This window comes from Pithys albifrons, chromosome Z (genome assembly GCF_047495875.1).
Source record: "Pithys albifrons albifrons isolate INPA30051 chromosome Z, PitAlb_v1, whole genome shotgun sequence".
NCBI classification, from domain to species: domain Eukaryota; kingdom Metazoa; phylum Chordata; class Aves; order Passeriformes; family Thamnophilidae; genus Pithys; species Pithys albifrons.
In genome coordinates this window covers 67,408,671-67,480,759 of record NC_092497.1, presented here as the reverse complement: position 1 = coordinate 67,480,759, position 72,089 = coordinate 67,408,671, and the positions used below count along the sequence as shown (strand labels likewise).

At 36.4% G+C, this 72,089-nt stretch overlaps 1 long non-coding RNA gene across 1 annotated transcript; it reads left to right on the top strand.

Moving 5' to 3' along the window:
* Positions 1-13,153: 13,153 nt before the first annotated feature.
* On the top strand, positions 13,154-46,495 carry LOC139684323 (uncharacterized). The gene is made up of 3 exons (XR_011699904.1): positions 13,154-13,335; positions 18,904-19,011; positions 46,447-46,495. It is a non-coding gene; the product is annotated as an uncharacterized lncRNA (long non-coding RNA).
* The last annotated feature ends 25,594 nt before the right edge of the window (positions 46,496-72,089 follow it).

The window sequence follows — 72,089 nt, the reverse complement described above, 5'->3', positions numbered from 1 at the left end:
TTAGCGAAAATTGTTGCTGGTGGAAAAATGCTAATAACATAATGAATGTAATTCTGTACTTGCACCCTGTGGACATTTACAGTTTTCTGGAGTTATGGAAAAGCAATTAGTTAACTGTTAACTCATTTAAAGTTTGTAGTGTTTTAGACTTATAACCTTATATCTGCCTGTGCTCAATCTCTTCCACCCTATAACCTATAGCCACACTGGATGATCTTTGAATACTTTTTCTTTACATCATGACACTGTTGACAGAGCACTGAGGTAGCAATGCACTAGAACACATAAACTAGTTTCTATAATGGCATAATGGGGCCATAGGTGTCAGCTACAACTCTCATTTTGTTTAGTTAAAATTTAGAAAAGGCATAGAATTTTAAAAGAGTGTATTTAAATAACTTTTATGAAAAAATATCAGGAGATGGTAAGTAGTTTCTTCATGGATTTTAAGGCATCCCGTTCATATAGTAAGAACACATAATACAGATCTTTATACAGTATCTCAGTATGAGCTACTTATAACACAAGCAACACAGTAAAGAGGAAATCTACTATTCAGTCATCTGCAACTTCTTAGTATTTTGGAGCCCTTGCCAAGAATCTTCAAACAAAACTTAAAACAATATTTGACAATGCTCTATCAATTTTTACTTTTGGTATGAATGGAATTTTCAAATAGGGCAATCAAAGAAAAAAAAAAGCAAAACGTTCCTGCTGAAATCATAAAAGTTGTTACACGAGATACATTTAGAGCACATGAAAACTAATTAAAACAAACAAAAAACAAACAAACAAACCAAAAACCAACTAAACAAACCAAACAACAACAACAACAAAACACAAAACCAAAGGTTTGGATTTGAAATATATTTTTTCTATAAACATATAATGTATTTCTGTGTAGTTCTTTTTAGCTTTGTAACTTCAATTAACTTTTGTAGGTGAAAATTATGGACATAATTTTCTGCGCTGGGAAAATGAACATGTCAGTGGGTGTTTGCGGAATTAGGATATGGCAGAATGAATAAGCATGGAAAACTATACTGTATTTCTCAGGATGACAGAGGGAGCTAGTGTTTTAAATAGCAGGAATAAGTATTAATAATCCAAAAGCACAAATTGCATTCTTTAGTTTTTGTGCATAATTCTTTAAGTTCAGTAGTCACAATTCCATAAACAAACTCACTCCTTGCAATAATCTAATTTTACCTAAGCAGAGCACAATCAAAAGAGCTTTTACTGGAAATGATTGATATGTGTAATTTTTTCCTTACCTATTCTAAAAGATCTGTGGGCTGAAATACAGGGTTCACTTTAGGGTGCTTAATGGAATGAATGAAGTCATTTAGTCAGTGTTTGCCTCCACCATTAATAAGAAGCTAGAAGCTTGAGGTGGCCTCCTTCCCTGGGAGCTCTTTTCCAACAAACTCTGTCCCTGCTGCCCCTCCCTGAACTGTGTAGCAGCTGCTGAGCAGCTGTGTCTGTGCTCATATCTCCTCAATCCTGACCCAATATGGATCCATGGACATGGCTTTTTGTCCTGGTCTTGTCTCTACTTTGGCCCAGCAGACGAGCTCTGCATCTGATCCTGACACTGACTTGCTGTGTCTGTGCCCTGTCTCCACATCATGGGAGGGCATTACCCTGCAGCCTTGTATTCACTCTTAGCTCCTGGTTTCCTCCCAATGGGGAGCAGCCAGAATTTGCTCCTCCCTGACACTGTCATTCAAAGTTCAGGCTAAACATTCATCAAAGCTATTAGTATACAAAAGATGCAATGAACTTGGGTTCATAAAAAGAATTTAACAGTTTTGTTAAGAAGGTGGTACAATTGCAATTTCTTTGAACTCACAAAACCAACTTGATTGATTTCTTCAAGCCAGTGAAAGTTGAATAATTTTCAATCCTTGACCTAATTTCAGTAGTCAGCAGAAGCTTTTGACCTCAAATAGCTGAAGTTTAGTAGTCCTTCTGTTAAAAGCAATAGTGACAAAACTAACAGCGGACATTTTTCCTGTTTCCTGACAGCACTGTGTCCCAAATGTTGGGTAATTATCTTCCTTTTTCAATTCTGTTTTTTTTTTTACTTCTTAAACCTGGACAATTGTTTCTGAGTTATTTTGCTTTGTATTGCAGTATTCATTCGAAAACTGCTATAATGATCCTGTTAACATATAAGATTCTGTAATTAGGTTCTGGTTTCTTTCCTATATTTTTATCCCATCTTTAAAATTCTGCTGCAGAAGGGAATGTTTATCTGGAAGGTCTTGCTTTTGAGGCTTTTAATGACTTGTTTTTCTGAGAATTTTACAGTGCAGTCCCAACTATGTGCCAAGGATGCATCACTCATTAAATGAAACTTAATCATATCAACCTATAATAAAGAATTGCATTGTCAAAGATCCCTCATCTGACCCTTTTTAGAAGCAAGTATTCTGGAACAAAATAAGCATAGGGATGTGGCTGAAACAGTAGAATATTTGAGGCAGAGATAACTTGAAATTGAAAAGAAGGAAATCAACTGTAAATGACCATCATGTTAGTAAGCCTGGTCAAAGAACAACTAAGACAAATTAAAATCATGTCAGACGTCTGAATTAGCTCTCTGGTATACCTGTGTGGGTCTCCACAGTGTTTTGCATCAACACTAGCTCAGAGTCAGGACTGCCCCGTGCTTAGACCAAGCAGTTACTTTTATGAACTTGACCAGCTCTTGATCAGAAACAGTTTTCTGACAATGGTCACTTGGGGCACTAGGCACTTGTTAAGGTAAACTAAAAGAAGTACAGGCCTGGGCAGCTAGAGGAAGGTCCTGATACCCTACACTATACAGTTGGTAGGGGGCCTGTGGCCTTATACTAAACTTGGTAGAAATCACGTATACTGAACAACAGTTTCAACTTGACCTAACTGCCATTAAGAAATCTCAAAGGAAGAAATTTTATTGCACATAAAATGGTTTATTAAAATCCCCATGTATTGAAAGTAGTAATGATAGCAATAAAAACAACAATCATAATCCTCTAGTAAAGGGTATGAATTGTGATCTTTGCACTATTTTCTGTGACAGCTGGAAAAAATGGGCACTTGACAGTTCTCCTCTATGACTTTGTTGAAATGTGCAAGCAATTTCTTGCCTCATGAGCTAATAAAATAGTAAATTTAGAAAGAAATCCAAAATAGCTGTATGTTGTCAAAAGAGAAATGCAAAACTAAAGCCATTGATAGGAGACAGATAATTAAAAACCATACAAAACATTAAAAATATATGTGTTCAGATAGCCTTGCTGGTGAGGTGAATGAAAATGAAGTAATAGATAAGACAGTACAGAAAAATCTGTTGATTGGTGAATACAATTTTCAGTTTGGTCTGGTCTGGTTTGGTTACCTCCCCCACTCCTTGTGTTCCCTTAAATTAATCATTTTGGATGCCAGAATTCTTGTAAGGTGTAAGAGAGGTTCTGAAAATGTAACTGGTATAGTTAAGTTTAAAAAGTCCTGGCTAATTCTGCTTTCATTTCAATGATAACAACTACCTGTAGACATGTTGTAGGGATCTGACAATAAGTTTTTAATAGTGATAAGAAAATTGTATGGTAATCATAATTTATGATGAAAATTTGAGCAAATCTTTTATTTGTTGAGTATAAAGTGCTTTGATATTAAGACCCTGAGGAATATTTGATATTTTAGTTTTATATAGTGAAGCAGATTTGAATTGTACTTAACAAGCACAATTGCATTTGAATTGCTTTAAGGAAAAAATCCATTTTGATCTCTTTATTGCATGTAGCTTAATATGTTCAGAAGTGAAACAGTTCAAGAAGAAGTTATTCAACATGAAAGTCTGAGTTTTGCATTGTGTAAGATGTAGAAATTACATATTTTTTGGGAAAGCCTAGGGCAAGTGTGCTTTCTACGATCAACATAGATACAATGTAGTCCAGGCTCCTTTGTTGAAAATCTGAATTTATTCATAACACTGCACTTACTCTTTAGTTTTTGATTATGTAAACAGAAAGAGTCTGCAATGTGTAATCAAGACCTTCAGCTTCATACCAGACTTACATCAGTCCCCTGCATTAAGGAGAAAGATCATATATTTATGTATCTGCTACCTAGATTGCAAAGAATATATTATTATAAGTGAGAAGTTCCTGAATTCGGTGGATCAGCATTCAGCTTTTTTATAATTAAATTACCAAATGCATGAGGAGAAGTATTGTACATCTTTAAACTGTTTCTGTTATAGTTTCTCCATTTTGAGGAGGTATTTGACTTCTTACTTTATTTTTTGCTGCAAGTTCAAATGCAAATCTCTGTGATAGCATAGCCATAATAACACTAATAATTGGATCATGCACTGAAAATACCAAAGAATTACATTTGATACAACCCTGGAGTTAGTATAGAGTCTTAGTAACTGAGTGCCTGCAAGCCTATAAAATCTACTACTATATTATCTGTTGACTAAAATGTATTATGACTGGCAATAGGTTTTATCTCCTTTTTGTTCTCTCATCAGTTCTAAAAAATAAAATTAAAAAATATTTCATTTTGCTTTTCTGTAGATAATTTCTTGCCTTAGTAAATTTTATTAAGAATGTCAGTCTTACACAAACAACAAACCAGATTACCTGGACCCGCTATGTTTCAATAATCTTTCATCTTCCAAATCAAACCAATAAAACATCTCAAGACCTTTTGTTGTATGTTCCACAGCAAGGAGTAATACCTGAAAACAGTAGTAATCTGTTTACGGCTATTCATCTCGTATACTGACTATTCAGTCTGCATTATAGCAAGTTATGGCCTTGCTGCACAAATGCTTCAGTTACTTTTGTTTAGTTTATTCCCTATTGAAGCCATATGGAAGATTTTGAAAACAGTTTGTTACGGATACCATATTAGTAGAACTGTGAGACTGAAAACTAGTTCTTTCTTTAGGACAGGAGAAAGAAAGGCAGTGGATGAAAAGTATAACTTCCAAAACTGTTCCTACATAGTGAGGATTCAACCCACCAGCATAACGAAAGACTAAAATTGGAAGGGAACTCTGGAGGTCACCTAATCCACACCCCCTGTTTAAGCATGGTTACCTAGAACAGGTTATCAAGACACATGTCCAGAGTGGCTTTTGAAAATCTTCAAGAACAGAGATCTCACAACCTCTCTGGGCAACCTTTTTCAGTGCTTAGTTATTCCCAACAGCGAAAGATGTTTTTCTCATGTTCAGAAGGACCCTCCCGTGTTTCTGTTTCTCCTTATTTCCTCTGATCTTGACACTAGGCACCTGTGAAAACAGCCTGTCTCTTATCACCTTTACACTCTCCCTTCAGACATTTACATACTGCGATGGGATGTGGCCTGAGCTTTTTCTCTGGTAGGCTAAACAATTCTATCATCCAGATAATTAATAAAGGTACTAAATGTGTTCTACCTTGTGTTCCTATGACCTAACTTTCCATGTTATGTTTAAGAGTGCCATGTAGGATATGGACTCCTTTGGGGCCAGAAGTAATAGGCACTCCTTAGGGTAGCACCAGAGTGGGACATCAGTTCTGTGGGGATAAGGACAGGCAGAGTCCAGGCTGCAATATCAGACTGTAGGTGGGTGTGATGGGCATGATGAGTGTACCCAGGGTCAAATACAACCCGAGAATTACTGAAACAACTTCATCAAGGATTGATCATTGTCAAGGATGAAAGCATCACTACAGTAAATCTGCTCTTTCTGTAATATTGTAAGAGAACGTTGTGCTTTAGGAGGAAATTATCTTTTCTAGTCCTTTACAGCATAAGTTTTATATTCAAGGTAAATTATCAAGGACTACATACAAAGCAAGTCTATTTTTCAGTTCCATGATGACAGAATAAATAAAACGTATTTGAACAGGTGTTCCTCCAGATCACATCTTCAGTGTGGCTAACACATTCACCATTCCACCACTCCTGGAAGCAGACAGCAGTTATTCTGATTCGTTATATAAATTGCTGTTTAAGCTTTTGACAGTCTTTGTATGCATTGTCAGTATTCAATTTTGATTCCCAGATCTCATATCAAAGAATGCTAGAGATCAGCCAGACACCTCTACATGTAAGGATATTAAATAAATTAGAATCTTTTAGTCATATTTATTGTTAAAGTAGGTTTGTTTCAGGAGGAATAAGGAAGATGGCCTTAAATTTTTAAAATGCAGATCTTTGATTTATGTATTTTTGCTGGAGCTGTGACAATAATAATCAGTGATGTATGAAGGCTGAAACTGAGATCCGTTTCATGGATCTACATGGTTTTTGAAAACAGATTTATGTCACTCTTTATGTGGGGATTTGAAAAATTGTTTTAATAGCACAATCTTTTTTAACCAGGAACTATTGATGCACAGTTAAGGATTCTGAAATCAGATCAGAATGTATCAGTAATCACATCATTTCTTGATGACATCTTCCTTTTCTACTAACAAGGCTATGACAATATTTGTCAAACAAATGGGAAGTTAAGAACACACCTGATAAATTTGGCCAGATCTCACTAGTACATTTCACAGAACACTTTATGAACTAAAGAGAATGGTATTGAATAGGATAGGATAGGATGGATAGTAAATGGATGGTGAACAACATATTCAGAAATAGAGGAAAGTTCCTAATGAATATTATCCTTGCTCAATAAACTTGAGGTCTTTTTCTGACATTCATTAAAGTTACTTGTTAGGATTATCTTGACATATATTTTCAGAAGCATAATAATTGACTTTTACATCAGACTTTGAGCACAATCCATAGGAAAGCCCAGAAAATCCCAACACATTATTTGTTTGTGGTCAAACAAACAAAAATTAATAAATTAGGAGAACTTCCAAAGCCTAAAGCATTTTTTCTTCAACTCTGAAAGCCTAGTAAATATCTTTTTTGTCACTCTTGATAGAAAGTTTTAGGTCAAACTGACATTACAGAGTTTCACAGCCTTGCTGGATTTGCCTTGACCCTTGATTTTGTCTTGCTTTAACAGATGTCTAGAGGTCAGTTGATGATTACTAACATTTTTGAGCTGCAGCTCTTTGAGTTGCATCAGGTCAAGGTCTGATACTTTATATCATCACCATAACTTGAGTTTCTGAATATTTGCCAATTTGATGCACTGTATCTTCATGTACGTCACAAAATATCAAAAAAGTCAGTTATCTAAAGCATCTGGCTTAAATTTATGCAACCACATTTGAGATGGCATAATCTGATAGAGTATTTGGATATGTGCATCAGCTGACTGCTTTTTAGGACTAAGCATAATCATTGTTAAGAAGAAAAGAAGATGTCACAAGGTGTCATCAGGGATATTTACTCAGATGATCTTTTTAATCATGTCACATGGCTCACAATGACTGCATTCTTTGTCAGTGTCTGGCAGCCTTCTTAACCAAATAAATTTAAATAACTATTCCCACAGTAATAAATTTTTAATATATATATTTTATTACTCCTAAATTTGAATTCCTTCTGGCTTGTATTTTGAATATGTCTCAAAAGAACCATATAGTCATATATCACATATATCCTTTGCTTCTCACACATGAAGAGATAGAAAAGAGTAATATATATATATATATATGTTTACCATTTTGGTAGAAGAAAAAAAAAATAAAAATAGAAAACATTGTGATTATCTTTACAACAAGCAGCCAGCACTGCACAGGACATTTAAAGAGATGGTGCATCATTCAATTTTTAAATCAAAGATGGAACCTTTATCTTTAAACAGAAGATAAGTCTACTTTCAAAGTTGAATATAATTTTAAAGTTTGGTAATATCTCAGTCTTCCTTGTGAAGTTGTGTTCACTAGGGTTTACAGGACAAAAGCTTCTAGTAAGACCTAAGAAACCCTACTAAATACAAGGCTTTACTGTTAATCAGACTCTGTGAACTGGATTCCCTGGACTTCCTCATTTTTATTGGACTAGAAAAATCACTCCCATGTTCCCTTCCAGTCTCAATTGTTCATGATTCTATAATTCTGTGATAGAAAAGCATTTACAGTAACAGTAAGTTTTGTCTGAGAGGTCCTCACTAGCTATCCTTTCCTCATGTAAGCATACCAGCACATCAGAAGACAGTTTGTTCAACCAGTTCCTCCAAATGCAATATTATACCTTCCTTTTCACTTCTGCAATTAATTTACTTGTTATGGGGTTTTTTGTTGTTTTTTTTTTCTGTTGGTGTGGAAATTTGTTTTTCTCTCTGTTTGTTTGTTAACAAACATAATTTAAGAAATGTTCTATCACATAAGAAAACAAGTATGTCTAAGTAGAAATTTGGCAGTCTGATGAAACTGCATGTACAGTTATATTTCATTCCTTTTCTTTTTTTCTTTCCTTCCATGCACCTCTCATTTGAAAGTATTTGTGGTCTCTTCAGCTATCTTATCTAGTCTATTATATTTCACAGGCTTCATTGCTTATAAACTCTAAATCTGGCCCTATGGTTACAGGTTAAGATGGCTAGGGAGATTACTAGGTTTGCTCTTTCTTAATCTAATTATGTACAATTCGGTCACTATTATGATTACTACAATAAAGGTCTGTAATATCAGAGTGAAGTAAAATTGTATTTTATTTTATTTTATTATTTTTTATTAGCTATCTAAGCACTTTCTGGACTTTTCTGTGATAGTCCTGTGATATGCATTTACTTTTATGTGTCTCCATACTGAAAAATAGGAAAATTTTTAAAAGATATTATTCTGTACCTAACTGTAGCATACATGAATGATGAATATTCACTCAGCTGTAAGTTTTAAGTGTGGAACTGTTGGCCATGGATGGAAGACAGAGTTTTCATTCTGAAAATAGAATCAAGTGAGCCTTAAAATGCAAGACCTCTGAAGATTAAGTTGTCTAGCTTAATCAGAGAGAAGACTGAGGGATGAATGCTACATGAATATATATGTATATGTATACAACTATAATGGAAAGTAGAGGATAGCTGTTTAATTTTGAAGACAAAATGGTGCCATAAAATCAGTTATTGAGAGCAAAGTTTTAGGCAAGTATAGGATTAGAATTAAAACTAAATGTTGAGGTTGTGAGATATTTAACTATTGTCAGAGTAGTACATCTTTCAATTCTTTGATAACACAACTATTTCAAAGGTGTACTTCACTCCAAAAATGTTATAACCTTTGTGCGTGTTTTTAATTAATATGGTACTACTGTTGTTTATTTGGACCTTGATATTTTTAAATCTCTGATTCTTCATTTTCATCATCATCACCATCATCATTATCTTTCAAAACTCCTGGGGAAAACAAAATTTAGTGCATTGACATTTTAATGTAATTTGTACTTGCATCTATACATTAAACTAGTAACAAAATCAAATTTCATGCTTCAGAGCTTTAGTCAGTCATCAGCAAAGTGAAGGAGTACATTGTCTTGAAGAGCAATTGTTTAGATATAGTTTTTCTCCTCTTCTGAAGATTCAGAGGCTAGCTGCAACTATAGCCTGAAAGAAAACATAGATACAAAGACACTTACAAAATATCCTTTCAGCGTGTCTGCTGACATAATCAAGGTCTTGCTGATCACTAGATTTTTTTTCAAGTAGAAAATTTTCCTTGCTCAGTCTGATGGGGAGTTTGGAAGATTTTTACCAACTTCTTAATTTTCTTTACCGCCAAATGAGTAGATGGAGGTCTTGAAGTGCCATAATGTGAAAATTATTTTTCAGCTTCTAAATTTTATGTTCAGAATAAATCACTTCTTGACAAGAAGAGTCAAAACTTAGCTCAGTGTTTTTTTTAATTTTCTGGGTATATTTCAGATAGTAAAGTCCTTTCAATATTAAAAACCTCGATTAGAGGAACACATACACTTCCCTGATGCCATGCCCTACTCAGAGAAAGTGACATTACCAACTTTTACAGCACTCAGATCAAAAGGCTAACAGTGGTGGTTGACCTTAGAGAGCTGCTACATCGTTACACAGACACTCTCTCTTTTCTCCTCCTTGGAAAATCTTGTCATCTGTTAATGTCTCCACACTGTTTATGGGGGTAGAACTATATCACATTGGAAAAGTATCTGGTTAAAATTACGGAAACAAAATAAACCAGCAGAGTCCTAATTAATAATTATCCATTTAGGATAAAAATAAACAGTGCAGAAAATCTGTACCTTCTTAACAAACACTGTAAATGTGAGGTTGAATAAAGGAAGTGATTTAACATTCTAGTTAACTATGAACATGATGATGCTCATGGAAATCTTAGTTCACTTTTCCTGACGTCCGCCATTTATCATTTTCTTCAGGAACAAGGTGTGCTGGTTTAAAGGTGAACCAGCAGGGGAAATGAACTCACCACGAGAGAGATTATAAGTCAGACCTAAAATTTAATAATAATATTACAATAGCAACACTGACACACAAGGGAAATTGCTTTCAACTCACAAAACCCCAGCAGTATAACCCAGTGTCCTGGGGCACAAACCCAAGGGGGTTTGTTTGCCCTTGTGCTGAGACCCCTGTGGTTCCCCCAAGTCCAGACAAAAGGAAAAGAAAAACCTGTTGGTGCAGGCGAGGGCTGTGGTCTGGTCGAGAGCGGTGATCTCCTCCTGTCAAGGTCCTGCTGCTGCTCTGGATCCGACGAGAGGTTCCCGAGGTCTTCTTACCCACCCCTTATGTACCCTCAGGGAGCACTCAGTCCCTCCCCCTGGGCGGGGACTCACACAATGGGTGATTAACTCTGGGAGCCAGGGGGTGTTGAGCTGTTGATGGCCCCTTAGCAGCTCCGCCCCTGTCAGGCTGGGTGTGAAGTGATAATGGCTCCCTGGCCAGCTGCTGCTAATGGCCCATTGACCTTGGGGAATGAATAGAGGGGGTAGAATACACAGCTTTGATCACCCCCACACAGGGTTAGCTGGTCCCTCCTGCTGAACTAGGACACAAGGTAATTGTCACATTTTCATTTCTTAAAAACTAGATGTTTCTGTACTTGACTGACTTCCAGATTCCCACCAAGCCACTTTCTTACTCCCCCTCCTCAACAGAACAGAGGAAAAGGGCAAAAACCCAAGATGTAAAAGCTTATTGGTTCAGATAAAGACAAGGAAATAAACAAAACATACTTGGAGAAAATTAATTTAATTTTTTGCCAAAAGAGCAAGATAGTGAGAAACCAATACAAAACTAAAAGCATTTTCTTTCTTCTCCCATCTTCTTCCCAGGCTTCAATTCATTCCTGCCTGTTTTTTCACCTTCTGCAAGCAGTGCAATGCAATGTGGAATGTGTGTTACAGTCAGTTCATATTTCATCTCTTTCTTTCCCATGTTTTGTCCCTGCTTCAATATATAGTCCATCCTGTGGTAGACAGTCCTTCATTAATTACTCCAGCAAGGGTCATTTTTGTGTGTTTGTCATTCAGGAACAGACTTATCTTGCTTGAGTCCCCCATTGTGGAGTCACAAATTTCCTCGGCAGGGAAAAGATTGCCTGGGAAGTTTGCAAAGCCTAGGAAAATCAGCAGAGCTTGAAAGCGACACCAATAACAGAGTTAGAATAAACATCTGCAGATGTTGCTTGTCTGCTGTCCCTTGCATTTAAAAGAAATGTAGATGGTATATGTAAACCTTGCTCAGTATGGAGAATGGAAAACCTATGTTGCATTACTCTTTGTTCTTCTCCTCCTTGTTTCTTGAATAATGGATTAGCTTTAGGCCTCTGCTGTTGACAGATAAGCAAACTGTAAATTCCTTAGTTAAGAGCTCTTTTGCTTGTTGCCTGCTCCTCAATTGTAGAACCCTATATTAAGCAAGAAGTTGTACAACAAATTGTCTTTATTCCTCCCTCCGAATAAAGTCCTTTTCTGACCGTCTCAAATGCCCCATGGGCTGTAGATCTTGCCAGAAAATCTGCTTCCACTTGGGCTTGTCTCTACAGTCTCCTGTAAGGGCTGTTCACAATCTGCAGCTTCCTTTAGAGTGAATTTTCCTGCTGTAGTGTGGGGGTCATCTATGGCCTATAGTGTTGATATCTGCTTCAACATAGTCTCCTATGGGCTTCAGGGGGCCAGCCTGCTTCACTATGGTCTTCTTCATGGGCTGCAGTAGAATCTCTGCTCCAAGTGCCTGGAGCACCTCCTCCCCCACCTTCTCCACTCACCTTGGTGTCTGTAAGCTGTTTCTCTCACATCTTTCTCATTCCTTTCTCTCAGAGCTGCTACATGGTATATTTTGCCCTTTTCTAAATACATATCAGAAAAGCACCATCATCCTGGCTGAAGGTCTAAGCTGTGTTCTGTAGTGGATCCATTTTAGAGTTCACTGCATCTGGCTCTGGTGAAAGTCCATACTCTCACATAAACCATTCCTGCAGCTCCCTTCCCTGCTATCTTGCCACAACAGGCAAGAAATGTTTATAATTAGACTCTTCTTGCATTATTATGACAAAATATTGAAAAACATAATCAACATTTTTCTCTATTAAATCCTAATGGATTACGATTTTAAGTAGTTGTCTTGGTTTGAGTGAAAAAAAAAAAACAAAATGTTTGCCCACAAGCGGGGGAGGGGGTCTTTTCCACAATAATCACGCCACTGTTTATCAAATTTAAGAAAAAAGGAATTTTAATAGAAGAAGAAGAATAACTGTTCTTAACTGCTATATATAAACAGACTAGTGCAAACCGCTTCCCAAACACCACAAGAGAAAGAAAAAAAAAAAACCAACAACAAAACCCAGCAGGTTTTCCTCCAGGAGGAAAGTTATACTTAAGCAGTGTCAAATGTCACAGTCCGGCTGGCTGCGAAGTGAGTTCCCAGTAGTTTCCAGTCCCTCTCCAGCGAGACAGATGAGTGGTGAGCTCTCAGATGAACTCTGTGTCTCTTGTCCCAGATGAAGGAAAAAGAAAGCTGAAAGTGGGGAACCACCACGTGTCCTGCAAAAGCAGCTGCAAACGCCTCTCTCTCTCCTGGGTCACTGCCCCAGCCGGGGCGGGCAGGCTGTGACGGTGCAGGCGGTGGTCAGTGCAGGCGGTGGTCAGACTGCAACAGAGGCCGGGATCCCATATGCAGGAACCGGGAGAAACAGTCACAGCGAGGAGAAAAGCAGCAGCTCAGCCAGAAGCCCCAGCAGTGCCAGCAGAGCCACTTCTCTCCTCGGCAGCCACCGCTCCTGCCTGCCACGGAGCTAAGAAAAAAAGATGTCCCCAAAAAACAAAAGAGACAAACCTGCCCCCATTCAAGTGATCAGTAGTTAACTACTTCTTTTGTTAACTGCTGGCATGGGCAGTTAGTGGCAGGGGAGAGAATTTACATAAGAATCCCAAACTACAACAGTAGTAAGTAAACTCTTCCAATTTTGCAATGAGAGAAGTTATAACATATGCTTTATAATTATAATCAGCTTTTATAATTCCACAATGCTTTAGAAGATGTCTTTGCTTTTATTTGTTCATAAGAAAGACATCTTTTTTCTAGCCTAAACCAGACTGTTGGAATCTCCATCACTTTAAATTCTGAAGACAAGATCAATGTGTGTTTAATAACACCTTGCAATCTGTGAGGATGTCTGTGAGAGAGTTTTGCTCTTTCTGCATTGAACTGTTTTAAATCTTGTATTTTTATCAAGTTTCTTTCTATCTTTCTATCTCAAGAATGGCATCCCTTGCAGTGTAAGGACTTGCATTCTTATCTAAAGATATTGCAGTTAATGAAAATCTTTTTGTTAGGTCAAGAAAGCTTGGAAAGTTTGTTTTGAGAGGTCAGTAAAATAGGTAGTAGGATACAGAGCTTACATCTTTGGGGGCAGCAGGAGAATAATAAGTTCATGCTTTCTTGAAGACTTGATATGTGAAAAGAGGTTCTTTATGATTCTTTCCACAAAGAGAGTAGAGGTGGTATAGAATAGAAAGTGTATGACTTTCTGCGGGTAAATATAATTTTTTATAAAGGTACAGTGAAAATATAAAGAGGTACTAGAAAAGTCTGCCATGGACTACAATATTCTGTAATACAAATATCATAAACTGATGCTATGAATAAAAATTCTGAAATTCTTGTTATTTATAAAGCAAATAAGTGAAGCTTAGGTTTCTGTTGGTTTTTTTCTTCTATTAGTGTTGCCATTTAAAAAGATATGTTGTACACTTTAAAACAGGACCATGGTGCTCAAGTCCTGACAGAGAAATTATTCAATGAAAAATATTTTGACACACTTAACTAAAGAAAGAATTGAAGCTCTCAAATGCATAAAAATAAAGAAATATTCCATCATTGGGAAAGCAAAAGTTACTCTTAAAAGATGTCACATTCAAGGATAGAAATTTAAAGTAAGATGTATGTTCATATTTTTTAATTGATTTGATGTTATTTTTGTATTATTTTGATAATGTTTGTCTTTGCATAATGAAAGATAACAGAAACATGAACTGTCTCCACATAAATATATTTGGAGATTGCAAATGCAGGTAAAAGATGAAGAGTAAAAGAAATTTCAAGAGTTAGAAAGGCTTATGTAACCATAAATGTGCATGATTTGTTAAAATATACTGACTGTAATATGTACAGTCATATCCCACATATGTCAGTGAAGGTTTATAGAAAAAGGATTTCATTTTTTTTTAAGGGGAGCTGTCAACATCACACATAGCCACTCTTTCTGTTTGCAGAAACAGGAAAAAGCTAACTGAACTCTGTGTTGTTTATGGGAGCAAAAAGAATATCAAGACATTTTTATAAATAATTTTCTTTTTAATCCAATTTTACACTCTTAAGAAGAACTTGAGTAGTATTTTACCTTTCTCAAGATGTCACGAGTATCACACAAACATTCCTTAGCTGAGAGCAACCACTGGGGTACTGTTCATATGATGTCTGAGACAGGATTTCCTGTTATGTCTTGTGATTTTAAACAGCAATTTTCAAACAAGTTATTATATCCCATGTAGAATCTAGCATAACTGAAAACTTCCATATATTGTTTTAAATTAAGGACTTTTGTGCTTGCATCTTGTAATTTCTTTCTATCAACTGATCTAATAAGAGTTATTACTTCTGATAAGCATTCTTTTAATGTCTAGCTTGTGTCTTTGTGCAGCAATGTCATAGGTCTGAATTGAAAACATTGTGGCTAGAAGCATATATGTAGATGTTGAAACTTTAGCCTTTTCTAACACTGTCAACTATGTATTGGCATCTGGCTTTCTAGGTCCATTTTCTGAGAAAATGTAAGCATTTTAGTCCTCCTGGCAGGCAATTTCAGCATACGTAAGAGAGAGACAATAATAACTGTGCTCCTTTAGTGACTAACAGAAGTAGCATACAGCCCGAAGTATCATGCTTATCTGTTGCTTTCTTTCAGGAGCCAGAGTGATGTTTCCTTCTGTTTCTAACTGATAGCAAGTGGAAAATACAGGCAAAAATAACTTTGTATCAACTGCATCCATATTAGAAAACCAAAAAACCAACTGCTGGGCTGATTGGCAAGAATGTGCTGAAAATAGTCATAGATTTGCTGAGACTGAAAACTGTGGAGTTGTAAATAAGGGAAAGGAAAACTATGTTCTGAGAAAGAAGAAGAGGAGAAAAGCTAGGAAAAAGCACAGGAAAAGATCAAGTACATTGAAAGAAAGTATAAAAATTTAACAAGGAAAAGATATTCTGAGAGAAAGAGGCACTTATTTCACTGGGATTGAAAATGTGCACCCAGTTTTTTCCCCTACAACAGTCAAAGTGTGTTTTCCAGTTTCAAGTTAGCAGTTACAAATAGGAGATTTCTACCTCTTAAATTCTGCTGATGATTCAGTGATTAGTTAATTGTCATAGGTCTTCTGTGCTCCTCTGCCATGGATAATTCAAGACTAGAGCTGTTTGAAAATTTACCATTAGAATAATTGCTGGCAAGAAAATATTATTTGGTTGCAAGATATCATTTACGAAGACATAAAAAAAAAAACCAAAGAGAATTTCTCATTAAAACACTTTGTAGAGATTTAATTCTCTCTTCCACATTCCACTTCTTTATCTTTGCAGTCTAAACATATTTTAATAAGTCTAAATGACTTTTTAAAATTTTATTTTATGCTTAGATTTGCCTGTATTTTGCTTTTGGAAAGGTTGTTGGGTTTATGACAGTCTTCAGACAATTTTGGAATGCCCTCTATGAATAAATGTTTTGAAATTTAAAAATATTACAAGAGTTTGAAAAAATTCTACGTCAGTTCTATAATAGATAGCTATATGTGGTCAAATCTGTAGGCACATAGAATTAAATTTTTCTGTTCTTAAAAGGATTTATGTATGAATAACATCCACTAAAGCATGAACTGAAGGAGCGACCAAAAAATGGCTTCTGAGAGTTTGCCAGTATTGTTAGTCTGAAACTTCAGTGCTTATGAATTATAGACTTTGCTTTTTTTTTTATTATACTAAATTCCTGTGTCTAAAATGATGAATTTGATTCTTTACATTAGAATTAGAACATAGTAAGAGGAGATTTCAGATGTTAGGAAATACATCATATTACTTTATAGGAGTATTTCAATTATTTATAATTAATGAATTATTTGAACAACTAGAGGACAGGAAAAGTGTTACTGCATTTTTTTAGAGTTTAGAATACAATTATTTTCTGGTGAAAGAAACATGTGGAATTTGTCTTCAATACCATTAATACATAAAATAACATTAGTATCTATCATGGTTTATTTCTCCTTGATGTTTACACTATAAATGAAAGGTCTTAAATTTGTCAGATGTACAGCACCTCCCCAACTAACCATATACTATTAATTGTTCTTTTGTCTCACCTTTTATAATATGTAATTGATTCATAACCTGTATATCCTGCACAGCAAGAAATGTTGATGGAAAAAAATTTGAAAATTTTATAAGCCACCTGTGATTTCCTGAACATTGCTGTTACGTCCATAGTGCTACTATAGCATGTGAGCTCTCAATAATGTTGTTTTAAAGCAGTGAGTTTTGTGAAACATTATGCCTGCTGTAGAAATCCATTCATTATGAATACAGCTAAGACCTGTAATATGATTATAATTTGTTTTCATGTTTGTTTGGTGTTCTTTTAAAATGGTCACAAGACATAATAATATAAATGTTATACAAATGTAGTGAGACTGTGTTTTTCTTCACATACTTTTCTTCATACATGTCTCTATCCCTTCCTATAAATACTTCCATGAAAGCTGTAAATCTCAGTATATACATTCTGTAAAGATATTGAAAAAATACAGGTTTTTATATAGTTCATATATTAACTTCTTTTATTTTTTCTTTAATACTTGAGAAAATATGTAGATTTTACAGCTCTCATTTTATCCATCAAATTTATTGTTATAATGGGAAGCAATCTGTTTTGTAAAGCAGAGTTTGGTAAACCCGTGTTGACATGAGAATAGAATAGAATAGAATAGAAGTATCTTAGTCAAACGACCTTAACAAAAGTTAAATCATGTTACCAAGGACATTATCCAAATGCCTTTTACATATCCTCTAGAAGAGGTCTGGTGTGCAAATAGGTTCTTTCATTCTGTACTGGAGGGCATAACCAATGACCGTAACTCATTCTTAACAGTGGTCTTATTGCAAGGGGTTTTTTATGAGGTGTTGGTCTTTCTGACCTTGTTGAGACTGCTTGCATAAGTCCCTTCTCTATCTCACTGTCTGGTTTGTCCGCTATATTCAGGACCTCATATCTTTTCTGTAAGGATGTATTACAGAGGGAAAGGAGGGGATTTTCTTATGGCACCATACAGTAGCCTTCTTCTATCCCTCCTTATTAGTTTTAACACTGCCTTCTTCTTAGCATAAAATAGATCCTGGACCTGCCTTCACAATGGCAACTTTGAGTTGGCTGGCATGCATCAGAGATGGCAGAGTGAGACTGTGCTCATCAGTTTCATTCACAGACTATTCAGTATTCCTCAGTTTGCCCATATCCTCCTGTACCTCAGCCACTAAGTAGTGAAGTTAATCACAGGCTTGCTTGCAACTACTCTACTTCCAGGAAGTTCCCTTCACATAGCAAGAAATATGATTGGTTGTATGCTTGGACAGCAAACCTTTTTGTGTGACTGCATGGGTTTTACCAGGTGCTAGAAGCTCAGGAGAAGCAGAGGACACTGTTTTTTGTTGAGTCATTGCCATGCAGCCACCTGCTGCCACTCATCTTCCCAGAGCCATGCTGCCATTACTTGCCCTTCTTTTGCCTGCAAATAGATTTCATGAGGACATACCTTACAATTTTTCCCAGGAACTAAAGTGAAACTGATTGCTCTATGGTTTTCAGAATCTTTCTTTTCACAATTTTTGTAGATTATCTATTGGTCCCTCTTTTATTCAGTTGGGATTTCTTATTATCTGCATTTCCTTTCAAAGTTGGAAGAGCAATTTAAAATTGAGAGATTTTTGCATTAACTTTTTGTTTTGAAGACTATAGTCCATAATAAGGAGAAGAAATTTGGAAAAAAAAGAAATAGTACTCTAAGAGGAAAATGAAACAAATTACAATATATGTATAAATAAATGTTCTAAGTGATAACTTATTTAGTATATATTTATTCATATATATATTTACATACATAATGTGCATATTTCAACATTTAAATATTGATGTTGAAGAAATTAAAGTTAGAACATCTAGTAGTAACAAATAGAAGTGTTTGTGGGCAAAGTAATTTAATGTAGATAACTAAATAGCAAAGATTCATTCTCGTTTTGATCTTAGAGTACTTTTTTCCAAATTCAGACTGTTTAATAGTTTTTACTTCCATTCTTATACTTTGTATAAGTATTCTGATGCATCCGTAATGTGACAGGCAAAGATAATGTCTTTTTGCATTTGGAAGACAGTGGGAAAAAGAAGTAACTGATACAGTGTTTCATTCCAGGTGGGAGTAAAAAGCAACTGCTTTGCTTGCCCTTTAAAATCCAGTTAAGAATTTGACTGACAGAATGTTGGCACCAGCTGTGAAAGAACTGATCAGCCTCAACTCCGAGTAAGTGAAGTCTTGCACATTTGGAGGTTCATTTCAGATGAAATTTGCAGAGTTTGCTTATTTCTATCAATAAATATAAATTAAAAAACATTTTCTAACACACTGTAGTGTCTTCATAGAACTGAAAGTAATATTTATGTCAGAAGTTATTTTTCTGTTCTTTCAGCTAGGAATTTTATATTCTATGAGTGTTTTAACATGTGGATGAAAATTTTCTGTAATAGTCAGAGCATTCCTTCAGCAATTTGGTGATTGATAGCAGCATTTAGGAAACTCCTATATTAATATAGACAGGTTATTTTCTCCAAATCTCCATTACTCTTTGAAATCAAAAAAACTGTAGCATAAAAGTAGTTCGTTAGTGGATACTGAAACAGATGAAGCCTAGCAAGGTTTTAAACTAAAAAAGACATGAGACTTTGAGGAAGGCAGTTGTTTTCTTTGCCATTATCCAATTGCTGATCAGGGGAAACAAGTAATAAACAAGGTCCTATATGATTTATGTATATCTTTTCCAACAGCCAATTTGAAATGATATAAATACCTAGAGGGGGAAAGATCTCAGGATAATTACCTTCTGACTATTACCTAGGTATCCTGAAGACTGGTAGACTTGATAGATATGTGAAGATTTTTCAATTGTTAACTTATTAGTTTTTGTTAATATTTTTCAATTGCTTATGAATGAAGTTTTGGTGGTGGTTTATTTTTTTTTAAATGAAGTATTAGAAAGAATTAATTTTGTTCTGTTTTGTAGCACAAATCAGCCCTTAGAAGTAAAAACAGTAAGAATTTTTTTATGGTTATTTACTTGATATTTCAATATTATGAAGTTAGGCAAAGAAATCAAAAGTTGCTCTAATTCTCAAGCAGAATAAAAGTTCTCCATCATAGATACATGGATATTAAGCAGAAGCAATCTGGACATTTATTGGATGATACCTGTTTCTTTGGTTGCATGCAAGGTGAAATTAGCACCAGTACTTCTGTATCAACATGCTAAATTTTACTCAATATTTCATCCATTCTACTTACTGTATGATGATAAAATCCTATGTCACACAAGCCCATCTTCCCATCTTAAGATCATCGAAGATGTCTAAACTAGTGGCATGCAAGCTATTTCAGACTTCCATTCAATAGTGCTTAGCACTCTGCTGTGTTTTATAGAATGTGCTATGTTAAAAAAAATATCCATTTGAAGAAGGAAGAATATTTTGTCAACAAATTTCACAAAAAAAGGGGAGAGGCAGAGGCAGTTGATGTGTTAAAAATATTCAGTTATTCATATTTGTTTTACACTTTACAAACAGAGAAATTGCTTCTCATTCAAGGGGTGTCTTTACATGGCACATCAAATGACCAATATTTCTGAAGTGTGAGAAAATGATATGAAATTATCAGAGTTAGCAAACACAGGGATGGAAAAAAGCAAACCTCAACATTGTAATGGGAAATTTGAGTGGTGTACATATCCCTTAGAAGTCTTAGTCACTTAAAGCAGTGTTATTTATTTCCTATTTCAAATTGAAATAATTAATTTAGAACTATTATATATGACAGGTAAGTAGTATCTTATATTTTAACAGCTGCTGTATGAAATGTAGAACAGAGGTTGCTCTAGATCATAGACTCATTATTTTAAAAGTTTAGGAAAATCCAAGTCTGTACAAATCATGCTAATCCAATGTGATAGCTTTAATGAGAAGACAGCAGACTTCCAAAAGTCATTTGATGCAGCTTTCATAGTATCTTTGTTGCCAGGTTGATAATACATGAACCAGATAAGCAGTCCAGAATGTGCATTGAAAACAACCTGTACTACTGGTCTACTGTTGTGGTCAGTAATACAAAACCCAGCCAGTGACCAGAAATCTGTAGTTTCTCTCAGGGAAAAATAACAAGATCAATAATGTTTAATGTTCTTCATTAATATCCTGAATAATAGTGCAGATTTCACTCTCATCATGCTTGCAGAAGACAAAATATTCATGAACAGATCCAATTGGTAGAAGTGAGGGTTTCTCCACTGAGACAAATTATCTGACAACAACCCCATGAGAGTGAATGTGAAGTCCTGCAACTGGGAGGCAACAGTAGTGGCTGAGGCTGACCAGCTGGAGAGCATCTCTGCAGCAATGGCTTAGAGCTCTGGGGTCACTAGGCTGACCCCAAGGCAGCAGTAAACCGAGGCAAATTACTCTCATATCCTGAACTGCATTAGCAAAGGTGTAGCCAGCAGATAAAGGAAAGTGTTTCTGCACTTCTGTTCATACTGTGAGATCACATCTGAGAGGCTTTGGGAACCACAGTATGAGATAGACATTGATGTAATAGAGTTAATCCTAACCAGTGTGATCTAAGGATGGAGAGTAGTTGCAAGCAAGCCTGTGAGAGGTATGACCAGATGGATTTGTTTTGCTTAGTGGCTGAGCTGCGACAGGACGTGGGCAGACTGAGGAGTATTGAACAGTCTGAGAAGGAAACTGATGAGCACAGTCTCACTCTGCCATCGCTGATGCATACCAGCCAACTCAAAGTTGCCTCACTATAGAAGCAGGTCCAAGATCTGTTTTGTGCCAGAGCAATATGCTTTAATCGCATGTGCTTTGCACAGAGGGCTTGGATTAGAAGACACCCAAGAGTCTAAAAGATTAAAGAATTTTCTATGTTTTTTGACAGTAAAAAAATAAATACAACAGCAAAAGAGTGTATATACAGAGGCTTGACATTTACGCAAGAACAGCACATCCATGAGAACCTGTCAGCTAGTCTTTGGTACTTTTCAGAGATTCAGACGAGATTAAAGTTATGCTATTTACCCTTTGAAAAAGAAATACAGTTAATTTATTTAGAGACACCTCCTTACTATAACATATGGACCTCTCTTTATTCTGGATGTCAGGATTACTTTCTTGAGGAAAAAATATGAAACATAACTGAAATTATAAAAAATTTAGGCTTGAATGGGGAGACATTTCATATTGTTATAGGTTTCAGCTAAGTGCACCCTAGATTCATCTTTAATTGATATATATATTAAGGACCTTTCAAATAGTTCCCAAATATTAAACAGCATGTGGTGAAAAAGTTTCACAGAAAAAATAGAGTAGGATGGCTAAATTGTTGAAGATATTTATATCCTCTCAAAAACAGAAATTCAGATAAACAGTGAGCATGTTAAGTTAATATTTCACAAGTATATCTAGAGATCAAAGTGTTAGAGTTAATGCAAAAGATTACTTCAGATTAAAAATAAAATCTATGTATATTAATCAATTTAGTTTAACACTCATAATCTGAATGACAACAAATAAAACCCAGAAAAATGAAGGATGTAGAATTAAGGATTATTGCTGTTCATGTTACAGCAGCTTAAAATACCCTGACACTAAAATACTTTTGTCTTGGTCTCTTTCTAGGCCATCTTTGTCCCAGTAACATACAAGGTATATCTGGGATTAAGAAGATATTTTTGGCCTGTGTTTTGGCCAGTCATCTGTGGAAAGTTTACTCCTTTCCTGCCAAGTTATAGGGAACAGACGGTGATAAGGGAAGTTTTTGTCCTTAAAGACAAAGCTGTGTATAAACTAAAATTAATTGGGTTTCCCTTATTGGCTAACAGCCTTTAGAGGACATTTGAAGGAGAAGGTGATGATGAGGGAGATGAAGTAAGCCCCCAGACCTATTTGATTAAGACCCTTTGGATGATAACACACATGCGTGGATAAATTCCAATGCCCACATGCATGTGCAGAAGACGTACCACTTACATAACAGGAGGGTGGAGCAAGGGGTCTCTGGCTGGGTGGTCCTGGCCACACCTGCACAGGTGGACATCATTTGGCAGACTGAATAAAGGGCAGATGGCTTGTACTCTTGTGCTGCTTGCTTCATATGAAGGACAATGTTGCTTCTAGTGGCGATGCCCACTGTTCCTGTAAGCCAGTCAATGCCTAGAGAATGCTGCCTCTGCCTATGGGGAGTCTTAAGTGTTCTGGATCGGTAAGACAATTTTGTGAGTAACCCCTGGATGAGTGGAGGTATTTTCATGTAGGACTTATGTTCCCTCCTCTCTCTCTCTCTTGCTCGGGTTCCTGTTTACTTGGCCCCTTCTGGTAATAAAGATACTGTTTTGTTAAGCTCTCAGTGGTGTTTAGTCTCACTTCTGGCATACTTCTGAACCCTCCCTTTTACACAAGGCAAGGGAAAGAAACATTGTCCTATTCATTCTACATTTGGGAACCAGGTCACAGCAAAGTGAGCATTTGACACTTGGAGTCTGCTATTAAGCCAGAAACGGAACCTGCTTATCTTGACCCTTGCTCCAGGGTTTCAGTTTTCATCTCTAAGAGAGGTTAACACTTTGCATCTGAATAACATCAGAATTAGATTTTCAGAAGCTTTTAGTACCCTTATTGGATGAGGTCTTAAATTCTTTCCACAGTGAGTGCTTATTTAATTATCAACTGATTGTCCCTGATTTTAATGCATACTGAAGGTGAAGGTTAACATTTTGTAGCTTTCCTGACGTCCTGTGTGATGACAAAATTTGACAAGGTATAATTGGTTATGATTTGTCTCTTAATCTTATAATCTCTTATAATTGTTCCATTTATATGTGGGAAGATAGCAGGCTCTGGAGACATATTGAATTGACAGTTACCTTAGACATAGGGAAAAAGAAAACATGTATGCACTGATGACATTTCTCTGGATTGACTCAAATAATAAGGACAAGAAAAAACTTACTTTCTATTTTTTAGCCCTTTGTATAGGCAGGTAATGAGCATGGCAATAGTTTTTTTATAAGTTTTTGAGCTGTATTTTACATAGTATTGTCTGCATAAATAAAAAGTTTTAAAGTTACATATAGATAAAACAGAGAATTGATTTCCTTAAGCGTGGGGAAAATTGTGATACTTAAACTAAGGCTGTTAATATATTAAAATTAGGTCTTGACAGCATTTTACATACCTTTAAAAATATCTTCTGAGTAGTAGCATGTTTATGTAAATAACATATTCTTAAAAGGGTTGGAAACCAGAACACCTACAAAGATAGATGATAAAACAATACACTACAAAAGAACAGCTAAAAGAGAATTTGAATTCTGTTATCAGCAAATGTATTTATTGACAACATTGGAGGCAAGCCAGTTCATACTGGTCAAACACTTGCCTGACTTGTTTGTGTAAAATAAGCCATTTATAGTCTTGAGTTCATAGTTAAACCTTCTAATTTCCATATTAATGACTGGGTGAAATCATGGGCAGAGCTTCCTTTTGGTTTGAAATTTGGGTAGTGGTCTCCTGACTTCATCCCTTGGGTGGTATGGAAGCATCTTCATCACTGTTAGACTTATGCCTTTTCTTTGGTCAATGACATGACTTGTCAAACTTGCAAAATCTTGGCTTTAACTCTGCAAAATCTTGGATCTTTACCATTTCATCCTATTGAAGTGTCTGGCTTACCTTAATTTAGGACTTCTAATACATGGTACACTTGTTTCTACAATTGCTACACAGTGCATACCAGAACAAAGCAACTCCATCACTTCATGCTGTTTCATGAGTTAAGCAATCTTGCTATGCAAACAACTTTGCAAAGCAGAATTAGAAATTTCACAACACTAGGATTTTTGGTCCCTTTTCTCTTTCAATACAATTTTAAGTAGATTTTCATATTCATAAATACAGAATTTGCTGATAGATAATAGTAACTCTACTGTGTGTACAACAGACATACAAGCTACTAAATAAATGAGGCAAATCTAAATGATCACATGTGAATATGATAATATCTTCTAACATACAGGTATTTATGTAGTACTCTGAGATCTTCCATTTTCATAAGTCCTGTGGAATGAAACTACTCTGCTCTTTTTGCAAATGTGAAATTTAAGTGCAGAAAGAGTAACTAAATTCCCCAATGTTATATGAGAAATATACGGAAACCAAGGGAGATACTTTCCCAATTCTATGTTAAGGTCATGAAAATGAAGCTGTCTTTTGTGCAGGGCTGTCAGTAATACAGAAAACAAGTAGTCCACATTCATTTTCATTTGCAAACTTTTGTATTTAAAAAGGACAAAATACTTTTGAAAATTACTTCTTGAAATAGTAGTTCAGGCTGTTTTTGGAGGATCCACCTTAATCTCTTAGCAGTTCAGGTGTTTTTTGTCATATTGTACAGACTAGCATCATTAGAAGGCTAACATGCATTTGTATTTCATATGATACACACATCTTAAAAGAATTATTGAGGAATTTTCTATATATGTTAAGTCAGGTAATATTTATGACTGGATTCTGGGGTAATGTGGGGGAGTGTGGAATGTGTGTGAGGTGGGTGGGGGTGGTAGTGGGGCATGATAGTAATTCAGGTAGATCTCTATCTGTTCACACTAAATTTATCTCAGAAGAACTTTGTGAAGACATGTCAGTCCCCTTCCCTGATCTCCTCGATCTAGAACTGAACACTTCATTCTGAACTTGTCTTCTCAATTTAATAAGATGATAGTGTAAACATGACTCACAATTTGAAATAATATGAAGTACTTCAATGAGAGCTGTACAATTTGTTAGTTAAATATATTGATATGTATGATAATTTACAAAATAGAACATGTATAGCCTATCAGCTAAAATAACATTAATCATATTTTATTTTTAGAATTGTTTCCTTACATGTTTTACATGTAATTAAATATAGATTTTCCTACCTGAGGATTACTGTCTTTTGTCTTATAAAACCTTTATTTCAGTCACTTTTTATTTACCAAATTTAAACATTCAAGCTGACAGTTTTTATGCAAAGCTATTTGCCTTGATTTGAATGTTAAAGTTTCAGCTAAAACTGTTCAGTCATATCCTAGGTGAAGCTTGGACAAAATATATTGTTTTGTCCATGTTGCTTTTTTTAAGCTATGCAGGTTTTACTCAAGATATGCTATTGCTTCTGTCACTGGAAGACAGAGTGATGTTTGACAAGGGCATGGTTTGGTATTGCTTAAATTTCTAGCAAAGTCTACAAAAGTTTGTAAGGTTATTTACCTCTGAAAATATTTGTGAACATGTCTGTAAAAACCTGTTAGAGGTATTTATCTGCGTAGAGGATACCCCACTATCCAAAGGCTGCTACATGTGACTATGCAGTCTTTTTGCCTGTATGCTAAGGTGACAAAATATTGTTAAGGGTGAAAAGATAACATTTTTTATATAAAACAAATAATTTATTGTTGATGTAACTGAAATATTGATTGTATAGGTAGAATACTGTTACTGGTTCGGATCCTTACACAGTATGAAAGAAAGCAAGTTTGCTGATGACACTAAACTGAGAGGTTATGTAGACTCTTGAGGGAGTAGAGCCCTTGCAGAGGGATACGGATAGATTAGAGCAGCTCTTGGTCTCACAATTTAAGAAGGATTTTAAGGTCTTTTAATGTATCCTGGGGAGGGCAACAAAGCTGGTGAAAAGGATGTAAAGCATATGCTGTGAGGAACAGCTAAGGAATTTGGGCTTGTCCGGTCTGGACCAAAAGAAGCTGAGGGGTGATGTTGTTTTGTGCAGATTCCTGGGATGGAGAACTGAAGATGGAGTTGCTGATCTCATCATTCTGGGATCCAGTGATAGCATGCATGAAGATGGTTCCAATGGTGCCAGGAAAGGTTCAAACTGCATACTAGGAAGCAATTTTTTACCTATAGAATGGTCAAACTCTGGAAAGGATTTCCTGGAGAGGCAGTTTGCAACACCTGAGAGAGGCTCTAGGTCCTAGGGGCTTAGCCTGTTACCTAGAGGGGTGTGCTCCCCTGGCTGTCCTCCACCATGTGGCCCCCAGGGAGCACACAAAGACCCACACAGGGACCACAGGAGAGGGATGAGAGAGAGTTTATTGCTCAAAGGTGAGGGTTTATAAGGGTTTTGGGGGGATCACAAAGCTACCAATGGTCACCAAAGGGGAATTTGGCTTTGTGCAAATAGGAACAAAGGATTAATAAATAGAAGGGAGTAAATAACATCCAATAAGAATACTTCTCATAACTTCCTTCCAGAACACCAGATACATTCCTCAGGCATGAGATAACAGTTATCTTAGGGGATTTGGGGAAGGAGAAGAGTGACTTTGTCAAAAAGAACAGGGAATCCATTTTGTGCATTTAAACAACATTAAAACCCTCAGGTTTTAAGGCATTTGGGTTAGCTTCTTAATTTTCTTCACAAGTCCACTTCTGACAGCACTTTTTCCATTCCAGATATTGTAAGTTAAATGCTACAGTAGTTGATGTCCCAAGCCTGTCAGTGTTTAAGGGGTATTTGAGCAGTGTCTTAGTAACATGTTTTAAATTGGGATCAGCCCTAAAGTGCCTGAGCAGTTGGACAAGGAGATGGTTGTATGTGCCGTTAGATATTCAATTCATTTCAATTCCATTCCATTCTCATCACAGAATCACAAAATACCAGATTAGGAGGGGATTTAAAAGATCATCTGGTCCAAACTTTTATGTCAAAACCAAGACTGAATGGCACTCTAACCTTCTGAATTGTAGGTGTCCAATTTTGTGGAATCTATCACTTCCCTGGGAAGATTATTCCAAAGTCTGTTTGTTCTCATTGTGAAAAACATCTCCTCTTCTGTGTAAATGGACTGTCCCAGGAGAAATTTGTACCTATTGCCCTTCATCTTCTCTGTATGAGTCATTTTAAAAAGGTTTTACACTTTTATGCTGTGTATTCTTTTTAAAAGCAGTTTAAATATGACTTACTGTTGTCTGGGAATCATTAGCATTCAAATAGTGTTGTTCAGTTTGGCAAGCAGCCTACATGTACACAAACACATCACTGCTTACTACAGGAAAGATCACATGTTTAAAAATCTACTGCTTCAAAGCATATTAGCAGTAAATATAGCACCTGATCCCTCTCATCTCAACACAGTTAGTGAGGTTGTGAAAAGCTCAGCATTGAGGGCAGGTAATGCATCTGTTTTGTTTCATCTCTCTCTGGAAGTCTGTTCTGAAGTCTATATGAAACATTTTCCAGACTTCATGGGTTTCAAGTCTTCCCATGACACTCGGTCCTTGTAGGACAGGTCAGCTCATTACTGACATGTTGTATCATCACCAAAATATCTCACACAAATTGAACTTTTCATTTGCACTGGACCACAGTACAGTTCTTAGCCAGATATGCTGTTCTCTAGGCAGTTAAATGCCCCCCTGACATCCAATCCCATCAGATATCAGGAGCTAAGCAGGGCCAACCCCAGTTACTACTTGGATGGGAGACCTCCAGGGAATACTGAGGGCTGTAGGTTCTAGTCCTGAGGACTTCACTGTCACCATCCAAGCTTGCTCGGCCATGGCAGATGAACCTCAGGACTTAAACGGTGGGGCCAGTTCTGCGCACGCTGTGCCTCACCTAAAACATCCACTACACAGGCTCAAAGGACACACCCAGGTGAGTAGAGCCCTTCCCAAATCTTCATTTGCAAAGTTTAGTCATGCATACATGCAGTTATTAACTTCAACTTCCAAACGCAGGTGCTCACATTCAGCAAAGAGAAGACTGAAACGTGATGATTTCATAATAAATGCACAGATTACATCTCTATTGACATATTTTGACTTCACTGTCTTTAACCAACTCTTCAGACTGAAACTACAGTAGAGGATAGGAGAATCAGAGGGGACAGAATGCTGGCACTCTTCCTGTGGTAATGGACATCTGGATCACAATGGACAGATTTCCTGCAGTAATATGACACTTCTGGAGGATTTGAATGTGACTGATGGGATACCATCTGCTGACAAATTGAAGGGGCTATATTAAGATTGTTAAAAATATAAAACACTGAAACATGAAGCATCCAGCTGGCGGCCGGTCACTAGTGGTGTTCCCCAGGGGTCTGTGTTGGGTCCAGTCCTGTTTAACATCTTTATTGATGATTTAGATGAGGGGCTTGAGTCCATCATCAGCAAATTTGCTGATGACACCAAGCTGGGAGGGAGTGTCCACCTGCTGAAAGGCAGGAGGGCTCTGCAGAGGGATCTGGATAGACTTGAGAGATGGGCTGATTCCAATGGGATGAAGTTCAACAAGGCCAAGTGCTGGTTCCTGCACTTGGCCACAACAACCCCCTGCAGCGCTACAGGTTGGGCACAGAGTTGCTGGAGAGCAGCCAGGCAGAAAGGGACATGGCAGTACTAATTGACAGGAAGCTCAACATGAGCCAACAGTGTGCCCAGGTGGCCAAGAAGGCCAATGGGATCCTGGCCTGTATCAAAAATAGCATGGCCAGCAGGACCAGAGAAGTGATCCTTCCCCTGTACTCTGCATTGGTGAAGCCACACCTTGAGTACTGTGTTCAGTTCTGGGCCCCTCAGTTCAGGAAAGATATTGAGGTGCTGGAGTGGATCCAGAGAAGAGCAACAAGGCTGGTGAAGGGACTGGAGCAAAGCCCAATGGAGAGAGGCTGAGGGAGCTGGGGTTGTTTAGTCTGGAGAAGAGAAGGCTTAGAGGTGACCTCATCACTGACTAGAACTACCTGAAGGGAAGTTCTAGCCAGGTGGGGGTTGGTCTCTTCTCCCAGGCACTCAGCAATAGGACAAGGTGGCAGGGGCTCAAGCTGTGCCAGGGGAAATTTAAGTTGGAGATCAGAAAAAAATTCTTTCCAGAGAGAGTAATCAGGCATTGGAATGGCCTGCCTAGAGAGGTGGATTCACCATCCCTGGAGGTTTTTAAATGGAGATTGGACGTGGCACTGAGTGCCATGATCTAGTAAATGGACTAGAGTTGGACCAAGGGTTGGACTTGATGATCTTGGAGGTCTTTTCCAACCCAATCAATTCTATGATTCTATGATAAATTAAGGCTGTCACATCTTTTGCTTTTGTAATATATCAGAAAATATCAAAATTTAGGAAAAGGTGAAAAACACAGGACAACTGACTCTTTTGGCAGTTATTCTAAAGCCTTATCTAAGTAGAAAGTAAATGATATTGGAGGTGTGTGTAGATTATTCAAATGGGCAAATGTGTTTAAGAACAGATTGACCACAGCTGTAAATATTGAATATAATACGGATATATCTGGCTTTGTTACCTTCAAGGAAACATAACTTCCTCACTGCACTTGTAGTATGTAACTATATTACTACCTTTTTCAACTGTTATTCAGGAGAATTTCTGTTCTTTTCATTGTCACTTGCCACGTGAATGCATCCAGTGTAGACTTACTTCAAGGAACATGTTAAGTTAGTCTCAACCAAACTTTGACCATTTGATTTGTGGATGTCTGTAGAGTAATTAGGTGCACTTTAAATTTACTTTTTCTGGAGTATTTTCAATTCTTTTTAATGGTTGTTAAACATAAAGGCCCTATAAGTATGATTGTAGAAGGCCTGCATGCACACATACTTTGATTATGTGAAGCATAGGTCTAACTAACAAGAATTTCTGCATTTTAGGTGTGATTACTGTCTAGTTCTATTAAAGGTATAAAGAAACTCTTCTTTTAAATGAGTAAAAATACTAAGTGAGGAACTTGCACGAGCAGGAAATCCCTAAAACTGGACACAGTATAAATTTCAGCAGAGAGAAGCCCATTTGAAAGAAAACAACAACAAAACCAATATGCAATGCTAAAGCAGTTAGGAAGATAGTAGCAGTAAGTAGGAAGACAGAATTTTTGCCAAAGAGATGGCCAATTTACAATATAACAAAAATGTTTTCTAGAGAAAAACATTCTACAATAATTTAAGCTTCTAGAATCACACGGCAACCTACCTTTTTCCTCCTTTGTGTATTCAATAGGTAAAATTGGTTTACTGCTGAATAGTACTGTACCACATTTTGCCCATAGTACTCATACTGAATGCATTTCTCCTCTGAGACTTTTCACTAAAGCCAGTGTGACTCATTGTAGAGCAAAGAACTTGTTAACTGAGAAAGGATGTGCTAATTTTCCTTAATGTTTAGAAGACTATTATGTTTTTTAGGGCTCACTACCCATGGAAGATGGGGCAAGTAGCTCACCCATTAAACACTAAGTCTTGTCTATTGCAAGAATTTTGGGGGTTCTTCAGCAGACTTAACTGAAAGTTATGTCTTGTTTCACTTTAGTGCTGGTAATGAAAAAACCTTTGCTTTTCTTTACCTTCTTTTTCCTGATAACTTTGCATTTTAAAAATGGAAATCTGTTTCAAAAGGCATTGAAGTTAATCCAAGTAACACCACTTGTAGTGCAGAGATCATAAGCATTGTTTTGTATTATTTACTTATTTTTCTGTTTCTCTGAATAATTAAGATGTGTGAAAAACATAGTCACATAAACAATAGTTCACAAACTACTGACTAATTCATTGATTACTGCTGCTTTGAAATATGAGTACAATTTTTGCTGACACAAGTAAAATAATTTATGGACAACACTTTCCAAATTAACATTATAATGTATAACTTTATTTAAAAATCATATTACTATGTAAAATATATTAAATGGGCAATAGAATTCCTATCGCTAGTGCCCAGATATTTGTGTTATAGAAATTTACAGATATTTAAATATTTATAAAATGAGAGTTGAGAGAAGCACTTTTGAAAAGCAGTTAATAATGAATAGACATCAAGGGAACCATCATTATAACGGGAAAATGCTGTGCAATTCCAATAACTTTCCTGGTGCAGAAGCAGGTCATCGAATATAATTAAAATCAGTCAAAAATAAACTGAAAAATTGAACTCCAAAAGCCCATCCTTTGCCAGCAGCTGAAGGCAAAGGAAAGAGAAGTGAGAACCTTGAAAATAGTAATGAATTGATAAGCCTTCCTGCCTGCAACTTGTAATTCATTCTGTCAGATTTTAGTATCAGTTAAACTAGATTAATTGAACAATCACTGTTTCTCTATCTTAAATCTTTATTCAGTCCTTTTCTTATAGGTTTTGATGATAAATGAAAGTCTGATCAAGTCAAAATTAATTTCCATGCTTGCTCATTTCTTTTAAATAATTCTGTTAAGTACATTAGCTAGGCACAGGCAAAATCAAAACAATTTAAAGACAGAGATAAACATTTTTATTTAACATTTTTTTGTGTTCTTTCAGGGACGTTTAATATCTTTTTATGCAACAAAGGTAGATATCACCTGGAAAATGAAGTATTGTCATCTTCATCTGCCACTAGAGGTTCCCATGGTGAAATGAAGGATAAGGAGAATCATTTGTAATGTAAGAGGGCTAGTAAATTTATCGCTGCTTTATATGCTCAGATTAATGTGGATATATGTAAACTGTACCACAAGGACAGAACCAATTTACTTTAGATCATTTTATTTTTTATAATAATAATGTTTTAATGAAGCTAAAACTTTCCTGCTGTGACCTTATTATGTTTTTCAACATCAGCGGGAAATAGATTATGTTGAATTGTAACAGAGCTCATGAAGCAGCAGGAATTTGGAGGCAGAAGATCAATTATATTTTAGTGGTCAGTAAAGAAGTAGAAGAGGCAAAAGCCATGTAGATTCTGGGAAATTAACCCGTTGTAAAAAACAGTAAATCATTTTCACGTCAATCAGCATTACATCTAGAGTTCCTATAAGGGTTATGAAAGACATAGTAGTTTCCCAAGGTGGAAGTTTCCCCTTCAGTAGATATTTCAGGAGGATTGACATTATTTTATGAGTGAAGCAAGTAGGAAGTGCGATATTGAAAGACTGAATAAGATTTGTAACAACGTGACAGAATATTAATTTATTCTGTGGTAAAGAACCCCCTTTATGGAATTAAAAGTGGCCTGAGTTAAGAAATGTGCAATTTACTGCCTGCCATTCAATTTTCATCCATTATGAGAACCTGAAAGGTAAATAATAATGCACTCAAAATACAAATCAAACTTTTCCTCCATTGTAATTTCTTCTCCATCATCGACATTTGAAGCCTGTGCTTATGAGTTCAGAAAAAAACAAACTTTCAAGACAAATTTTCTTATAATTCATTAGATACTAAAAATGGTATTCTTAAGACCATTCATTCTTGTTGAAATTCCCAATTATTTTCTTTGTTGTTATATTCAATTTTAGATACCCTGTACATTAATATACTGTTAAAAAAACCAAACTAAACCCACACTCAAAAATACAAACCAACCCCAAAAAACACAAACCAAAACAAAAAACCCCCAAACAATAAAAAAACCAAACCAACAACAAACCCCAAAGTACTCCAAAATACATGCAAAGGGCGTCCACTACCCTGACTCATATTAAGTTGTGTTATGTAGGAAGGTTTTCTTGGATGTAATGCAAAGCAATAAATTTAATATTCATGGTAGAATTTCTTGTACCACTGATTTACATAAGGACTGTGTGCTCTTAATATATATTAACTCTATTTCTTTAAACTTATTTTGCATGATTCACAGTGAGACAGAAATTCATATGACACATGGAAGAATCCTAAACAAGTATATAGAAAGGTTGAATTGGTCTCCAAACCCTGAAGGGATTCTTTGGAATGAGGTGTATACCCAGTGTGCTTTCAAACAGATGTGGGCACATTTGTGATTGCTCTGGAGCAGACAGGTGATAGGGTAGTCAAAAGTCTTGGGAATGAATGCAGGAAACATATTATCATAATTTGACTCAGTCTGAATAACATTTAGCAGCTGAGGTACTCAGACTGAAGAGATGACAAGCACATTAGAAGTGAATCTGAAGTATATGCTAAGGTCTATCATACTCTTTGCACTCCCACTGTCTCAACCTGTGAAACACGACAGAGGGTATGAATGCCCCCATATATCAGCCACCTAAGTCAGGACCCATGAATTCCAAAGCAAGAAGAAAAATGGGTACAACATGCCTGTAATCAGAGTTTTCACGTTCACCCGTAAACTAGAGGTCATGCTGACTTATCCTCATAGAGGTAGGTGAAAGAATTCTCTTGTGCCATTACTCAAGGAAGCAGCCTTGGATGCAGCCTTGGCTGCTCTGTTTCTAGAGGGCTATCAAGAAATGGTTTGTGAGAAGTGACTGGTGCATACATTTTGGTTGTGAAGTCTCTGTTCTTTTCAGAAGTAATTTATTTCCATGACATACAGCCAGGCTCAACATTCAACATGGAAATAAAAAGAGATTCTAAATATCCCTCACCTCTTTACAAAGCGGAATCCTAAATATAACCTTGGTATCCTTTGGCCTGGAATGATCATGCAAGTGCCTCTTCATATTGTGCAAGATATAAAAGAATAAAATGGGATTACGTTTACCATTCTGATCTAAACCAAAACTTTATTTTCCTAGCTGTATTGGTGGTTCCAAAAAAAAAAAAAAAAAAAGAGAAAAATTTCTTACATAAGTCTTAAAATACTTTTGAAACTTGAATGAAACAGAAGAGTATGGTGCTTACATTTGAACATCAGTTCAGTATAAACCACATATTTTTCAAAGAAAATGGTCAATAATGACACTACTTTGGGAATATAATCAAGTTAAAGATAGTGGATCTCTGTTTACAGATAACATATCTCTGTTTATAACTTGGAAGTCTTTTGTTTTTTATTTGGTTTTCCTCTTCTTCCTTCCTTTTCTTCTTTAAATGAAAGCTTCTTTTTATGCATAAGTTTAAGTTTAGCTTTTACCCACAAGTCTCTATACTGCAAATTTGTGTTGAGAACTGAAAAATATCAATCTCAAATGTAGATCCAACTTATGGAGGACATGTTAACTAGATGCCCTAGCTTTATTATCAGTGAGGTGCTGCCTCTAACACAATTAAATTGATTATTAGCTACCATTATTATTCAAAATAACTTTTAAGTAATTTACTAACCAGTGCAATTTTGTTCTTTCTTTGATCTTCCGCTTAATTAAGAGAACTCATTCTGTGGTATCTCAAAGTTAAGTAAGTTTAGATAAGCTTTTTCAATGTGATTTAATTAAAAGGTATGACCATAAGTAAAATGTATCATATTAATGCGTTTGGGTTTTTTACATTTTCCAACTGAAATATTTTTTTACATTGATATACTGAGGTGTCACAAAAAAAATGTTTTCCAGCATTTCCAAATGAATTTTAAAGCATTCAGAAATAAAAAAATCACTTAGACATACTTTAAAGCCTAGTTCAGTACTGTAATAATAAGAATGCAGATAGAATTTTTTCTCGTTATATCAAAATGCTGAAAATATTATTAACTTACAGAGGAAGGAACAAAAAATTGATTTTAAACAAATTTACAGGGATAGTGGTATCTGACACTTTTGAATGATGACTGAGTTGATTTCAAGCAGTTTTGACTTTACAAGCATTAAATAATCCTTGCCTCTGTCTTGATAAGAAATGATTGACACATCAATTAACATATAATTACAAAATCACATTGAGTATTTTCCCATTCACATTTCTGTTTCCTTCTGTAAATGTTGAACTATTACTATACTTTACATATTTCTAAAGTACTATCTTTTCAACTGAAAAGTTGAGCTATTTATATTGAGCTAGTGCTAAAGACTGTTATTCAACCTGTACCTTTGAATTCTAATTTGAAGCCTTAATATATTATGATATTTTTTCATGTTGCTTTATCACATTTGTCAACCAAATGGAAGAGACACTGCTGAGACCTCAGGCCTTTAAGTGGTCGTTTGTCTTATTTCTCTCTTTACACAGACTATTATTAAACTTCCTAGGAAGCATCAAGTAATTTTCTGTATTGAAATAATCAGTGTGTGCTAGTTTAATAAAGCTCACTTGGTACATGACAAAAAATGTTTGCAGGTGCATAAAGCAAGATTCATTCTAGGATATTTAAAATTTTTGATTTGCAATTATAATATGTTAAGAATTTAAGACCCTAGGAAATAATGAAATATACACATTGAAATATGTTTTTAAAATATTTAATATATTAACTCACTTTTTCTATATGATACTAGAAAAATAATCGTTTTTTAACACACGGCTTTTTAACTGAAACCTGATGCTTCATTTTCTGTGTAATCAGTAAACACAGCATAATAGCGTCACAAAAAAGTATAAAAGAACTATTTGAAGGTTTTGGGGTTTTTTCAATCACAACAATTTATTAAAAACATTATTATGACTCTGCATACTTTCCTCACCATGAAAATAAACAATTTTCTAATTTACATGACTAGAAAAAATTGTTCACAAATATCATTCAAATTAACTGCCATTAAGATTTTAGTTGGCATTTTTGCAAGGCAAAAAATAGATGTGAACAATTTTTTTTTTATTGTAATAAAGTGTGTAGCTGGCATGCAATTTCAACTACCACTGCTCTTCCAGGAAAATCAATGGTTTTGTCAATGAGTGTCTTGTTGTATTGGTCAATATTATCAAATTGTAAATTTTCTCTATTTATGGAAAAAAAGACAATATTATTTGTTATGCTTAAGAATTATCTGTTGTCTCACAATATATATTATTATTTTCCTTCATATGCATCCTTGCTATTCTACATTTCCAAAGACTTTGTTCCTAGTCCAAAATAGGGTAAGGGGCTATTCCCAAGGATGAGACAAGGTGATTTTCAGTTTTGGAAAAGTGGAAAAAGAGAAATTAATCTCCAACTGTGAGCAGTAAATTCTTAAAAATACTTGTTTACAAGTACTTTCATTTTCATTCTACTATGATTCTTCACCAGATTTATTTTCAGTGCCTGATGCAGAAACTTCCTCGAAATTGAAGAAAACCCCTTAATCCACCATCTTCTCCTCAGTCTTGAAATGTTCTCTTAATAGTGATTTCCTCTTAGAGTGGTTTAATATTTTCTGTTGATACAATTATTCGAAGTTTTCAGGCTCTTCATTTGTACGATTTGGTAAATAAAAACTAGCTATCAGATTAGCCCAGCTTAAAATCATACTAATAACTTAATGAGCAAAAAATAAACTGTAAATACATTAGTAGTAAGAGAAAAAGTAAGTAGAATATTAATTAATTCTCTAAGGAATCACAAACCTATTAACACAGAGATGAGAGAGAAGAATCGCTGAATATCTTTGTTTTCCTAAAAGTCCACTGCAGGGATTGTCACATTAGATTGTCAGCTCAGAGTACAATGGATAGGGAACAGTTTGAGACTACTTGGAAAACAATAGGCTTTTTCAAATATTTCACATATTCATGCATTCATTAACACCTATCTTTGAGAACATGGAGACAACAGATCAGGTTCCAGAAGACTGAAAAATTATGAATGTATTGTCACGTTTTTAAAAGGAGTAGTAGAAGAATTATGAACAAGCAACAACTTTGGTTTTCAGAAAAACACTGGGACAGAAAATAAAACAAACTGTATTTGCATATCTGGAGGAAAACAAGTAGAATAAAAATGGCCAACTTAAATGTATTCCAAGCATATCATATCAAAATGACTGAATTTCCTTCTAAAGCAGACTAACAAAACTTTCAGAGAAAGAAGCAGGTATGTGTCAGTATCAATACTGTTCTAAGGCTTTCACCATTGTCTTGTATAATGTTTATACAAGTTGAATTAGAAAGCATGATGTAATTTAAGTGAAAGTTTCATAAGAAAGATGAAAATGTTCTTACATAACTTTAAAAGAGAATAGCTATTAGTGGCTTACTATCAAGTGGTATGTCATGTGAAGTTGCTATAGATCAAGCAATCTTAACTAAAAATAGAGAAAAAAGGTTTTTACATGTTTTACATGTTTATGAATACTGTAGCAAAGTGTCTTGGGTTTAGAGTAGGCCTAAATTTAGGCTTTGATTTTTAGAGCAGGCCTTGGATTATCAGCTGACTTGAGCTGGGTCAGGTCAGCTGACACTGAATTCTACTGGCCAATGGTATTCCATACCATATTCTGATGTCATCTCAGTATAAATACGGTGGAGGGGGGGTGCTTGTCTCTTTTCTTCATGGATACTTGACTGGGAAGGATGTGTGTGTTGTTCTGGGGAGCCAGGCCTCACTGTCGCTCATCGCTACTTTCGCTGCTGATTTGATTCAGGAAAGTAAACATACTATTGTTAGTTTTTCTCCTCTCTTGCTGGATGCCTCATGGGAGATGTATTTTGGAGTGTTTTATGGGCTGGAGTGGTGGAATCTGTATATTGGGTGGGTAACTTGGTGTGGAGTTATTGTTTCTATTTACCCTTTTATATATGCATTATATTGTAGTTTTACCTTTTAATTTTCCTTTTGCTGTGTAAATATAAAAGGTTTGCCTTTTTAAGTTTTAGTTTCCCAGTTTTTTTCCCTTCTCCCTCCCTTTCCCTTGGGGGCCGGAGTCTCTGACTCTGTTGGGTAGTTGGCATTTTGCCAGTTCAACTGAAAAACACAAATGTTGAATTTAGTCTACGTAATATTGTGCTTTAGCATAAATAAAATTTAAAAAATCACATTTAGAAATTAAAAGCTCTAGAAATACATAGTAAGGAATACCTGTTGATAGATGAAGTACTGACATAAGCTCTGGAAATTGACGTTTGGGAAAAAGGAGAGATGTGTGAAAAGCCTAGAGGAGCACAAGATGAAGATTATTATAACTCCAGAAAACTTTGGAACACTTAATGGATAAATATCCTTGGCAGCCAATTGGGAGAGGAGAGGGCATTGCCAGGGACATTTAAGTGTACAATGAACAAGAGTGGCCAAACAGGGACATGGCACAGCAGTGAGGGTGTCATAACAGTTTGAACAACAATTTGTGCATTCGGGATGAGCAGGAAGGGCTACTCTCTGACCACCCAGGAGCAGCCAATAGATGCAGCAGACCCAGTAGCTGGTAAGGAAGAGCAAAGAGACCTTTCAGCCCCAGACTTATCAGCAAATTAGTTTAAGCTTCCTTAATTATGGTGTTGAGTCTCTGTAAAGCTCAATCCCATGTAGCGGCAGCAGTCACTGAACTAGCCATGTCAAAGTCCTCCAGACAGACAGACCTGCTGGCGACAGATGCAGCTCTCCAGGTCACAGATGACCGGGGTGCCAGATGCCTCTTCATGAGGCTGGGGCAGACAAACACTTATTTTGCAGAAGGTGTGTCATGTTTGACAAGCTGTGTCACCAGGTGAAGAAACTATGGGAAAGTTACCAGGCTTCATAGTATTCCAGCAAATGAGCAAGAGAGAGACTGATTATGATCTCAGGGTTCTCAGGAGTCTTGAGCCTTCATTGTAGTGGAGAAGTAGGAGAAATCAGAGTCCTACAGGATAATTAGCCAGAGGACTGTTATTCAAAGGTCTGTTGAAGATAAAGGCTAGTAGCTGGTCACTGCACATATGAAAAGGAATGTTCCTCCTCAGAATTTGACAAGTGGGACTGGCATTTTCTACAACAGGTAGGAGGCTCTGAAACTAGAAGACCAGACAACTAAAGAGGTGAGCAAAGGTCCTTCTGGGGTAGAGGGGCCTCCTAAAATAACACTACCTGTACCATGCATTAAGGCCTCCTTTATCAGGAGGAAAAGAAGAATAGTTGCAATATGAGACTCCCTTCTAAGGGCGATGGAGGGCCGTATTTGCAGATCTGACCCAACTCACAGGGAAGTCTGCTTTCTTCTGGGTACTCAGATAAAGTACATTACTGGAAAACTCTCCAGTCTAGTAAGGCTCTCTGATTACTATCCCCTATTGGTTATTCCAACTCACAGCAATGAAATAGCAAAGAGAAGTCCAAGGGTTTATCAAAAGACTTCATGACCCTGGGATGATTAGTTGAAGGGTCAGGAGCACAGGTAGTGATTTCCTTGATCCTTCCAGCAAAAAAGAATAATATTGATAAAAATAGGCTGACCCCTCAGGTCCTTGAGTGGCTCCAAGGTTGATGTAACTGGAAAAATTTTGTATTTTTTTAACTTGGGATGATCTACTCAACACCTGGTCTACTGACACCTGACATGAAGCACCTGTCTCAGAGGGGAAACTGCTCTAATGCAGGCACTAGTGGGGCTGATTGACAGAGCTTTAAACTAGTTTGCAATGGGCAAAGGAACAAAACCAGGCTCACCAGTGATGAGTGATAGGATGGTAGACCAAAACTTGAAGAAACAAGCATTAATGAGAGCCCTTAATCTGATTTGTGAGGTTTTGGCTACAATGTACCACACCTGAAATGTTTCTACACTAATATATGCAGTGCGAGTAGCAAACAAGAGGATCTTGAAGCTTTGGCCCAGTCCCAGAGATTTGACATTATTGGTTCCAGTGAAATCTGGTGGGATGAGAACTGTGACTGGAGTGGTGGAGGGATGACACTGTGTGTAATAGAAGCATTAGAATATATGGAGTTTACAGCTGACAATGGCACAGTTGAGAGCCCCTGGGTAAGAATCAAGGGCCAAACAAATAATCCAGATGTCATAGTAGGAGTCTACTATAGACCTGTCAACCAGGATGGTGATGCCAACAAATTATTCTTTGAGGAGCTATGTGCCACTTCCAAGTCAACTGCCTTTGTCCTTGCGGGGGACTTTAACTTGTCAGAAATTAACTGAGGGCATCACACAACTTGTAGAACCCAGGCCATAAAATTCCTGAAAATGCTGGATGACAACTGCATGCAACAGGTCCTAAGGGTGACAACTAAGAAAGATGCTCTCCTTGATCTGCTGCTTGTCAACAGAGCAGATCTTGTGAGTGACCACGGCTTTGATGAGTTTAAAATCTCTGTTGACAGGGGGGAAAGTGCCAGCAAAAACTCAACTCTGGACATTAAGAGAGCAGACTTCACGCTGCTCAGGGAATTAATAATCTAGGTCCCCGGGAAATGTTTTTTTGCTGGGGTCCCTAAGTGCTGGTAACTTTTTTAAACATCACCTCCTAAAGTCACAGGAAAAGGAATTCCCAAATGTCAGAGGTCAAGCAGGTGAGGCAGAAGGCCAACTTGGCAGAAATGTGAATCTTCTCTTGGAAATTAGGCAAAAGAGGAAGGTGTATGCTCAGTGGAAACAACGTCAAGTGCCATGGAAAGAATTCACAGATGCTGCTTGCCACAGTAGGGAGAAAACTCATGCAGCCAAAGCTTAAATGGAATTGAAACTGGCCAGAAATATGGGGAGATTGATCAACTCTCAGTTGACCCTGAAAGTGTGTAAGGATCTGCTGCTCCAGCTGGATCCCTACAAATCTATGGGGCCTGAAGAGATTCATTTGAGAATCCTCAAAGAGCTGACTGATGTCAACACAAAACTACTCTTGATGATTTTTGAGAGATCTTGGGAATCTGGAGAGGTTCCAACTGACTGGAAGCTGGGCAATGTTGTCCCAAATTTCAAAAACTGCAAGGACAACCCTGGAAACTACAGGCCTATCAGTCGGACTTCAGTGCTGGTAAAGTTATGAGATGGATTATTCTGGGAGGTATTGAAAAACACCTGCAAGAAACAGAGTCATTGGTCACAGCCAGCATGGCTTCATGAAAGCAAAGTCCTGCTTATCAAATGTGATTTCCTTTTAAAACCTGATTTTAACTACGTAACCCTATTTGATCAAAGGAAGCCAGTTGATGTAAACTTTCTGGACTCCAATAAAGCTGAAATACTGTCTCTCACAGAATCCCTTTGGACAATATGTCCAGCACACAGCTGGATAAACACATCATGCAGTAGGTGAGCATGGGCAGAACACAGAGGGAAACAGTGAAAGGTATAACATCAGACTGGAGCCCTGTCACTAGTGGGGTTCCACAGGGCTCCGTCTTGGGCCCTGTGCTCTTCACCATCTTCATGAATGATTTGGACACAGGACTGAAGGGATACTGAGCAAATTTGCAGTTGACACTGAACTGTAAGGAGCTTTTGACTCCCTTGAAGGCAGGGAGGCCCTGCAGAGAGATCTTGACAAATTAGAGGACTGGGCAATCACCAACCATATGAAGTGCAATGAGGGAAACTGCCAGATTCAGAAGCTGGGATGGGGCAACCCCAGACCTACGGAGAGACTGGGGAATGAGATGCTGGAAAGCAGTGCCATGGAAAGGGACCTATGGGTCCTGATGGATGGCAAGTTGAAAATGAGTCAGCAGTGCCCTGGCAGCCAAGAGGGCCAATCATGTCCTGCGGGACAGCAGGCACAGCATCACCAGCCGGTTGAGGGAGGGGATTGTCCTGTTCTGCTCTGCACTGGGGCAACCGACCTTGGATATTGTGTGCCATTTTGGGCACCACAATATAAGAAAGATATTAAGCTCTTAGACGGTGTTCAAAGGGGGGTAATGAAGATTGTGAAGGGTCTTGAGGGGAAGCTGTATGAGGAATGGCTGAGGGCACTTGGTCTGTTCAGCTGGGAGAAGAGAATGAGGGGAGACCTCATAGCAGTCTACAACTTTCTCAGGAGAGGAAAAGGAAGGGCAGGCACTGACTTCTTCTCTGTGGTGACCAGTGACAGGACCTGAAGGAATGGCCTGAAGTTGTTTCAGAAGAGGGTTAGGTTAGATATTAGAAAAAGGTTCTTCACCCAGAGGGCGATTGGTAACAGGCTTCCCGGGGGAAGTGTTCACAGCACCAGTCCTGACAAGAGTTGAAGAAGGACTGTCAGGCACATGGTGTGACTCTTGGTCCTGTGCAGAGCTAAGGTTTGAACTTAATGATCCTTGTGGGTGTCTTCCAACTCAGCATATTCTATGATTCTGTGAAAAGAATGAAACACTTGGAGTTATGTTTTCTTAGAAAAAGGGCTGTTTAAGAACTGATAACACTCTCCAAAAACTGGTAGCCTGCTCCAAAAAGAATAATCTGATTTTCCTGTCCATGGTGGCTAGAAGAAGTAATAAGATTATATGTGAGATTTATATTGGAACATAAATATAATTTTAGTTATAAATATACATTGGGCTGGCTGTGGAATCTTTGTAATTTAAGACCGGTAGCAAAAAAACCAAAAAACAAAGTCAAAATGCAACCATACAAAAAAACAAAAAGACAAAAAAACCCCAAAGCAACCAAAACCTACCATTGGTCTGGCTGTGGAATCTTCGTAATTTAAGACCATTAGCAAAAAAAACCAAAAAACAAAGTCAAAATGCAACCATGCAAACAAACAAAAAGACAAAACAAAACCAAAACCAACCAAAACCTACCAACCAACCAAACCCCTCAAACATGGATTACATAGTTACTACTGTCCTAGGAAGAATTGCTTCCAGACTTGTTTTCTGTTACTGGTCCTCCAAGTTGCACTAAAATAGTCTTTGCTGATAATTTCATATAGATAGTCAAACACTTTTTGTTTTGGTTTGTTTTTTTAAAGAAAAAATATAACTGATAGAACAATTGCATAATATCGTAATATTATCAAACAGTATTTTTTTATAAATAGTTCAAGATTATTTTAACTCATCAAAGAAACAGACTTTCAGTTTTGCATGGGACTTTCAGACTGTCATTTATGTGCTATTATATTTGCATGCATTATGTGTATAAACGACAATACATTTTGAGAGAGTGGATCATGAAATATATTTAATTTGATGCTAGACTACCTTCTGTAGCAGTTTTCATTTATTAATATATTTATAAACCAACTCTAAATAAATTTGCATATATTTGGAGGAGCAAAAATCTTTACAATTTTTTGATTGCTAAATTAGAAAGAGTTCTTATCCTTCAAAATTGCAAACTTGTTCTTAAAACTCATTAATCAGGATGTTAGCCATCCGTAGCAGAATTTTATGAAAAACACCATACTAACCACACATTTGACAGACATGCTTCTTCAGGTAGAAAACTGCCTCCCTTGTTTAATTTATAATGAGCAAAGTGTGTGCGTCAGCACTCAAAGACTACTAACATCTGTAGAAGCAGAAGCTGAACTTTGCATTTGGGTTGGATATTTATTTCTAAAAGATAGCTAAAGAGGAAAATTATTGTTCCCAGAATGCTAGCTACAACAAATGCTTTGGAAATAGGCCTTTCTTCTTTGATGGTGCAGTATTATGTGACTATGTAATGTACCAGACAGAAATTTCCCTGAGATGGCTTTTAACTCTTGTTATGGAAAATGGTCTACCAATTGACATAGGAAAGTTATTTTCTGTCTCCTTGTCAGAGTTTCTAAATCTGTTAAATGGAGGAGATAATTCTGTACTGTGTTTATTTACCTTTTAAGGCATTTATGCTTTATTTTGACTTTAGCCAGCCTGGAGGTAAAGGTAATACTGACCACTGGGTTGATATCTTATTGATTTGAATGGCCACCAGTTAGGGAATCTATAAAGCATCTTCTGAAATCTTATGTTTCTTATAAGTTGATGTATCTTGACATCAGGTGAACAGTCCATTTGCCATAATTTCTACACTAAATTGATTTGCTATTAGTCTTTTCTCTTATAATATAATTAGTAAATATTAATAACCACTGTATTTCCAGTTTTATGCATGACAAGACTGTTCCTAGAACAAATCCTATTTAGTGCATAAATAAGAAGGTAGCTGGATTTTGAAAACTGACTTATACGCAAATCAAAAGTTTTAATAGGCAATCTGGTATCTAGATCATTTGAAAAAGAGTTTCATAGATAACATTTCCATTTTTGTTTTAAATATGAGGTAGACAATACAAGTAAAAATGTTAGTGTAAGAATTGGGGGGGGGGGGGAATGGTAAAGTATTTGGCATGCTTTGGAAGTATCTTATAGTGCTAATACTGATATTAAATCCTCATATGCTTTTTATGGACTGTAAGAAAGAGATACAGAATTCAGTTCCAAGAAAAAAAAAAGTCTTTAGATATTCAGGAAAAAACCCAAGGAAATTATGCCTTAAAAGCAGTTAGTTTTGCAAGAACTGATTGTTTTAAACTGTAACTTTAAACTTTCAAAATGTAACTGTAAAGAACGCATGGAATAAATCTATACTGAATCACTTTTTAAGGGAACAAAATTGCATAGAAATCCAGACCACTGATTTTAAGCTGGCAGTTTTCATATGTATATGCATTTTAATTTCACTGCTTTAACTTGTGAAAGAATATTCTTTAACAAATATCTACTAAATAGATTGTATTTTTGACAAATCTGTCCTGTCCAGCCCTTCCTGAAATGATAACTGTGAAAAAGATGATATAGTGGATAGAACATTTTAGTTTTATTGAATCTATAATCTAATCTGGATGTTTATAATCAAGCACTTCACTGAATATGCACTCAGATAAATAATATGTCCTGAGTTTATGAAGTTCAGAACACTAGATGTCTTAAAATGACTGTCTTTGGTGGTGAGGGAACACCAAAGTTAAAAATAAGACATATGTACAGAGACCAAAACATGGTCAGTAGATAGCTGTTTCTCTCTGACACTGCTTTCTCCTTTTTTCCATTCTGTAGCTTGGAGAGCAGAAAAAATTCTTGTCTGCATGGGTAAAGTTTCTGCAATTGCAGAGAGAAAAGTCTTAGTTTCTGAAAGCACACACGTGCAAAAAAATTAAACAGAATTCAATGCTAATTTTTTTCTCATAATTTGGGAATTAAATATCTTCAAAGTTTCAATATATTTAAAGAAAGCAAAAACAATGTTAAGAGATTGGGAAATCTTATTGTGTGTGTAATATTGAATTATAATTAATTGGATGAAGCCAGAATACCTCTGCAAGGTACAGGCTGAATTAATCCTTCTCCCTATTTGTACTGCTTTCTCATGTATTCTACTGGGAGATGACACTTAGATTGACATTTTTTGCTTTCATCCTTCTCAGATTTTGGACCATATTGTTCACTTAGTGTTTATTTTCTTTCTGTTTTACAACAGTTAGATCTTTTACTATAGAGGCAAATACAGTGTGTTGACAGAAAGATTTCTCTTCGTACCAAGTAGGGAAAATGAAAAGACTAAACTGGGATGAAACACAGGTGCTAAATGGTATAGATTTAACATACAGAATAAACTGATTTATGTATTTATATGTAACAAATTGTATATGCTGTTGTCTTTTTTCCAAAGACAGATCAGAAAAAAATATTTTTTAAAAGTGTAGCATGCAAACCATTGAAAAACATTTGTGAATTGCAATTTGTAAAGAAATCATTCTATGATCAACTTTGCAGTTGTGATTCTCCCTGTTAAGGCAGTTAGTGGATGTTTTAACTGATTCCATTGATTTAATTACTCAATATTTATGTTCAGATTTCATTTTAATTTTAAAATTACATGAATTTAGTGTCTAAATTCATATGCAAGTTTGCTACAGTGTAGCTGTGTTCCTTGCATTGGATTCTACTTCTAGAATCTGCATTTGATTTTTGCACCTCCTCCTTCCATTGGATTCTGCTAATCAATATGGTGTAGTGTGTGTGCAATGCATTACTTACATTAACAAATGGAATAAAGAAATCAATTTAGAGGGAAGAGAAGTGTGAGAGAAAAGGAAGTAGTAATTCTAAAATGTTTTTCTAAAATGTTTTTCTATTCACTTACACTTGTGCATTTTTCACTTGTCTACATTTTAGGCTTCCTCGCCATTAAGACACAAAAGTTCTGATGATTTATTCGTCTCTATCACCATATGAAACCAATGGAACTTAGGTATCAAGATATTTTTAAAGTCCTTATACAAAATACATAGTTATCCACACTTTTTATAGTCAGTCCACTGTATCTGTGCTGTTTTTAAAATGGATCCCTGTGCATAAGTACAACTACAATATAAACAGGAAACCCTGTGAAGACAAGCAGACCTGAAAGTTGAAGCAGCTTTTCATAGACCTCCTAAGACACCAAGAAAGTGGGACATGAAAAATAAGTTTAGATAGAGCAATCTCTTTTACAGAGGACACATGTCTTTTATCTAAGTGATTGGAGAGGCAAAACATAGATTCAAAAAGAGCCAATATATGATCTAACTTCACCTTTGTAGATATAGGAATAAAAGTTTGATTATGGATGCAAGGACTGTGTAGAACTTTAATCACACCACTTGAAATTATGACACACAATACTCAAAATAAAATGAGTTATTTCAATAGGTTAAAAAGCAAACATTGTTTTTTATGTTTCCATTTTTCCAAAAAAATTTTATCATAGTGTTCGGCCCATGGGTTTAGTTTTTCTCCACTGAGATTAACTGCATAAGGATTTCACAGGACAAAAAATTACTCTTTCAGAATATATGACAGTGCCTAGGTTTTGATTTGGCTTCCGAGCCCCAAGCTGCCTCTCCCTCTCCCTCAGCTCCTCAAAGAGGGGAGGGAGTGAGGGGAACAGAAGAGGGCAAAAAAACTTGAAAGAAACTGATTTAAATCAGGGTATATATGTATATTTCCAAACGTTTACAATTATATATATACAATCTGCACCCACAATAGGAAAACTCCCAGGAGAAAAGAAAAAGGGAAAGGTTTGGGAAGGGAAGGTTTGGGAAGGGAATGTTTGGGAAAAGGAAAAACAGGGACATAACAGAACAAATAGTTACAATCAGACACACCAACCCACTTCCCAAACAAACAGTACAACACAGCCGTACTAACAACCCTCAAGAGGCCAGCACCTCTCACGCTCTCTCTCACCCTCTCACGTTCTCTCTCTCTGATCTCCTGCGTAGCTCCGACAAGTAACCGAAACAACGAACTCTCTGCACCAGCCCTTGTTGGAAGAAGAAGAACCACAACTTCCTATCTCTCTCTCTGTTATACTCCCTTGTGTCTTGGGTTGAGCTGGCAAGAATTGACTTCTCTAGAATGATTTGTAGTTAAAATGGTAGAATTTGTGTTTACTGGGAAGTTATTTCTTCAGAGACAGACTTAAGCAGAGAGAAAAGCTAAGAACAAACATTTTACTTCCCTAAGATAACATGATGTTAAGCCGGTGCTCCGGGCTTGGGCCTCCCCATCTCTCCTGGGACAGCAGAGTGTCTTGCTGGGACCACAGCTGTGAAGCAACTAACTAAGCCACACCCACACACCAGCTCTTACCCCTTTTGAGGTGATGCAATATGGTATGGAATACAATATTATTGGCTAGAAGAAGTCAGCTGTGAGCTAGCTCAGCCCAGCTCAAGTCAGCTGACAATTTTAGGCCTAATCTGAACTTTAAAACCTAAGTTTAGGCCCACCTGGCTAAACCCATAACACCTTGTCACATGGAAGGACAAAAAAAAACCAAGTGGGGAATACCAGGGAAATGGGCCTTTCCCTAGTTACACCTGATTACTGGTTCAAAACTATCACAGACAGTCATAGAAAAGTCACTAGATACATAGAAAAATAAAGAATAAAACACTTTTATGCTTCTATCCTTTAGAAAACCAAAATTAAACCTGTCTCAGACTGATATTCATTCCTAATTTTTATTATTGTTCCAAGTAAATGTAGTTTCAGTAAAAAGATAACTGTGAGTTGGTGTCGTTCAGATTAAATTATGTGAATCTGCAACTGCATGTGCATAATTTTTTTTAACGCATTTACTGGTAGTTGATGAATGTCTTAAGGCTTTTAGATGATAATTATTAATAGATTTCAGGAGAATGTGGTGGCATTTTGAGTAAAATCATAGGATTCCCTCATATTGCCAGATTTCTGAAAATTCCTTGTTCTGTTTTAAAACCAGCATTTTCACGTAGAATACTTTGTCTTAGGAAACAAAAATCAGAGTGACTCAGAATAGAATGCATTTGAGAAGTTTGGTAGATGAGTAGGCTTCCTGTTACATACACACCCATCCAAACCCCAAAATATGTTAAAGAAAGGGTGTTTAATGTCTCACAGAATCAAAGGTCCCCAAAGGGTATTTTTGTCAATGTAATAGAAAAGACCTGTGTGAATGACACCAAGTTAGTTCTGATGGAGCTTTTAGTAGGCTTTTGCAAAGATACTGGGAAAAGTACAAACATCCTCAACAACTCCACATTGAGAATGTTGAGATTGTTTATAGTTTGGTAATTTGTGCATAAATAAAAAGTGCCTAGAATTAATGCATCATGTGTTCAATTGTGTGGAAACAGATTTTAATCCAATTAAACATTCAAACATATTTTAAAGTTATTTTGCCAGACCAGACCACAGTACTTAGCACCTCGTTGAATTATGAGTTTATGATTACTAAGAAAACAAATAGCTATAGCAACACAGAGAATAGAAGGCAAATCAAACATTGTCCTTGATTTTAAAGCAAATGCAGATAGAATGAAAATACAGTTATGCAATTGAAATACCTGGTGGTATATCTGGTCATTAACATACTGCATGTGATTCTGTTTCTTCTCTGTGCTTTGTATAAAAACAGAGAGAAAATGATCAAAGACATGCTCTAGGAACTAACAAGAAAATAAATACATTGCACCATTGTGGTAGTTTTGGCTTTAGTCAGTGTAGGCCCCATTTAGACCTCAGTTTTTAGGAGGCCTCAAAGGATGTGACACAGATTGGAGGGGTCAGGCATCACCTGACTTAAGAAGCCAAAGAGGTATTTCATATAATCTGACATCATCAAGAAGTGTCAAGGGGTATAATAACAGAAGGAGGAGGAGTTTCTGTCTCTTTTCCGTCCCTGCTCCTGACCAGGAGGGTTCTTACTGCCCTGACTCCTGAGATTAGGCCCCTGCCGCCATAAGCACTGCTGTTTACCTAGGGAGGTGGACATCTTCCTGTTAATTTTCTTTCTCCCTTGCTGGAAGGATTTCTCTTGGGAAGAGTTTTTGGGAGGTTTTCTGGGATTTGGGTGGTTTGGAATCTGAGTTATTAGCTGGGCGATCTCAGTGAAGGTGTTGTTATTTTTCTTTCCAATATGTGTCATATCATATTCTGCTTTAAGTTTTTATCTTTTCTGTATAAGTATAAAACCCCCACCGTTTTCAAAGCTTCGTGTCTAGTTTTTTTCCTCACTCCTCTTCTCTGGGAGTGAACCTTCTGACTCTCTATTAGGCAGCTGACATTTTGCTAGCTCAAACCATAACAACCACTCAAGCTAAAACCAAGATAACTGAAGAAATTATGATAGAAATTTACATAAATGTATGGCGTATGGAAAAGGTGAATAAAGTACTATTAATCAGTATGTGCATTCATGTAAGAGACAGATTTTTTTCGTTTGATTTTTTGTTTTTGTTTTTAAGAAAGGGTTTTGGTGGGTTTTTTTTGTTTGTTTGAGTTTTTTTTAATAATATGCTATTAAGTTGGGATCTCATTGTACATGGTGTTATGGAAACTGAAATTCTAAATAGATCCAAGCAGCTATAGGCAGTACAAATAAATACAGACTGAAGTCAATCTTAAATTTTTTTTTAAAGTTGGTAGACAAAAAAAGTTTACCAACACTCAAAACTGCTAGAAAGGGTTCAGAATTTAGTATAATCAAAAGTGTCACTCTCAATAGATACACTGTCCAGCCTCTTCTGGAAGGCAACGAATTTCAAAGGCCTGGACACAGGTTTTTATATAGTAGGTGTTAGAGCCTCTTCTTGTTCCTGAATCCATTTTCTCTACTGTAATATAACAAATAGTTATTACTTATATAATAGTAAATGAAGGAAATTAGAGACCTTTTAGAAGAAGCCAAACAATCCAGAAATGGGGGCAGGACAAACCAAAGTGATAAGGGGCAGAGACTCCAAAAAAAAAATTCTGTGAAACTGAGTCCAAAGGGAGAGTTGAAGATTTTATAGAAATTTCATCTAAAAATCAATCCAGAAAGTTATCAGAGATTGAGAGAGAGTCCATTTAGGGAAAAAAAGTAATTTTTATAACATAGAGGTATAAGAGGCTGTAGGGCATTCTAGTTCAAGCTATCAATACATACAGTTGATTTCTGGTTTTCATCTGGTAGCATCCCATATATGATGGTGTTTTCAGAACAATTTTGTTTTTCACCTCCTCAGACACCAAGCTGCCATTGCAACCCCTTGATTTTGTGCTTTTTGGTGGTATCTCAGGATGTTTCTGGTTTCTAGGTACCCTGCCTAAAGTTCAAAGAGGACAGCTACAATTTTCAGTTTCTGGTACACTGGTCTAGACCTCAGGCTTTCAGGTTCAATCTGGCAGGCCTCTCTGTGTATTTTTCAGCAGACAATTTCTTCTATTTGATATTTTTTTCCCTTTTAATGAGCCATCAGTGATTCAATGGGATGACAAAGTGATGCATATTTGACTTTAAGGGTAATCCACCAAAGTCAATATTACAAGTTTTCTTCCTGCTTGGCTACTGAAGATAAAGTTATTAGGAAAAAGTTGGGTATGTCAGGCAGATGGGAAGAACATATCTAAGAGGGGTAAAAGTGGTAGCATGGAAACCCAGAGCTGTAATTGCATTACAGTGTATTCTGGGTTCTTCTTCATGGTATGCCAGTAGATTACATCAGTAGCCTAGTACCAATCTTCAAAACCTGTCTAAATTTGCAGCTGATGCCTTTCTTTCCCTCTTTATTTTCATAGTCATCTGCCATATCCTGTTAGACACATTTGGCTGTGGAGAGGAACAGCTTCTTTGGCCAAGATAGGAGTTGGGATTGTGCATCAGATACTTCCATTTTCTTGCCTGTCCCATCTCTAGAAGGAAATAAGACTTCTCAGAAATTTCTGTTGGTCTCCTCCACGACAACTGATGGCCCCTACACTTATCCCTTTTGAAGAGCCCTTGGAGTTGCTTCATATTCTGCATGTTCTTTGCTGCAGGGTCCCTTATTCTCCCTATGGAAAGTTTTCTAACATTTGGAGAAAAGAAAGTTCCATAATGTTTTTTGAGATATTAAAAATGCATTCTGGAGTTGTTTTGGCTAAGCTAGATAGATATTAATTTAATAGTCACTTCTGGTGCTAACTTTGAAAAGAATGAATAGCAGAAATTACAATAAATATTTTAAGTTTTTTGCTTAAAAACTGTTTTGTCATAAGTTTAAAAAATATTTTCACATGGATCATCTATCCTTCTATGATGAAAAAATTACACATTGAACACTAGATGTGGGATGCCAAGTTAGGCTGCAGATAAGTTAACTGAGTTATACTTTTCCTAGCTCTTTTGTTAACATGGATATATGTTCCTCTAACGCTGAAAATTTAGAGCCACAGATGTAATGAGGTACTGTAAGACAAACAAACCTCCACATAAAACAAGACTCTGATTTTTTTAACCATAAAATTTTCTCATTTTGGCTGGCCACAAGCATGTGCACAGTTGAAAAATTTGCCATCTGGTGGCCTTTAAGAAAATGGTATAATGGTCAAAATTGTGCAGATGTTTGAGCTAAACTGGCCTCTAAAACATTTCTAGTGCTATATGCAATAAGAAAAAAGTTAATATTTGATATGTAAAATATATAACTTTCCCATCTAATAAAAACTGTCATCTGGGATAAGAAAGCCAAAACATTTTTGTGATGTAAAAGGATAGGGGATTATTTCTTTCCTTGCAATCAGATTATATATTAAGAAACTGCATTTCTAGTGCATTTATTTCTTCCAGTTAGAACAACCTTGTACAATAGGTAAAAAAGCAAACAAAACCAAAACCCAACAACAACACAAGGAGAAAACCCTAACTGACATTCAAAGACTGGCCAAACATATATGCTGTGGAGAAACTCTTCTGAAAGACTGTTGCATTCTTATCAATTCTTAGTTCTGAACTCATGACTTTTGAAGATTTTAATAATGACTGATATAAAAATAATAGAAAACTTCATGAAGTAGTTGCAATTTTTAGGTTTTTTCCAACATAGGTAAAGCAGCTGGAATAAAACCACTGCATTTTCTGCTAGTGCTCCCTCTGTAACCCACAATATTAAAAAAAAAATTACTTTCTCTTACCATAATTTCTTTATGTTTTTCTTTGTTCTAGTATATTTCTATCATTAAATCTTCTTGAGGGATATTCATAAGACCTGTTAGCTAATATATTTCAGATTATTTAATTACAAAAAGGCAACCAAAATAATTATGCTCATAATTGTTGCTATAACTTGTTTTATTAAAATTTGAAAATATAAGGAATATCAGTGTATGATACAGCTTCATGCTGAATGCAGCACATCTGTTACTGTCTGTAACAGCAAGTAGAGGAATAGACATGGCTAAATAACATTCTGCATTTAAGATAATGTTTTTCTTCAGTGATAACATAAAACAACATAAAGCATAAGATATTCCTATGAATTCTGATACAAATATTTAGGGTACATATTTTATTTTTTGTTTTTGTGAAAATTAAGAGATAATACTAACTCTGTTTTTAACTACCCAAAGCTGTGATTGTTTTTGCATACAACCTTAAGCTTTGAAAATCAAATACTTGATAGAGGATAAGTGGCAGCAGAGACTGAATTTAGTTACTATAAATAAATCACATCATGAAAGTCATAACAAAACTTAGGAAGTATATTTTCAATTAATGACTGATCGTGAGTCTTTTAAGAGACTTTATAGTTTTACTAAATTCAATTCTTATCGTAGAAGGTACAGAATTGTAGTTTTCAAACAAGACAACATTTTGATTTTTTATTGATTTTGTAATGAATGTTTCAAGAAATCTAAATTTCGGAAGTCTATATGTATTGTTTAATCTTTTCCAATTGTGAGTTCAAGAGGTACTGTTAGAATTTTAGGTCCAGAAGTACTGCAAGAGGACAGTAGCAGAAATGAGTAGTGAAATCAGGGGATGTGTTTGGGTGTTTACACTGTTTCCCTCCTGCCCCTCCCCCCTTCCCTCCCCCCCCCCCCCCCCCCCATCTTCCCGCAATAACACACACGTGTAAGTGATATCATTGTTAGGGCTTAACATATTGACCCATTGTCAGGTGTCCTTGAGTGGTCTTGAGTGAAGAAATCCTTCCTAGAATAAGGATACAAAATATAATATAGGCCAGAGTTGTAGTCCATGCTTTTTCCAAACCAATCTATTCCTACAAAGATATGGATGAAATGGTAATATCCTGTCTTCTCATAAACTGCCTACTAACTTTTCCCCTCATATTTCCTGTTGTGTGCAAACCACTATTACTAGCCAGAGAGAAAGAAGAAAAGAAGTAGTCTATTTTAGAAGGAGCTCCTCGCAAAATACAATTACATATGCAAGCATGTACAATTCATGCAACTAAGGAAATTTCTCTTGCTCCCTGACAGGTGAAGAGGAGGGAGGAAAATAAGGCACAAGAGTGTATGCTGTTATCGAGCCCTTTGTGCCACATGGGATGATGCTTTGAACAAGCTCTGTGCCAGATGTCATCGTGATAAATTAAACACAGAGTGTGGACACTCTTGTGATGACATTTTAAGGTCATGGGAGAGTTATAGAGTTATAGAAAGGGTAAAAGTTCACATCAAAATGAAAGAAGATTGTTTCTTGTGATATGATGGTAAACATGCACGCTTCTTTAAGCAGATTTATTTTGCAGTTACTTGTCATAATGTTTGCCTTGACTGTAAAATCATTGGTAGTGCTGTTTACACCCACTGAACACTGAAGTAATCATATAAAATGTTTGATAAAAAAGATATGAGCTGATACTTGTTCACAATTTTTTGCGGATATATATATAAAAACCACCACTGAATCTAAACAGAAATATGAAGCTAACCTGGACATGCTACTGATCAAATGCACAGAACAAATACATTACTGTAGGCATTTAGAAAAGTTCCTAAATATTAAGTCCCAGGTAGAAAGGTTTTAATGTTCTTATTAAAAGGAGCTTATAACTATATTGCAGTTTCCTTAGAAAAATTATTCAGTAGCTTTGAAGAATTCCTCTCATGGATGATTTTTGGAGAGTCTGAGTGTTATACTACTTTTAATGAAAATTAGTCTACATTCCTGTTCTTGTGATTTCTACTCATTGGCTATTTTGAAGTAGAAATGTGGAAAACAGTGTGGAAAGCAGAAAATGTATGGCTTCACCATTATCCATGGAAAAAATTCAGAGATAGTGAAATATATACAAATGGGAAGATGTCACTTTTGATTCTCTATATATGTATAGAAAAATTCAGATATAAGGAGTGCATTTGTTTATTTGAAATATTGAAAAACAAAATATATTTGTTTCCCTTCAGAGACACTGAAAAACATGTGAAATATGAAAATGTTTCTGTAATGTTAAGATTGAAGACCTACACATCTTGATCATATTTAACAGAAATTTAATCTCTTTCATTCAGCAAAACCAAAATTCAACTAATAGTGATCTAAAGAGGAATGAAATTGTCAGTTTTGTTTCCTTGTGTAAGCAAAAAAGGAAAGAAATGAGTAGTGTTCAAAGAATAGGATTTTACTATTTGTTCCCAGTAAAAGATAATAGTTGCTGAACTTCAGTGTACCCACTGAAGTTAAAAAGGAATCTATGCTTTAAATTTCGTTTTTAGAAATCATAAAATTGAAGATACATATATATCTTCGCTATACTTGGTGACTTTGAATCTTATACACAGCCTGGAAATTCCATAACATACCGAAAATAATGACCAGTTTCTCTGACCTTGAAGAGAGTGAAATTTAAAACTCCAAACATGCAAGACAAAGATCAGGAAATTATGTTGTTGGGGTGTTTTTAGTCTAGCTTATATTAGTGTGTTTGATTGCGTTTTGTTTGTTCATTTGTTTATTTGGAAATTTTTTCCATAAATAAGCAGATGACATTTATATTTCATGTTCAGCACTATACGACAAAATTTTTCTTTGCAATCCTCATATTAAAAAACAAACAAAAAACAATCCCCCTGCCAAAAAACTCAGTAAACTGACAATTTAGAAGTGTTAGACTGTTACCTTAATTGCAAGATTTATCACCTATACAATAATTTAAAGACTTAATTTGATATAATATACAGTTACTCTGTTTCAGTCTTTTTGCTGCTCTCAACACACTGAAAAAAAAAGATGGAAAATAAAGTTGTGCTTGCTTTTGCTAGTGGCATCATCTACTTTTATGTAATGCTTCCATGTTCTTCAAAAACAGATCTAGCGACTGTAAATTCTTTTTTTCCTTTGTTTTTTTTTTTCAAAGTAGACATGTTCAATGGAAATGTGAATCTGTCTTCATATGGAAAAGACTGAGCCACAAGCCTCTTATCTATCTTGTTTGTAGCAGACAAAGTGTGACAAAGAGACCTTTTAGGTTTCTATCAGGCAATTTTCAAAGCAAGGTACTGCTTCTACTCACTTGCCACACAGACAGATTGCAAATAAGCATTCCATTACAGAGAAAACTACCACATCAATCAGTCAGTTTGCAGTTTCATAACATTTCTTTCTTTTTTTTTTTCCATATTGGTAAATCCACACTTTTTTAAATATGTATCTTTTGGTGTGAAAGATAGTAGAAACCTGAAGTTAATAAAAGCTGAAATACTGCTACTTAGTTCTCATTTACAAGTTCTAGTGGTCTAAGAATACCTGAGGAATTCAGTAAAAGAACTGCAACATATATAAAACATTCTAGACTTATTGAGTGGAAGACCTCCATTCTTTTCACTCCTGCCCCTCCTGCTGTGACTCATGAACGACTTGAATCCTTGGTTCTCAAGATCTAAAATCAGATGCAGTACATACATCTCATCAAAGTAAAGTGTGAGAAATTTTGAGGTTCTTCAGTCTGCAACAAGACCAGATGGCAGGCACAGAGTCCTACAGTACAAAATTTATTTGTTTTTAAATACATTTAATACTGTTTCTTTGCTCCTGTGGTGATCATGTATTTATGCAAAATTGCATCTGCCTGTGTCGTAACAGTATTATGAAATATTGGTTTTAGCTGTGCCATGGTAGGAAACTTTATTTCAAGGCAAGTTAATTTCTTTTATCCTGATTATTACCTTTATACTACATAGGTGTCATAAGGCTTTGTAATAGCTACTGCATGAAGCTGCACCATAACACTAGGAGAAAAAAAATAAAAGGAGAAATATTATAACTATTTAGAATTTTCATCTTTTAGATTTCAAAAAGGACAAGAAGACTTCCACAGCAATGGCAGTCAAATTGTACTGAAACAGACTGGTCAAATTGAAGGGTTAAAAAAGCAGTCAGTCTATGGAGGGCTGAAAGAAAGGAATTTGTGGATCCTTAGCTGGTTAAGGGAGTTATTGCAGATGTTTCTGTTACTGGAGTGTTTCAGAACACAGACACTAGAGTTCAAAAGTAAGACAGTTAAGCCAAATGCAGTCTTTTCTTGCTAGGTGCCATGGTTTAACCCCAACCAGTCATCAGATACCATGCAGCCACTCACTCACTGGCCCATCAGTGAGACTGGGGTGAGAATCAGAAGGGTAAAAGGTAGAAAACTCATGTGTTGATATATAGACAGTTTAATAGGGAAAACAAAAACTTTACATATAAGCACAGCAAAACAAGGAATTAATTCTGCTTTCCATGGGCAAGGAGGTGTTCAGCCATGCCCAGGCAAACAGGTCCCCATCACATGTAACACTCACTTGGGAAGACAAACATCATTGCTCCAAATATCCTCCCTGCCTTCCTCCTTCTTTCCTCCACTTTTTATACTGAGCATGATATCATTTGGAATATGTCTGGGGTCACTTTTGATCACCTTTCCTGTGTCTCATTGCATCCTCCCATGCACTTGCATATTTTTTGCCAGCATGGCAGCATGAAAAGCAAAGACCTTGGCTCTGCGTAAGCCCTGATCAGCAAGAACAAAAACATCTCTGTGTTATCAATGCTGTGTTCAACACAAATCCAAGACACAGCCCCATACCAGCCACTGTGAAGAAAATTAACTCTATCCCAGCCAAAGTCAGCATACTAAGTTAAGTAATGAGTCTTTCAATGGAAATTATAAATGCAGTATCAAGAAAATATGTACTATTACTTGCATTAGCATGAAAATAAAGAGGTGAAAAAAGAAAATATAGAGTTAAATCTTACTTAATATAACTAAATTTAATCTCAAAATAAAAGACAAAGATCCCAGTTGAGTGATACTGTATGGTAGCATACTTTTTACACTGTGTTTTACACAGACACATTGATGGAGCTAATTGTGAATTAACACATACTAACAGCCTTGGAAGACACAAAAGGTGTAAACTTATATTTGAAGTGATTTTTTCCCCCTCATTCTGGTTTTTCAATTCTTCTACTTATATGTTAATTTTATTTTATTTTAAAAGCTGGGTAGTAGTCCCATTATAATACTGTTCTCACCAAAAAAAGACAGACATCAGAGTAGAAGAAAGATAAAGATCCCAAATATCTTTCCCATTACTACCTAAATTATTTTACCTGTGACATCTTTTCTGTAAGATTTTCTTAAATTCAAGGAAACTTTATTCACTTTCTACCGAGACAGAGCTTTTTACTACAAGGTGTATTTTACAGTAAGTCTTTTTATTACACTTTTTAATGTTATGTTATACATTATGTTTTATTGTATTCATAAAGAATTGATTCAGCAGTAACCTAGGATAACAATTCTAGTGTCTTATAACTAGGAGTGAGGAAACAATAGGACTTTACTCTGTATTTCTCAAATGCCATCTCTTTTTTGTGGGGGAACTGTGTGTATGCAACAAAAAAGACCTCCTTTACTGAGACTTGTAAAGCATCTGGATCACAAGTCCTGTGGGGAGCAGCTGAAGAATTGGGGTTATTTAGCTTGGAGAAAAGGAGGCTGACCTTCTTTTCTCTTCAACTACCTAACGGGAGGTTGTAGTGAGGGGGAACTTTGTCTCTTCTCCCAGGTAAAATGTGATAGAATGAGTGGAAATTGCTTCATGTTGCATCAGGAAAAGTTTAGATTTGATATTTGTAAAAATTTTTATATGGAAAGGGATGTCAAGCTTTGACACAGGCTGTCCAGGGAAGTGATTGAGTGCCCATCCCTGAAGACACTTAAAAGTAGATGTGATGATTAGAGAAATGGTTTAGTGGTGGGCCAGGCAGTGCTGGGTTAATGGTTGGATTCAATGATCTTAAGGGTCTATTCCAAACTCAGAATGTGGTCCTATTCGTGTTCTGGAACCTTTAAAGGCCCTTTTTAATTTTCATCGATATATTCTCTCCATTTACATATACAAACCCCAAAACTCTAATGCTGTCCTGCTACTGTTACAGCTCTGCTCTAAAGTTATGTCATTATACATAAAATGCTGATAAGTAGTAATAATAGTAATAATTTTTGAAAATCTATGATTAGTGACTCTTTATTCAGCCAAAAAATTTTTGTACTGAGACTTTATGTTTGATTTCCATATATAAATCACATTCTACTGAGGCAAAAATGCAGTTTTGTTATGGGTGTTTTGATTTATTTTATTATATTTTGTTTTCTTTTATTATATTTTGTTTTCTGTTTGGCTTTGTGGTGATTTTGTCTGTTTGTGTGTTTGTTTGTTTTCTGTAAGCAGTACTATGTCTAGGCACCTGTAAAACAGTAGCAGTAAAGATGAGATCCCAGATATCAAGTTCAGTTGATTCGTGAATTCTAGGATTTTTCAGCATAGTCCAGAAAGTCACCAAAACATTAGTTTGACAAGCAAAAAGAAAAAAGTTCACAGTAAAGGTCATTGAGTCATCATAGACTGAGCAGTTTTTCTTAATCGATCCACAGAAACACTTACATGCATGGTTGCCTTCAATAGCTGTTTCAGCACTAAATAGCATCTGCTTAAAATTATACCCACTCACAGAAATGGACTACAATGATAACCATTGTTCTTCTGTGCATGAAGAGCATCTGTAAATAATGTCTTTCTTCTATAGGTCTGAAATAGGCAGATACGTTCAAACACCTCCTAATGTTCATTTTGTGATTACACTATTTTATAACATATCCAGAAAGTACTCTATTCCCAAAGGGAAGGGGTTGGCACTACCTATAGCCCTGTTTCTCCCTGATCTTTACTCTTTTTCTTATATGACTTTATCTTGAACATGTGTAAAGACAGTTGGACACTAGAATGTGTAGTTTACAATGAATGCAAATACTTGGTATATTTAAGCAATAAAATCCTTTTTACATATTGGCACACACCAATGAGCTTCACAGTAGAGTTTTCAATCATTTTGTTTGGATAAGGTGAAGAAGAGAGGAAAGTTCTGTGAAGTTTGTACATTTGTAGTCTAACTTATTATTGTGAGAAGTAGATAATGTTTACAAATATGTATGAAAATTCATGAATGTTTTATGTATTTTCCATACCTGAGAAAGCATTGAAGGAAATCACTGATACTCAGGGCTTGTGGGTACCTGCCACATGTTAGTGGTGATCAGAAGTTTTCCACAACTTTCAGAACAATATGAGTTTTAGATGCTGCAGATAGCATCATCCCTTTGCCTAGTCTTACAATTGCTTGACATCTTCTCTGTGGAGAAGTTTGTCCTTTTAGATAGCACACCCTTTCCTAATGGAGGCATTTTTTGATACTATCAGAGAACATAAGTTGCTAATGTAAAGTCAGTTCTGATAATGTAACTTGCTCTACCTGCTAATACTTATTTTCAGACAGAATAAAGTAAATTCTGAGTATGTATTATTTTTATATTTCCTTATTTTATGCATAAAGGAGTATTATTTTTATTTGAAAGCAAGGATTACACATTTAAAATATAAATTCTAAATAAATATGTTCTCAGAAAAAAACCCACCAAAAACAACAAACCCAACAACAAAACAAGAAAGACTTATCAGCCCTCACCTTCTTTATTGATCTGATTCACTTCAGAATCATGAAATGCAATCTACAATTAGCTGAATATTATAAAAATCTTCCATCAGTAGTTGAAGTTATTTGCTGTTTGTCAAGGTGAAGAGGCTTTGCACTGTCTTTAAAATTATTTTATGTGATGCTGGAGTTTACATTGCACAACGAGAAAAAAATATTCCTTCAGCTAACATAGTTCAAATTTGTTTCCTGTTTAACACCATATTTCTTTTTCTTTCTTTCTTTCTTTCTTTCTTTCTTTCTTTCTTCTTTCTTTCTTTCTTTCTTTCTTTCTTTCTTTCTTTCTTTCTTTCTTTCTTCTTTCTTTCTTTCTTTCTTTCTTTCTTTCTTTCTTCTTTCTTTCTTTCTTTCTTTCTTTCTCTCTTTCTCTCTTTCTCTCTTTCTCTCTTTCTCTCTCATTCTTTCTCTCTTTCTCTCTTTCCCTCTCTTTCTCTTATCTCTTTCTCTCTTTCTTCTATCTTCTCTTTCTCTTTCCTCTCTTTCTCTCTTTCTCTCTTTCTCTCTCTTTCTCTCTTTCTCTCTTTCTCTCTTTCTTCTCTCTTCTCTCTTTCTCTCTCTTTCTCTCTTTCTCTCTTTCTCTTCTTTCTTTCTTTTCTTTCTTTACTTTCTTCTTTCTTTCTTTCTTTCTTCTTTCTTTCTTTTCTTCTCTTTTTTCTTTTTCTTTTTCTTTTTCTTTTTTTCCTTTTTCTTTTTCTTTTTCTTTTTCTTTTTCTTTTTTTTCTTTTTCTTTTCTTTTCTTTTTATTTGTACGTTTTATTTTTATTTCTTCCCCTCCCTCCCTCCCTCCCTCCCTTCCTTCCTTCCTTCCTTCCTTCCTTCCTTCCTTCCTTCCTTCCTTCCTTCCTTCCTTCCTTCCTTCCTTCCTTCCTTCCTTCCTTCCTTCCTTCCTTCCTTCCTTCCTTCCTTCCTTCCGCTCCTCCGCACTTCCGCACTTCCGCACTTCCGCACTTCCGCTACTTCCGCACTTCCGCACTTCCGCACTTCCGCACTTCCGCACTTCCGCACTCCTTCTTCCCCTCCTCCTCGCACTTCCGCACTTCCTTCCTTCCGCATCTTCCTTCCCTTCCCGCACTTTTTCCTTCCTTCCTTCCTTCCGCACTTCCTTCTCTTCCTTTCCGCCACTTTCCTGTCCCTTCCTTCTTCCGCACTTCCTTCCGCACTTCCTTCCTTCCTTCCGCACTTCCTTCCTTCCTTCCGCACTTCCTTCCGCACTTCCTTCCGCACTTCCTTCCGCACTTCCGCACTTCCTTCGTTCCTTCCTTCCGCACTTCCTTCCTTCCTTCCGCACTTCCTTCCTTCCTTCCGCACTTCCTTCCGCACTTCCTTCCTTCCTTCCGCACTTCCTTCCGCACTTCCTTCCTTCCGCACTTCCTTCCGCACTTCCTTCCACACTTCCTTCCGCACTTTCTTCCGCACTTCCTTCCGCACTTCCTTCCGCACTTCCGCACTTCCTTCGTTCCTTCCTTCCGCACTTCCTTCCTTCCTTCCGCACTTCCTTCCTTCCTTCCGCACTTCCTTCCGCACTTCCTTCCTTCCTTCCGCACTTCCTTCCGCACTTCCTTCCTTCCGCACTTCCTTCCGCACTTCCTTCCACACTTCCTTCCGCACTTCCTTCCGCACTTCCTTCCTTCCTTCCGCACTTCCTTCCGCACTTCCTTCCTTCCGCACTTCCTTCCGCACTTCCTTCCTTCCGCACTTTCTTCTGCACTTCCGCACTTCCTTCCGCACTTCCTTCTGCACTTCCGCACTTCCTTCCGCACTTCCTTCCTTCCTTCCGCACTTCCTTCCGCACTTCCTTCCGCACTTCCTCCCGCGCTTCCTTCCTTATGCACTTCCTTCCGCACTTCCTCCCATGCTTCCTTCCTTACGCACTTCCTTACGCACTTCCTTACGCACTTCCACACTTCCTTCCACACTTCCTTTCTCTTTCATAGAAACAACTAACTCTACCTTCATTTTTCAGTGAAGATTTTTCAGATATGAGTCAACAGTAATGATTGAAAATCTTGTGTTTGGTTGCTTTCTGTAACATCCTTATCTTATATTTCACGTCTTACTTTCATGTTACATTTGCATTTTAAAATGCCTAACATTTATTTAAGCAAGTTAGGCATTACTATAAAAATGATAACTACAAAGATAATTAAGGAAGATGGTTTCCTAAAAACCTAATGTCTCTTCAGAGAAGATACAATAGCCACTGCAATGAGTTACAGGGAATGCAGTGATCTCATATTCATACCACTCTGTGTGGTTCAATAAATATTTTCACATCAGGAGTGCTTTATTATATGATCACATTTGTATAAACCATTTTTGAAAGCTTGAACTAGAATTGCAGTGTCCTGTAGAAGAGGAGGCTGAGGGGAGATGTTATTGCTTTCTACAGTTACCTACAAGGTGAGGGTCAGTCTCTTCTCCCTAGAATCAAGGGATAAGATGAAAGAAAATGCTCTCAGGCACATAGTATGACTCTTGAGGATAGTCCTATGCAGGGCCAGGAGCTGGACTCGATGATCCTTGTAGGATTCTTCTGGCTTTGCATATTCTGTGATTCTGTGAAATACATACATGAAGTTCTTCTATCATATCTCTATTGAAATGCATTTTTTTCTTTATCACATTTCTTACAATGAAGTTTTGAACTAAGCTAATTATATCCAGTAGTGAATTCTCTGGCATGCTAGATCTCCTAGTACTAGGAAAATGGGCTGACAGGCTTGCTCAGAACTCTTTACCTCTGCCTTCATGTCCATCAGACTACATATCAGAAGATGCCTAAAGGTTTTAGTACAATAATATCTAATGCGTATGTAACAGTCTAAATATCTTCTTTTTTTCTTCAGAAAGTAGGTGTCATCACTTTCTAAGTCTTGTGCTTCCTTATGTAGTTTTCTTAATGAAACCTACTATCACAGTCTTTTAACAGAAAGCTATATCACAAGAAACAGATTAAGCTGAAATGATATTCAGTGCCAGGTAGTCTGTATATGTTTATATGTTATCTGTTATGGAACTTCTTAACAGACTTCCTCAAAGGGGAACACATTTCATTTACTCTAATAACATGGAATGATACCAGCAAGACATCCAAATGCAGAAATAAATTCAAGAAATAACCTTTGGTGTCACTGAAATAAAAAAGTGATGCATCCAGAAATAGTCAGAGTGTTTGGTGTCTGAAAGGGGAGAAAGCAATGGTGGTCACAAGCCTTTCCACATAAGTAATTAAGTTGATAAATTTTACGTTTCATCTGTACTCATTGTCCTTCTGAATTGATGCCATAGCCTTGTGATCAGTGAAACATACTGAGGGCAAAGACTTCAACTTCTGTGGGTATAATACTTTACCATAGTCTCCAGTACTAGTATCTCTGCCTTTTTGGCTTTGGCTCATACTGGTCTGTCTGCACAAATAGACTGCACACTTGTTCTGGGGTTGATCTTTTTGTCTAATATCCTAACACTTGTCTGGAGCAAGTCTAAACAAAACCCTAGGCAAAGCTTGTGTCAAGGGAGATGGGCCCTGAGAGGATAGCTCACTAGTACTGGTCACTACATCTCAGTCCATCTCTACCTTTTCAGGTGAGACAATTCATTATTAAGAAACATGATTACATTTGCCTTAGCTTACAAATTCATGGATTTTAGTCTGAAGATGTGTTCTTCAGCATCAGATTGTACATAATTTTTTCCATTCATCTTTTTATAATTCAGTCTGCTACTCAGCTACCATCAACTTGGCTGATGTGTCAGGAAATTTCATTTATACCTTTGAGAAATTTCTGCAATCATTATGATGAGGAGAACAATTTAAAGTGTTTGCTAACCTCTGTATAGTTAACTTTGTAACTCAAGCACTTGTGCTGCCTCATACAATGCGATGTTTGTGCGATTTTCTGGAGTTAGAGCTCTTGCAATATAAAGCATGTTACTGTTCAATAACCATTTAAACTCTTGTATGAGGTCATGTGGACTTAGCTAGGAACATGACTGCTACAGTTATTTTCCTAGGAATGTACAACATCATCTTGATGGAACAACAGTTCACCATTTTGGTGAAAAGACTGTATCTCAAGCACTTTCAGGGGTGGAGCTTGAAGTGCCACATGATGTGAAATCTCTCAGATATGCTGACTAAATCACCAACAAATGTTTAAGAGTATGTCCTCCCCACTCCCAAGACTTGAACATAAATCTTTGGTGCTGTAACTAACTGATGAGATCATTTAGACAGTTAGACTTCAGGTCAGCAATTTTGTCCTTTATATATCTAGTCAACTATTACAGTTATCACAAAGTCACTTTAAAATAGAATTCTTCTAACAACAAAACTGATGCAGCAAAGAGATTATTTTTGGCTCTCCACTGAATATTTTGTCAGTTTCAAGAGTTTTGAAGCCCATGTTGAATTCTGTGATGCCACAGATGTTACTGGCCTTTTTAGTCCTAAATGTCCTTCATTTATGCAGAGAGTAAATGTCAGAGTTAATGGATATAAAATGCTGTTGATGTTTCTAAAATAAAAGAAGTGGCAGTAATTGTATTAGAAGGTCTTCCTAATGGGTACTAATGCTAAAAATAAGTAAGAGGAAAAGGTAAACTCTTTAAACTAATTCAGTTTAATCTAAATTCAACAGTTGCTAGAAATCATGATACCATTTCTTACTCCAAGAGGGCATAAGTTGTCTTAGCTACTGCGGTGGGTTGATTTTGGCTGGACTCCAGATGCCCAACCAGCTGCTCTATCACTACCCTTCCCAGCCATAAAGGGGAGAGAGAATAACATGGAAAATGACTCATGGGTTGGGATAAGGAAGTTTATTTAGAGCAGAGCAAAGCAAAAGCTTGTGCAGGCAAAAGAGAAGCAAAAAAGAACAAGGTTTATTCTCTACTTCCTATTAGCAGGGATGTCCAGATACTTCCTGATAAGCAGGGCTTCAGCAACACATGGTTGCTTAGCAGGCAGCCATTGGAAACAACAAATGTCTCCCCTTCTTACTGCTTTCCTTACCTCTTATATCTAAGAAGATGTCATCTATCATGGAATGTCCCTTTGGTTAGTTTGAGCCAGCTGCTCTGGTTGTGTCCCCTCCCAGAATCTTGCCCTCAGCTGTGGAAGGAATATTACAGTGTTGATGCTGTCTTTGGCAGTGCCAAAACAGTAATGTGTTTATCAACACCCTTCTAGCTACTAGTGCAAAGCACAGCACTGGGGAACTACTATAAGGGCTCCTATGGGGAAACAAACTCCATCTCAGTCAAACCCAATACAATCTCAACTTTTTATTTCATACCTTTTACATCATACTCAAATCCCATACCTAACTGTCTCCCATACTTTCACAGATATATAGTATTTTTTTCCATTTTATGGCCTTCCTCCATCCCTCCAAATCTGGGGCTCCATTCCATTGGAATGGGTACTCAGGGCAGGAGAAGCAGCACAGTTGATCATGGAACACTGACACCAGCCTGGCTCGGGTCGTTGTCACACTGTCCTTGCTCCAAACCCAACAGAACTACTCAATTCCTTATAAACCTTATTGTCACAGACAGGCCTGAATGGAAACTTGAATTTCATGTACCTCTTTCAGCTCCCTCCCTTATAATTCATGATTCTTCACAAATGTCAACAATGGTCAAAATGTGCCTCATATTTATTGTCAGACACAGAGGTAAAGACATGAAAAGTGAAAAAGTTGTGGTGGTAATTCTCTCTACTAAAATGAATTTTCAAATTTTGTGTATTTAACATAAATAATACTCTATCATGTTTCATTGAATATGGGGTTTTTTGACCTGACTTAAATATCCAGAAATTAAGAACATTGTAACTGGCAAAAAAGAATTTTTTGCATAAGTATATGTCCAGAAAAAAACCCCATAATGTATTGATGATGATGGAAATGAACAGCATAGCTCTAGACCTTCTAAGAACAAAATTATTTATTTAAAGCAGAACTTCTGCAGAGAAAAAAAAACAAAAAGGAAAAATAAAGGAATAAACCACCAACCACCCAAAAAAAAGAAAGAAAGAGAAAAAAGCCAAAACCCCAGACAGCTATAACAGTGAAAAGTTCTGCTCAAATGCAAAGGGATAAAAGGAAGAAGACATGACAGTTGCATATCTCTTGAAATTGGTCTTTATGGGTCATGATAAGAATGGTTTTGAAGAACTATCAGAGAGCAGTATATAACAGGGCACCTGAATGTATGTCGTATGTATTTTAATTCTCTCAGTTACATTTTTTTTAGAATTCGGTATTGTTTTACTTAAAATGTTATTTTAGGACCTACTTCTCTTTCCAGTGTCTCCCTCATGGACAAGAGCTCATTTTTCTTAGAGTGATTTTAGGCCTGTGTCATGGATTCCAGCAAAGTACACACAGATGAGCTTTAACTGCAACACGTTGTCACTGGTGCATTCTTCATTCATTTGCAGAATGGGTTTAATAGAACATACGTAAAAGATATTGTACCATTTAACTTGCAGTTGAAAACAGGTGACATTAATGAAAACTTAGCTAGTACTCAGATCAAATGAAAAATTTGATTCATTAAACACCATAAAACAGAACAATTGTGGCCAGTGTTACTCTATAAGAAATGTTTTCTGAAGCAATTCACTACATCTAATATTAAACATAGAATGGTGCTTCAATTATTTTTGTCTTAGCACTTCAAACCTGATGAATTTGTTCTGCTCCAAGCTAAAGCTAAACAAACAAATAAAAACCAACTCAAACCTATATGATTAAGTAGTAAGTATGGATTTAAAAATGTTCATACAGGGTATGTTTTCCAATTTGGTTGATACTAAATGAGTAAATTTTATTAATATTTTGCCATCATAAAACACAAAGTCAATGCCAAAGCATTTATGTAGAACAGAAGACTGAAATATTTTTCTTTTCTCTGAAGATTTTTTTCTGTGTTCAAAACTACTCACATAGCCTGCTATACCCTTCTTCAATCTCTATTAATGGCTGTGAACTCCTTTTCTTTACAAGTCAATGACTTTAGCTAAAAGTGAATTGAAAAGTTATACATCTTGTGTTAATTCATATAATTTTGGGGAGAGATTCTTGGTTAAAGTTAAAACTGGATTGCTGCTTTTATTAAATAGAATTTCCATGTATTAAAAAATGCAAATGACTCTCCATTGTATGAATATAATTACACTACATGCAACTATGTGTATTCCTTGATTTTCCTTTGGTAGTAGAAACATTTTCCTTGGAATAAATATTTTTAGGGAGTTTTGATTTTAAGTTTAATAAATAAATAAATAAATATGTAAAGCTTTAAATGATACCTTGTTGAATTTTCAGAGAAACTCTGTGTAACATATGCAGAAAAAAAATATCTTTTTGAAAATTCAGTTCATAATCATTGTCTAATATCCATTTCATGTTGCTATTTTACCAGGAAGCCGTCATCCGGTGAGATAACAGATTTAAATACTCTGTACATTCATAGCTGCAAGTTGCAAGCATAGCTATAGGCAGAGGAAGAAAAGCATATGAAATAAACTGGAAAGCATTTACCTAGATGACAAAAACAACATGTGAGATGATTTGGTCAATGCTTAGCTTATATAGAATTTTATGATTTGAACTTTCAAAAAATGTAAACAAGATACTATTATCTAAGGTTTATGTAGCTTGCAGGGTACATTTAGGAAGCATGGAATCTGAAACCCTCTGTAAGAACATATAATTTTTAACAATTACATGCTGGGAAAGAGCTCTCGAGAGAGGTGATTTGATGGTGAAAGAGAGGTATGCATATATACCTCAGTAGAGGATGTTTAAGGCAGTTAAATGCCTCCCTGACATCCGATCCCGTCAGATCTCGGAAGCTAAGCAGGGTCAGCCCCGGACTAGTACTTGGATGGGAGACCTCCTGGGAAATGCCAGGTGCTGTAGGTTCTAGTCCTGAGGACTTCACTGGCACTGTCCAAGCTCGCTCGGCCATGGCAGGTGAACCTCAGGACTGAAACGGTGGGGCCAGTTCTGCGCACACTGAGCCTCACCTAAAATCCACTGCGCAGGCTGGAAGGGCACACCCACGTGGGGACAGCCCTTCCCAAATCTTCGTTCGCGAAGCTGAACCACACACACACAGAGGATGTTTACTTTGCCGAAGAATGTGAGAATAAAAGTTCCTGCTTGGCTTGAAACCAAAGAACCCATGTTCAAGAGTCAACCTTACGAGTCTAATAACAGTTGTTCTCTCTCTTACTATTTTTTTTTTTCATATTCACTGTGTGCTGGCTTAAAGGTAAACCAGCAGGAGACACAAACCCACCACAAGAGAGATTATAAATCAGAGTTACAATTTAATAGAAATATTATGATAGATGCAATAGCACAAAGAGAAAATGGTTTTAATTCATAAAACCCAGAAGTGTAACCCAGCACCCTGGGGCACAAACACAAAGGGGTTTGTTAGCCCCTGTGCTGAACCCCACGTGGTTCCCTCTGAGTCCAAGGCAAAAGTAGGTGAAAAACCTGTTGGTACAGATGGTTGTCACAGTCTGGTCAAGAGTGATGGTCTCCTCCTGTTGAGGTTCTAGTCCTCCTCTGGATCTGACAAGTGGTCCCCCAAGTCCCAGAATTCCCAAGATTATATCCACTGAGGTCCAGGTGGAACTGCCCAGTACCTCCTCCAGGGTGGGGAATTACACAATGGGTGACCTCACTCTGTGAGTCATAGGATATTTTGGAATCATTGATGACCCATTAGCAGACATGACACCTCAGGCTGGGTGTAGAGGTACTAATGACTTCCTGGAGGGGAGATATCACAGCTCTTATCTCACAGGTGTCTTTCACACCCAGCTCACATTCTGAGGGGTCTGGTGTGCCCTGGGCAGCTGCTGCAAATGGTCCATTGTTAACAATTCTTGGGAAATGAATAGAGGGTTTAGAATACACAGCTTTGGTCACACCCACACAGTGATAAACTGGTCCTGGCTTGCTGAACTAGCCAGATTGCAAGCAAAACACCTTGTTGCCCAGCTTACTTTCATATCACTTAATTATTTGATTCTTAAGTCTGGGGGAAGGAAGTGAGAAGGTTGAAATTGAATACACAATCATGCCTTTCTTATGACAAATTTCTATAACAATGTTGTATAGGGGCCATATAGAACCTAGGAAATTGTGTTAACCTAGGGAACCTGCACTATTATTAATCAGTCTTTAAATGGTTTCTTACCAAAGTCCATAAGTTTCATGAAAGAAATCATTTAGTATCTTCTGTGTGTTATAAAACACCAAATACACTGTAGATATCATCAAACAATATAGATGAAAGCAGCAGATTAAATTATCTCTCTGTGAAAAGTTTAGTATTTAAGATTTAAGAAAATTCTGTTCCAGAAAGCATAGGGTAAGGTTTTGTTAAGTCAAGAGAATGGTTCTAGCTGTTCCTAGGTTCAGCAGATGGATAAACCTCAACAGAATCCCTAAAAGAGTAAGAATAATAATAAATATGAAGTTTTCTTATTGAATGACATCTCTCTGTGTTCTGTTCTAGTCATGTTTCAACACCAAAGGCATGAAAAAATTGGCAACTAAGCATGATCCTTATAAGCTGGATGCAAAACTTTGATGTAACCATTAAATAGCATAACCTTTGAAAAGGTCTTTTTGGATAGAGGATCAACTTTGCTTGCCTTTGGGAGATGCATCATGATAATCACTTAGTTTTGCCACAGGAGATTTATTGTAATTAATTATTACCCCTGTTCTCTGATTAACTCAGAAGAGTTTAATTCCTTCCATTTCAAGGTGTTATAAGTTTATCTCTAATTTCACCATATTATGATACTGAACACTGTCTCTCTAGGAGGTAACCACATGGCCTGCTATTGATAGTACAAAGGTGTTGTCAGAACCTGTCGTGTTTAAATAGACAGGAATATTTTCTTGAGACCTGGCATCTCTCAAGAGATAAGGAGAAATTAATGGAAATTAATGTCTTTTGCAGAAGAAAAAAAATCCTGTAGTACCACACACCACATCAGTGTCTGTCAGCTAATTCCCAGGAACACTCCAAATGATTCTGCGTGTCCTTTGAAAAATGCAAGATAATTCACAAAAGCTTATTGTGAAAGGCAGGTAGGCATGTTGATTGCAAAGAATTCAGGTAGATAGCTGATTTTAACAAAGTCTGATTCATTCTGCTGTAAGGACACTTCTGCATGAGAATTCAGTACTGAGTAATTTCTGTCCAATAGATTCATACCCTAGCTTATTGCATAGTAATTCCCACACACAGATAAGGTGTCAGTGTGGATTGATGTACTTGGTATTCAGTTTTTTATAAATATAATCATCTGAAAGTGGGAGGGTTTTTTAGTTCTGTTTTTGTTAGGTTTTTTTGGTAGGGGGAGGTATGTTTTGGGGGTTTGGATATTTTCTTTTTTGCTTCTGGTTTGTTTTGCTGGTGGTGGATTCTTTTTTTTTTTTGTAGTATTGGGAGGGTTTTCCTTCAAATTCACTGAAACTATAGCAAGACTAGAATTTTTTTACTGTGATGTTAGTCATATGAGATAGTAGGAGTTGATCAAACGTGTCATAACAAACCATTTATACTGCTCTCAGGGAAACTTGACACAAATTATATAAGTCTCCCTGTGGCACTAAACAGCATTCTACATGATTGAAATACTGCAGATGGTGCTTAAGAAGGGAAAATATAAAGCCTAAATAATGTGTGTAATTTTACAAATTCAGAGGAAGGCATGTTGATGGTATTACTTTTTTTCCTCTGTTATGTTTAGACCTACAGAAACAAAGCTCTACTTACTGACCCCTTTATGTGTAATCTTTAAAAATGTGATTTAAAAAGTGAATGTGGAAAAGTAAAATAAGCTTATGAACCAATTTGACATTAAAAAACCAAAAGAAAGCTGTAGTACAAATTTAAATATACATTTATAATGTAATCAGGGCCTTTTTCTTTTTACAGAAGCATAAAGAAGCTTGCAGTACATTGCTTGCAAAGAGAAAATTGCCAAGTATTTGAAAAGTTAAGTCTTAAAGAATGAAAACTGAAGAATGATTGATGTAATTATTGGGGAGTTCATGTTCTTTATGAATTCCATAATGGACTTTACTCAACATGTTTTGGTTTTATTAGTTTTACTGTGTTGTAGTTTTTGCTACTTTTACTCATCACAACACTGTCATGCCATCAATCTTCCTTTTGACTACACCTGCAGAATTTCATCTTTCCCTTAGCAGGCAAAATGTGTTATCTACTCCAAGGATGCTGATAATACTTACTCAGTCAAGTGTCTACTAGTGAACTCCCATAGGAATGCATCCAGCACTCAGTACAAAAAGCTGTAATTAAAAGACAGCTCCAGGATACCTGACCACCCTAGAGGTGGTTGTTACACTGTGTTACTTCTACTCTCCCATCAGGCTGAGCCTGTTACAATAGTTGTGTTTAGTGGCTTCTCTTACTA